The 60,948-nt window shown below is 41.7% G+C and overlaps 2 long non-coding RNA genes across 2 annotated transcripts; one reads left to right on the forward strand and one right to left on the reverse strand.

Annotated features, from left to right (window-relative positions):
• Window positions 1-28,398: 28,398 nt before the first annotated feature.
• Window positions 28,399-34,317, reverse strand: LOC128106521 (uncharacterized). The gene is made up of 2 exons (XR_008216735.1): window positions 33,714-34,317; window positions 28,399-29,058 (listed from the first exon to the last, which is right to left on the reverse strand). It is a non-coding gene; the product is annotated as an uncharacterized LOC128106521 (long non-coding RNA).
• A 961-nt stretch (window positions 34,318-35,278) lies between these two features.
• On the forward strand, window positions 35,279-59,002 carry LOC128106522 (uncharacterized). Its single transcript, XR_008216736.1, has 3 exons — window positions 35,279-35,778; window positions 37,884-39,554; window positions 56,008-59,002. It is a non-coding gene; the product is annotated as an uncharacterized LOC128106522 (long non-coding RNA).
• Window positions 59,003-60,948: the final 1,946 nt, after the last annotated feature.

The following is a 60,948-nucleotide window of genomic DNA, read 5'->3' on the forward strand; positions in this document are numbered from 1 at the left end:
CAGGAATTGGTGAGATTTCAAGTCCTGGTCCTGGGGTCAAGTCAGGGTCAGGGTGTTTTTCTTTTCTCCCTATAGATAGATAGATAGATAGATAGATAGATAGATAGATAGATAGATAGATAGATAGATGATAGGTAGGTAGATAGATGATAGGTAGGTAGATGGATGATAGGTAGGTAGATAAATAGATGATAGATAGTAGTCTAAATATTTGTCTCCCTCAATTCATATTTTGAAATTCTAATCTCCATGGATGGTATTAGGAATTGATGCTATAATGCCACAGTCATTATGAATGGCTCTATTGCCCCGTGTGAAGACACATTTAACGTCTCCAACTATGAACCAAGAAACAAGATCCCACCAAACACTGAACTTATATACCCTTTGATATTGGATTTTTAGCCTCCACAGTTGTGAGAAATCTTGTTTATAGACCATGTAACTATAGGCCAAAAGGTTATAGGGAGATCCCTCCTTCTGAATTCCATCTAATTCCAAGTTAAGCTGCAAGACTGTTAAGCAGCAGTCTTACCTCCTGTGTCCCTGATGGAGAGGGATTCACATCAGACTAGAGGTAGACAAACAGTCCAGGTTTATTGTCAGCAGACAAGTGAGCAAAAACTAAGCTTACCCTCCAGCATGAAGACCAAACAGTCCACTGGCAACAGCAAAGCCTCCCTCCAGTATCTGGACAGCCATTTCTCTCCCTCTTACCAGACTGTGATGTGTCAGGGTAGTCCTTTTCCAGGGTGGTCCCTTTCCTGGAACAGACAGAGGCTTTCTTAGAAGCCATTCCTACCCACAGTGCAATGGGTTACAATCAGATGTATCAGATACAATAGGTATGAAGGTGAATATTAATAAGAGGCATTTAGTAGGAGAAAAGGTAACAGTGCCTTCCGGAGGCTCTTCAGGGAAGTTCTCTGTGGGAACTGGCCGGGCCTGCCTCGGCCAGCTTTGCTGTGGTTTTTCTGGAGCCTGCCTCGGCCAGCTTTGCTGTGGCTTTTCTGGAGCCCTAGTCTTCTTACTGGTTAGCTGGGTTGTCTCATTCCCCAGCTGTGGGCTCTCTACCCTCCTTCGGGTTCCTCACCTTACTGGTTTAATCCTAACATTTATTTAACCCCAATAAAAAGGCTCCTGAATACATTTGTCTTGAATAAATTTCCTAATTAATAAATCTCGTTTTCACAGCAACTTTGTAATCCTCAACATAATTGTTAAATATTTAAATTAGGAATTATTATCATTCCCAGATACTGTGTGGCTGAGCCTAGTAAAATACTAATATCAATTTGATTTAAGAAGCTAGTGGTTATTTAACGTGATCTTAATATACAAAATAGGAGTTGTAAGACACAAAAGAGGAAGGGATGCTAGGTGTGGTGAAGCATGCCTATGACCCTAGCACTCAGAAAACTGGGTAAGTCTGGAGGATCATGAGCTCAAGGCCAGCTTGGCCGCACAGGAAAAACCTGTCTTAAAAATACAAGGAAGAAGTAAGGTACTGTGGTGTATACCTGTACTTACAGCACTTAAGAGGTAGAGGCAGGAGGATGAAAAAGTTAAGGCCAACATTAGCTCTATAGCAAGTCTGAGACCTGCAAGTTTGAGGCCAGCCAAAGGCTACATGAAACAAGTATGAGGAAATATTTCCTGAGTCTAATAAAAAGTAATGAAAAGTTGCATGGATATTTACAGCAAACTGAGGTCTCTTTAAGAAAGGTATTAGGTGGCATTTTCATTGGCATGTATAAAAGGGGGAACAATTGTGATGTCTGTAACGTATAAGGCAAAGAACTTCAGGCGAGATGAAACTGGAAAGGTTTTTTGGGGCCATATCTGGAGCGGAGCTTGAATCTTAAAGAGAGTTAAAAATGTTTGGAGAAACTGCTGTGTGGGATGAGCAGTGAGTCAGCAGGGGAGAAATAAAAGAAGTGCTGAGCAGAATCGATGGCTCGGCTAGGATGAATCTGTGGCAGGCTCAATCAGCACAGCTTTCTCTAGCAGTACTGCGCAGCCCAACAAGGAAGCAATTGGAAGTTCAAGGTCAGTGGGAAATTTTAAGGAACAAAAAAAATGACAGCTGACTGTGTCACCATGGAAGGCTGCACTGGTTGAGAGGAGATGGGAAGGAAGTTTGCAGACAAAAGAGCAAGGCTGTTCTAGAAGTAAATCACAAGGTAGATGTAATTGATGTAGGATGACTGACGTGAAAGAAATATGGAGGAGTCAGTGAGAGTAGACAGAGATGCTGGGATCCAAGCATGAGGTGAAACTGGGGCTCAGTGGGATCACTGGGCGTCTCTGGAATCACTGACATGATCGGCCAAATTCACTAAGTAAGCAAAAAAGGACACAGAACAAGAGCAGCTGAAATGTCAGAGAGACAGCTGAATTTCCACAGCCAGAAAGATAATTCAGATTAATTCACGGATATGGTCTCTTTGTCCTTGTCCTCTATGCTTATGTTAAAGAAAGGGAAGTGTGGGGCTGAAGAAACGGCTCAGTGGCCAAGAGCACCGGCGGCTTTCCTGGAGGAACCAGGTTCTGATCCCAGCACCAATATGGCAGCTCACAGCCCATCTTTAATTCCAGTTCCAGGAGATCAGATGCCCTCTTCTGGCCTCCAGGGGCACCGCATGCATGTGGTGCACAAACGTACAGGCTGGTAAAACACTCATATACAGTAAATAAAAATAAACTCTTTTTAAAGGAAGGAAGGTGGAAAAGACTGTGCTGGGAAGGATTCCATGGGAAGTAACATCACTGACAGGAAAGCTGAGTTCATATAGAAAGCATTTGTGAGAAGGAAGGGGATGTTATAGGAAGTTTCTGTGAAAATAACAGCATTGCCATGACTTGGCAGTCCAAAAAGACAAAGGCCACCTCTTGGCTCCTTAGAATCACTCAGGTATCCTAACTCACAAATCAGACATAAGCATGGAGTTACTTTATGCAGTTAAAAGTGATCAAATGATTGGTGCCACGCCCGGTGGGAGCTGTGTAATCTGTTGCACAGTTCACCACCTACCTCTTGACCTGTGTAGTTCAGAAGCCTGGTTCATAATGGAGTCTCAGTGGTCTGGGACTCGGATGGATGACTGAAGAACAGGACCTCCCTGCCAACCCATGACACACAGTTTTGCATAAATGCAAAATAAATCTTCGTTGATTTGAGCCATTGAGCCTAGGGAGGTGGTATTTGTTACTGCAGTCAAATCTATCCTGACCAATAGGAACCCTAATAACTGAGAAAAATTTTAAAGTCATTACCCCAAACATGTATTACTAATAGTCTCTTTATTTTAAAACCAGTATTTTTAAATTATAAAAGTTTTTTGAAGACGCACACCAAAAAAAAAAAAACAACAACAACAACAACCATGCTAGTTTAGGCAAGACTATGCCAAGATTCAGATGACCGGTACCTATTTGTGAAGAGCCGGCAGCAGTGAAGCCAGACCTAGTTCTTCCAGGACCCACCTCAACCCACCCTAACTCAGATCCCTTAGCACCACTGAGCCACAGGCCCCAGAGAACACCACGAACCACCCTGAGTGGGAGACTGTTGTAACTGGAGACGGAAGTGACTGCAGTCAGGAACTATGTATGAAGTGACTGCAGTCAGGGACTATATGTGCCTCGGTGGTATGCAGAGAACAGAGCAAAACACAGCCAGGAAGTGGGTCAGATGCTCACGAGGCACAGAATCTCACGGTATGAAAGGCAACTAGCTCTCATCTCATGTTTGGCCATTTAGCAGGGATCAAAGAGGGTGTTTAGTAACTGTGGTCTTTTGAGAACAATGGAAAGGTCTTTTAATGAACAATGGAAAGGGTCGTAGGCTTCCTGTTGGGCATCTTTGTTTTTACTTCTACCGATCTTTCACATGCTAGGAAATGTAGTAAGAAGGATTTGGTAGTGTGAAATGGATACAGGTATGCTTGTCAACATCCACAAAGCTTTTCATCAGCTTATGACATTTTTATTTTTAAAACAGCCTCGCAGTGATGAACCTGAGAAGAGAATCTGCCTCCTGAGTCAAAGAAGCACAAAACATCTACCCAATTCGTTGCTAGTCGTTGCTCTCATTTCCAGGTGCAGACTCTTGCTCATCTACCAGAGAAGTTTCATTATGTGGGGGTTCCTGCCTTCTATGGAGTGACTCCAGCAGAAAGTAGCAGACCTGCAAGCAGGATGGCTTCACTCAGAGCTGTCATTTATGGTTTATAATATATAGTACACTAATAACTTCATGACATGGCTATTCCCTTTCTTAGCTGTTCAAAGGACACCTGGCTCAATGGAATGACTAGCTTATTTTGTCACACTGTAGGTCATCCTGACCCTTAGAAACAGAATTGAAGAGAGGAGGGAGCACCATGCAATTGTCACACCATTACTCCAAGCCCCAGAAATGCAATGATACAGAAGTTCAGAGATGCAAAAGAGACTGCTGGGAAGGGTGGCCGCTCTCGTAGATCTGACAAAGATAATTCCAGAGCTTATGGCTTCTAATAATAAAGTTTGAAATTGGTATCATTTCGACATATGGACGCTATTGACAGAGTTCTCTTGAGGTTACAATGAGGGCTCTCAGGAGTTAACTCCGTAGGCCACAGTCTAGAGGATGAAATGAGACGCATTTATGCATTTCAGTAAGATGTGTATCAATGATGGGGGAAGGGAGCAAATAGAGATTTTGCATGTGAAGATTCTGAATAAGCGTTGCTTATCTATTGTTGTTGCTATTAGACTACTTTCCATGTATTAAGCATTTTCAAAGCCAAATGCTACAATGGGGCTTCTTTTGTTGACTTTACATCTTTTTTTTTTTTTTAATGAACGAGTAGGGTCTGCCACCTTAATTACATAGAATGATATTTCTTCTCCCTTGTCATTTAAATTCTGTTTAAGCCATGCATAAGGTGCCACTTCCATTTAAACAAATTAGGTTAATGGAGTTTTGATAACTCTGCCACTTTTATTCAAAATAAGCCTAAATTAGACATAGGTGCCGTTAACTCCGAAGGGAGTTTTATTTGAAAAGTATGTCATTGGTTAGATAAGGCTTTTTCCAGTTCTTACAGAATACTCACTTCTGACTTTCAATGACTTGTATTGTGCATCTTTGTGATATAAAACTTGGTTATGGCTGGGTTTTTCCAGGCAAGAAATTACAAAGAGAAATTATTTATCAGAGCTGTGGCCACAGTAAGGAATCTTCTTTATTATGGGTTCAGAGTCTGTACACCTTGGACTTGGGGCTGCAACTCAAACAGTCATTGCAGCAGTAACTCTTGGACTTCAAGAATTCTAGGCTGTGATGGGATAGCCAGACTGTGGCTTTACTTATTTTCATACAGAAATATGGTTGCCTGGTTCACTTTCCTCCTCTTGCTGCATTATAAGGATTGGATATAAATACTTCTATTATTCTCCAAGGAATATTTGAAAATAATAATCTTCATGATAGGGAGGAAGGTGACATCATGAATAGATGATTCTGTTTCCAAAAAATATTGAGAAAATGAAAAAAATATTATTCTTTAGAGCAAAGGAATAGAAACTGGAACAAAGTTAGAAGATGAGGTCAAAAACGGGACTCCTCATACCCAGGGCTGTGTCTTTTTTTTTTCCAGCCCTATCACAGTTTCCCCTCCCTCCCTCTTCTTCTCCCAGTTCCTCCTCCCTTAACTCCTCCTCCTTCCCCTCCCCCCACTCCCCCACCCACTCCACTTCCTTTCTCTTCAGGAAAGTACAGGCCTCCCATATATATCAGCCAGCCATGGCATATCAAGTTGCAGTAAGTTTAGGCACCTCCTTTCCTACCAAGGCTGGATGAGGCAACCCAGTAGGAGGAAAGAGTCTCAAAAACAGGCAATAGTGTAAGAGACAGCCCCTGCTCCCACTGTTAGGAGTCCCACAAGAAAACCAAGCTACACAACTGTCACATATGTGCAGAGGGCCTAGGTCAGTCTCATGTAAGTTCTCGGGCTGGCTGTTCAGTCTCCATGAGACCCTATGAGGCCAGGCTAGTTGATTCTATGGGTTTTCTTGTGGTGTCCTTGACCCCTCTGGCTCCCATAATCCTTCCTCCCCATCTTCCCCAGGGTTCCCTGAGCTCCACCTAATGTTTGGCTGTGGGTATCTGCATGAGTTTCCACCAGTTGCTGAATGAAGCTTCTCTGATGACAATTGGGGTTGGGTTAGGCACCAATCTATGAGTATAGCAGAATATCATTAGGAATCATTTCATTGACTTTTTTTTTTTTTTGCCAGTCACTTTTGGTTCTATCCTAGGTCTCTGGGCTGTCCAGCATCTGGGCCCTGGCCTTTATGCAGTGGCAGGACCAGTCATTGGTTGGTTACTCCCACAATTTTTGTGCCACATTTACCCAAGCATATTATGTAGGCAGGACAAACTGTATGTCAAAGGTTATGTGGCTGGGTTGTGGTCCAAATCCCTCCACTGCTGTGGATATCGCTCTATATAAATAAAGCACTGATTGGCCAGTGACCAGGCAGGAAGTATAGACGGGACAAGGAGAGAGGAGAATTGAGGAAGGAGGAAGGAAAGAGAGACCGGCTGGAGCCACCGCCAAGACAAGGAAGATGTAAAGTACCAGTAAGGCACGAGCCACGTGGCAAAGTAAAGATTAATAGAAATGGGCTGAATATAAGTGAGAGCCAGAAAATGATAGGCCTGAGCTAATGGCCAAGCAGTTTAAATAATGTAAGAGTCTGTGTGTTTATTTTATAAGTGGGCTCTGAGACTGGCGGGACTTGGCGGTGGGAGCTGGAGAAAAATTCTCCAGCTACAAATGGCGCCCAACGACTCGAGTTTCCACCTTAAACCTAACAATATTTAATAACCAATTCTAAACAGAGCCAAAACCAGGTTCCTGTTTCATGTCTCATATGGGCAGCTAGACTCCGCAAAATGTGGGTTTGAGCTATGGAGGGTTCGTGGCGTGTGCACTTGACCTGCAGTATGGCGGGAATGAGACATGTGCCAGCGGCACATTACGCTGTGTGGTAGATTTAGTCTTTACTAGTATTTAAAAAAAGAGAGAGAGAGAGGTTTCTGGGCTACACGCTGCTTTGATAAAAGCATAGACCCACTATTTCTGAGACTTAATGGCTCCCAGAGCTGGCTGAACCGCCATGTTGGGAAGCTAAAGTGGGCGGAGCCAGCAGCCACAGCTGCTGCAGTTTAAAGCAATAAGTTCACAATAAGACTGATTCAGATGAAATAGTTTCCAATGTATGTAAAAATGTACGTAGCCTTCAAAAAGAGATAAAAAGAAATATATACAGTTATATAAACAAATAATTTTTAAAAGTAAAGTCTTTAAAGAAACAATAAAGGTAATAAGCCACATAAAGATGGCTATCACACAGAGAATCTGGATTATGTTGTCTTTGATATTCGTAACTGAAGAAAAACATTTGATTGTAAAAGCTGTTCAGTTATGCCAAAATGTAAATTTTAAAGGTACCTTGACTTCAAGATTTGGATATAAGGATATGTTGCTTTGGAAAAGAGTCTCTGCTTTTGTTTCCACAGAAAGCCAGAGGCTATGGATTTGTTCCAGATTAAGATACATCAGGTTTGACCAGCCAAGACCCCCTGAAAGGTCTCCAATGACACCATGGCCCAGATGATCCAACATCCGGAAGGGTTTCAGGCAACTGGCTCAGATGATACACCCTCATGGACTACTCCATAATCCTAAAATTTTCTTTGTGTCCCCATAAGATACAGCGAACCCCTCCAGCAGGAAGTAGTAAGAAAAGCTATGCCCAAATTCCCAAATATACCAAGCTGGCTTTAGAGATGGAATTGGCTCACTCCCCCTCTAAACCCAGACATATTGCTTAAAAAAAAAATGGTTAAGAGATTCTTGTGTCCCAAATCAGAAGAGCCCTCTGGTGTGGGACAGAGAAAAACCAAGATAGTTTAGATATGATAGGATGAAAGGGTAGATTAATGAACCTACTTTTAAAGAGTAACAACTTGTTTAAAATGTTTTACATTGCTATAGATTTTAGTTTATTGATACAAATCTAAACTTAATTTTGTTATACTGTATATATATTTCTATTCTTGTATGAGGTATTATGTTTATGTAACTCATTTAAAATTGTAATGGATAATTAAAAAATAGATTAATAATTAGTCATCTATGATAATCATATTTGTAGCCATGTTAGTTAAGTCTTCTAGGTATACATAGATATATTTCAGATAGATAGGTAGTCTTTAAACACTTCAAAGACCTACAGAATATGGCATTTAAAATGTTTTAAAAATTTAGACTTTCTGGACAGTGAGACATGTCTGCTCCTGACAGCACCAATTTACTTCAGAGAAGAATATGGGCATCAAAGACACTCCATATGGAGTTTATCTTCACCTTGACAAAAATAGCCATTTGGACAAGAAACTGTTCTTGCCTGGACTTCTTGATCAACTTGACATACAGGACCCATAGAAAGGTAACCACTGAACTTTGCTTGACAAAATGGTCGTTCAGGTTCCTGATTTGCAGAGAAAACTGCAAGACATTCTACAGGACACAGAAAAAAGTGAATGAGAGACTCTAGGCCTGCAGGCTGAAGACTGATGCACCAACTTTACAAGAGAACTTTGAATGACTGTCCAGGCTGTCAGCTGTCTCTGTCTACCCTACAAGACTCCCGAAAGTTGCTTGTATCCTTCTCCCATTTCTCAGGTAGTATTATATCCTTCTGAGGTCTTTGATGTGGTTAAAGACTAGATACTTACAATTTTCCTTAGTTATGATAAAAAATAAGTTAGATATAAAACCTTAAACTCACAAATATAAGATAGATATCTTCTTTTATATTGTAACTATAATTCTTACTCGATAATTATTTTGTTTTATGTAATATTACTATGTTAATGTTAAAACCTTCCTTTTTGAAAAAGAAAAAAAAGGGGAAGTGCTGTGGATATCGCTCTATATAAATAAAGCACTGATTGGCCAGTGACCAGGCAGGAAGTATAGACGGGACAAGGAGAGAGGAGAATTGAGGAAGGAGGAAGGAAAGAGAGACTGGCTGGAGCCACTGCCAAGACAAGGAAGATGTAAAGTACCGGTAAGGCACGAGCCATGTGGCAAAGTAAAGATTAATAGAAATGGGCTGAATATAAGAGTGAGAGCTAGACAATGATAGGCCTGAGCTAATGGCCAAGCAGCTTAAATAATGTAAGAGTCTGTGTTTATTTTATAAGCGGGCTCTGGGACTGGCGGGACTTGGTGGTGGGAGCTGGAGAAACATTCCCCAGCTACACTCCACTGGAAGTCTTTCCTGGTTACAGGAGATGGCCAACAGTTCAGGCTCCATATTACCCATTGCTAAGGGTCTTAGCTGGAGTCACCCTCATAGATTGCTGCAAGTTTCCATTGCACTAGGCTTCTAGCTCATCCCAGAGATGCACCCAGATTCCTCTGATTTCTCCCACTGTCCCTCCTGTTCCAAAGCCCACCCCTCTATTGAGCCCCCTTCCCAACCGGTCTACCTCTGATATCTATTCTATTTTCCCTTTACAGTAAGATTCATGTGCCCTCCCCCAGTCCTCCTTGTTACTTAACTTCTTTGGGTCTGTGGGCTGTAGCATGGTTGTCCTTTAATTTATGGCTAATGTCCACTTATAAGTGAGTACATACCATGTATGTCTTTCTGGGTCTGAGTTACCTCACTTGGGATGATCTTTTCTCGTTCCATCCATTTGCCTGCAAATTGCATGATGTCATTGTTTTTAATAGCTGAGTCATACTCCATTGTGTATATGTGCGATATTTTCTTTATCCATTCTTTGCTTGTGAGACATCTTGGTTGTTTCCAGTTTCTGGCTATTAAAAATAAAGCTGCAATGAACATAGTTGAGCAAGTGATTTGGTAGAGCATCCTTTGGGTTTGTGCCCAAGGGTGGTGTAGCTGGGTCTTGAGGTAGGTCCATTCCCAATTTTCTGAGAAACTGCCATATCAATTTCCAAAGTGACTGTACTCCCACCAGCAATGTAAGTGTCCCCCTTGCTACATATCCTCACCAACATCATCTGTCACTTGTATTTTTTTTTTTTTTTTTTTTGGTTTTTTTCAAGACAGGGTTTCTCCATGTAGCTTTGGAGCCTGTTCTGGATCTCGCTCTGTAGACCAGGCTGGCATCAGACTCACAGAGATCCACCTGGCTCCGCCTCCTGAGTGCTGAGATTAAAGGAGTGCACCACTGCCGCCTGGCTGTCACTTGTATTTTTGATCTTAGCCATTCTGACAGTTGTGAGATGGAATCTCAGAGTCCTCTTGGTTTGCATTTCCCTGATGGCTAATGATGTTGAATATTTCTTTAAGTGTTTCTCAAACATGTGAGATTTCTCCATTGAGAATTCTCTGCTTAAATCTGCACTCCACTTTTTAATTGGATTATTTGTTTTGTTTGTGTCTAGTTTCTTGAGTTATTTATATATTTTGAAGATCGGCCCTCTGTCAGATGTGGGGTTGGTGAAGATCTTTTCCCATTGTTTAGGCTGTCACTTTGTCTTATTTACTGTGCCCTACAAAGGCTTCTCAGTTTCAGGAGATCCCATTTATTAGTTGTTGATCTTAGTGCCTGTGGTATTGGTGTTCTGTTTACAAAGTTATCTCCTGTGCAAATGCATTCAAGGCTCTTCCCCACCTTCTCTTCTAACAGTTTCAGCATATCTGTTTTATCTTTGGATCTTTGATCCACTTGAACTTGAGCTATTTGCAAGGTGAAAGATGTGGATCTATTTGCATTATTCTACATGCTGACATTAAATTAGACCAGCACCATTTGTTGAAGATGCCTTCTCTTTTTCCACTGTATATTTATGGCTTCTTTATCAAAAATCAGGTGTCCATATGTGTGTGGATTTACATCTGGGTTTTTGATTCAGTTCCATTGGTCAAACTGTTTGTTTTTATGCCAATATCATTTGGTTTTTATTACTATTGCTCTGTATTATAGCTTTAAATCAGGGATGGTGATATCGCCAGAAGTTATTTTATTGTACAGAAAGAACTGTTTCAGCTATCATGGGTTCTTATTTTCTATATGAAGTTGAGTATTGTTCTTTCAATATCTGTAAAGAATTGTGTTGGAATTTTTATGGAAATTGTGTTGAATCTGTATATTGCTTTTGGTAAGATTGCCATTTTTATTGTGTTAATCCTAGCAATCCATGAACATAGGAGATCTTTCCATCTTCTGATATCTTCTCCAATATATTTCTTCAAAGACTTGAAGTTCTTGCCTTACAGATCTTTCACTTGTTTGGTTAGAGTTATACCAAGATATTTTATAATATTTTTGGCTTTTGTGAAGGGTGTTATTTCCCTGACTTTTCCCTCAGTCCATTTACTATTTGTAAAAGGAGGGCTACTGATTTTTTTTAGTTTATTTTGTTTTCAGTCACTTCACTGAAGGTGTTTATCAGCTGTAAGAGTTTCCTGGTAGAATTTTAGGAGCCACTTATGTATACTATCATATTATCTGTAAATATCAAAACTTTGACTTCTTCTTTTCCTGTTTGTATCCCCTTGATCTCCTTCAGTTTTCTTATTGCTGAGGCTAAAATTGCAAGTACTATATTGAATAGCTATAAAGAGAGAAGATAGTCTTTTCTTGTACCCAATTTTAGTGGAATTTACTTTGAGTTTCTCTCCACTGAATTTGATATTGGCTGTCGGCTTGCTGTATATTGTATATTGCCTTTATTATGTTTAGGTGTCCCTTGTATCCCTGATTGCTCTAAGACTTTTATCATGAAGGGGTGTTGGATTTTGTCAAAGACTTTTTCAGCATCTAATGATATGATCGTGTTTTTTTTTTTCTTTCCATTTGTTTATATGGTGGATTACATTGACAGATTTTCATCTGTTGAACCGTCTCTGCATTTCTAGGATGGAGCCTACTTGGTCATGGTGGATGATCTATTTAAGGTGTTCTTGGATTTGGTTTGCAAGTACTTTACTGAGTATTTTTGCATCAATATTCATGAGGGAAATTGGTCTATAATTCTTTCTTTGTTGAGTCTTTGTATGGTTTGGGTATCATGGTAACTGTGGCCTCATGAAATGAATTTGGCAATATTCCTTCTGTTTCTATTTTGTGGAACAATTTGAGGAGTATTGGTATTAGCTCTGCTCTGAAGGTATTAGAATTCTGTCCTAAAACCATCTGGCCCAGGGCCTTGTTTTAAAGTTAGCCTTTGGGGAGAAGGTCTGCTGCTGGAGAAGCCAGGGAGAAGGACTGAAAAGGTCCTTGCTGAGAAGCCCTGACTCTGAAGGGGAAAAAATTCTCGCTACCAGAATTCATTCCACCTTATCCAGATCCACCAGTGTTTGCTATAAAATGATCACAAGTATCATGGCTTAAACAGCAGGGTTTAAGATGGTTCTTTACCTCTAGGATGGTTCTCTGTCTATTGGCTAGTTCTTTGCCTATCAGATGGTTCTCTGCTTTTTGTATAGATCTCTAATGATAAGGAGTCTGAAATAGGTCTTCTTACTTCCGACAGTACATTACTGCCCACCTTTAACCTTCCACCCTGGCATTGTGGTCCTTTATGATTAGATGCAGGTCCCATTTGGATAACCCAGGATAACCTCTGTATCACAAGATCTCCACATTAACCATATAGAAAAAAGTCTCTTTTGCCATATAATGCAATATTCCAGGTTCCAAAATAAATAAGAAAGCGTATTTATCATATGGCATCACCCATGTTGTTACTCTTTCCTTGTCACCTAACTAAGAGTACTGACTATCAATGTAACAAAATCTAGAAACAGCTGGCAGATGGGGGCCCTGGGCATGTAAACTATCTTAATTGCATTAATTAAGATGGTAAGATCTGCCCACTGTGAGAGTCATGATTCCCTAGACGGGATCCTGAACTGTATGAGTGGAGAAAGGAAGCTAAGCAATGGGATTCATTCACTGATTGTATATGTGATGTGACCAGTTGCTCTAGTCACATGTGGCCAATAAAGGACTGTACTCTTGATTTGAAAAAAAAAAAATTCAGCATGTTTTATCACAGCAACAGGAAAAGAACTTTCACTTTCTCTTATAGACACCCTTACCAAGTGATCCAAGATATTCATACATTCCAACTAGAAGGTACTGCGACAGTGGAGTAGTAGAGGGGAAATCACCTGTCTACTAAAGAGGAGAGCGCACAGAGTATGACAGGCTTAGGATCCCTGAGCAGAGACAGCAGTGAGTGACCCAACTGTCATAACATCATTGACTATGTGCAAGAAAAACAAAGAAAGAGCTGGGGCTGGAAAAATAGCCCAGTGCTTAAGAGTACTTCCTGTTTTTACAGAGGACCTGAGTTTGGTTCTCAGCACCCACATCATGATGTTTGCAACTCCCTATAACTCTATTCCCAGAGGACCTAATTCCCTCTTCTGGCCTTGGCAGGCTCCTGTATGTATGTGGTACAGATACAGACAAATAAGCAGGCACACGCACGCTCGCACACGCACATATATACACACACACATACTCTGTTTAAAACGTAAAAGTCAAATTAACAAACAAAAAAACCTCTAATAATAATCAATGATTAAGGCAATTCATGAGAAAGATCCTGGTGTGCAGTTCTAGTACATCAATAACTAATTTCAATACCTGCACATCATTTAACTGGGAAAATGCATGCTGTACAGAGAAAAAACTTTTATTTTACTGTGGTTGATCTTGAAAGAAATGCACAGAATGCACACACAATCATGTCAGTTTATAGCATTGCTACACATTAGCTTTGGTTGCCCCACAGCAGTGTCAAACTATTTGTAGATTTCCATGATTCTTAAATCTCTCTCTAGCAGGGAAGTGGTCCTGTGCTCCTTTACCATGAAGAGATATAAGCCTAACATTGTGCCTGCATTCCAATAACATCAGACCCTTTAAAAAGCTCAACACTTGAGAAAGACAAGCAAAAGGTTATGTTTGAAGACAAGACACAGCAGGGCATCTTATCATAAACTTTATTAGGGTTTTAAAGAGAATTATAGATGATAATGGATCCACGAAATACTAGATAGTCCCAGAGGAGCTACAAATGGAGATACATGTGAAGGGGTCTACCAGGGTCATAAACAGTGAACACGTAGTGCCAGAAGTTTATGAACAGACACTGTACTCAGGGAAGAAATGCAGCTTCATATTAAAGTCAATGTCATCTACTGATACTTAATTCTTAGCAATGATTTTTATTGATTTCCATGTCGTAGAAACACATGCAAATAAATGCCTTTGACCCTCAGAGACACACTTGGAAAATATTTTTTCCACCAAAGTATGCTATTAGGATAGCTTGTCATTCATTCATTTTGTCACTCATTAAATAAATACTATCTGAGTATCCTCTCTCATAATAGATGCTGTAGGAATATAAATAATGATAATCACTCGGTCATCCATAGTATAACAGCTTACATGACACTTTTCCAGGTACTATTCCATTTAATAGCTCCACATAGCCTGTAAGATGGGCATTTTCATCCTCCCTTCACAGCCAGGAAAACAAGAGGCCTAGATTTTCAAGAACCTTCCCCCAATTCCATCCTCAGGGAACAGCTAGAAGAGTAACTCCATCTCTATTCCCTGTCTCTAAATCCACACCATGCAATATGATCTCCTTCCTGACTTCTGGAAGCTTATTATCTCTAAATCATTGTGCATAAACAATTGTAAAACATGAGTAATTATAATAAATATAATACCATCATCTCGAGAATATGTAAGTATCTTTCCAAGTGCCTGAATATCTGATAAATTACATTTTCTGGAGAATTACCTCTCTCCACCCACTGCCTCTCCTCAGACCAAATTCCAACCTTAATCTTGAGTTTTATCTCTCAATTTATAGACATTTTCACAATGAAACACAGCTTTTAATGAGACCACAAAAGTTACTGCCTATGTTACACAGAAGAACAGTTAAGCCCCACTGAAGCCTAAATCCTAAGTAGACCATGACTCACTCAGCAGTGAGAAAATTCACTGTTTGCCCTGCCGGCTTTTCAGCAGCCACGATTTGGATTGCACCTCAGAAGTGTTGAAGATGCCTTTGAGTTGCACATTTGTGTCTTATGAGTAATCAGACTTCAAATGGTATATCCACAAATGGTAAGCCTCTATAGTATACTGAAACTCCTGTGGAAATGAAAAAAAGTCACAAAAATAAACTGTAGCTGAGGGAGGGGAAAGAAGGCCTCATAGAGAAGGCCTCATAGAACTGGTCATTGATGTCAGTGTTGGCATTCAGAGGGAAATTGTGGGGAAGAGAAACCAAGAGGAGGAAACGTCATGTGCAAAGGCAGGTGTGTAAGGGTGATCTGGGTCTGTTGTGGATTAATTAAGCAGTCCATGGGGGTGGGGGGAGGGCACGGAGTAGAATGAGATTAACTTCATTCACTAACAGTGAACATCAGCCGGGCGGTGGTGGCGCACGCCTTTAATCCCAGCACTCGGGAGGCAGAGCCAGGCGGATCTCTGTGAGTTCAAGGCCAGCCTGGACTACCAAGTGAGTTCCAGGAAAGGCGCAAAGCTACACAGAGAAACCCTGTCTCGAAAAACCAACAAAAAACAAAAAACAAAAAAAAAAAAAAAAAAACAGTGAACATCACTTTAAGATCAGGGCTGTGGAAGAGGGCATTTGGCAGAAAAGTTTCTGAGAATGTTCTCAGTCTTCCTCTTTTTCACTAATCAAGTATGGAGACTAGAACTAGCAGCGCTTCACTGTCCTGACTGGCCTTATACCAGCATGTGAGTGACCCAGACCTGGTTAATAGGGTGAAACAGAAAGTCTTGGCAGTTCCCTGGGAAAGCCTCCCTTCCATGATGAAAAAAGCAACAGTATATTCTTCAGCTCTTTCCTGGATGAAGACCTTAGAGATGTTATGGCTACATCGGAACCATCCACAAGCAATTCAGAACCATGACATTGCAGAACTTTTCAAACAACCATTGAAGCCCCAGCTTGTGATCTTCTTGAGATGGAAAGAAAATGAACTCCCTGTCCCTTGAGCTACTCTGGGCTTATTTTTCTTTTACTTCCACCCACAAGAAGCTGATATCAGAGAATAATGCAGTCATGCTGGTGAGAGGAGGCTAATTCCAGGATGGTGTCAATGGGTCCAAAAGTCATGCGTGTATACAGGACAAGCAGAACAGGTCAAATTAAAGGATGGGTTGGCATAATTATTCATGAAAGTTCCCTCATACTAAAGTTAAGAATCATCAACTTGTAACAGGTAATTTTGTTTTTTATCTCAGCAAATAAAATCAATTTGTTTAAACATATGGATGAAAAGACCTGGGAGCCTCTCCAAGTCTAGCCCAGAATGACAGTCTAGCCTAGTCCAGAATGCTAACCCAGAAGACAGGCCCAGGACAGAATTATTTTAAAAGGAAGAAGGAGGAAGAGGAGGAGGAAGAGAAGAAGAAGAAGAAGAAGAAGAAGAAGAAGAAGAAGAAGAAGAAGAAGAAGAAGAAATGTTTTAACTTGATAATTGAGTTTTAACTGTCTATATTATAAAACTTTATTTTCTTTTGAAGTGAAGAGTGAGGCAATGTTCCTGAGGACTCTGGACAAGGTCTCAAACTTAAGATCGACGGCCATATCTAATGCCTTCCACTGCATTCATTACACTGTAAGCAGGTTTGGGAGCTGGTTGGGAAGGTCAGTGTTCTGCTTTAATCTACAAGTCAGTTCTCCAAAATGTCGGTAAAATCAAAACAGAGCACGTGACAGAGAAAAAAGGAGTCAGCACCAGGTAGGTGGAGGCAGGAAGACCAGGAAGGAGTTCAAGGGAGCCCTCTGCAACATAGAGAATTCAAGGCCAATCTGGGCTACATGAGCTCCCCCCTCTCCCTCCCTCCCCCACCCCCATCACAATAACAAAAACAAAAGCAGTAAAGCTCATCATATAATCTTCAGGCTAATTACTTCAGAATGGTGCTGGTTTTAGTAACAAATATAGATTTCTGAATCAGTGGTGGATGTGGGGACTAAGAAGTTAAACTTGAGTTGGACATGCCAAACTCTAACGGCAAGAGAGAGCGCCAAGGATGTAAATCTTCAGAATGTAGCAAAAACAGGCCTGAAGCTCACAGAGGGATACTGATTAAAGACACATGTTTTATTGGGAGCTGTTAAATAGTGCATATTGCAATGAGAACTAGATGAAAACCAAGGTGGGCAGGAAGACCACATTTGTATCCACCATGTTTTGGCCACAGTCTTGGGAACTGAGTGTCAAATTCAACATTACCACAATACTATAAAAAAAAAAATCTACAAATTCCACTTGTATGAAACCAAAAAGAAAAGGTGGGGTAGGTGAGGTCCCATGAGTTTTAAGGTCCAAAGGATAGACACAACCAGTATTGAAACATTAGTGCAAAACTACAAGCCTTCATGAGTTAAATTTTCAAATGTGGAGTTAAAGATTTACTTTTAAGCCAGGCAGTGTGGTGCATGCCTTTAATCCCAGCACTCAAGAGGCAGAGGCAGTCGGATCTCTGTAGCTAGAGTTTTCCTGCCTGGCCCACAGTCAGGACAAATCTATCTCACCTGCTAGTCCCACAGACGCTCAGACCCGACCAAGTAAACACAGAGACTTATATTGATTACAAACTGTATGGCCGTGGCAGGCTTCTTGCTAACTTTTTTTACAGCTTAAATTAATCCATTTCTATAAATCTATACCTTGCCACATGGCTCGTGGCTTACCAGCATCTTCACATGCTGTTTGTCATCATGGCAGCTGGCAGTGTCTCTCTCTCAGCCTTCCACTTCCCAGCTTTATTCTCCTCCTTGTCCTGCCTATACTTCCTGTCTGGCCACTGGCCAATCAGTGATTTATTTATTGACCAATCAGCAACACACTTGACGTACAGACCATTTCACAGCAGATCTCTGTGAGTTGGAGGCCAACCTGGTCTACAAAGCAAGTTCCAGGACAGCCAGAGCTGTTACACAGAGAAATCCTGTCTTGAAAATTGTAAAAGAAAAGAAAAATATTTAATTTTAAAACTTGTAAGATGTTATTTTCAGTATAACAGAATAATACAAGAATCAAATCATAAATATATACTTGTAATGATCACACAAAAGTTATCATTTTAGATTAGTCTTTTGAAATGTGCACAAGGTTATATACAAACCACTCAGTGAGTCGTGAAAGAATAATAACAACGTTACTGGACCCTTATTGTGTGCAGAGAAGGAAACCACTAAAAGCCCAGAGAAGAAGACTGACAGAAATATAGACAGACAGAGAGATACGGGACATAGATTTTAAAATCTAACAATGCTTGGTAGTATATGATAAGCTGTTAGAATGAGACATTTGTGTTTTTTAAATAATTACCTTCCAATATATTCCTTTGGCTTTTAGATTGTCATCCATAATGAATCACTGAAGGCAGATTGTTAAGAATTAATTTCTCCCAGCAAGTATATTCAAATCTGTATTGGTTTCCCATGTAATACTGTCATGAGAATTGTCTAAAATATGGAGAAAATCTATATTTTCATGGAGTGTTTGCTTTCAACATGCTGTATTTATCTACTTAATCATGCTTATTTACTCTTACTTCATCATCACTAAGCTATTGATTGAACATATCACAGAGTAGGGGGTGCAACTAAATTATGCTAGACATCAGTGCAGATTTGGAGCCAAGCAGGAGAGTAAATATCCTTGCTCTGGAGAAGCTCCTGGGTCACAGGGGAGCACAGTCCCAGCAGTGACAACAGTTCATTGGAAACATTCCAGTTTATAGTAAAGAAGCACATTTCCACTAATCACACTTTTTAACATGTAAAACACATAGACATGCACTACTTCACCCTGGGAAATTAGAGACTTCTGACTGGGACCAACATTAGTAAGATGCTAAACTAAATTCTTCCCTCTGTAGAAAACTGAAATCTGGCATTGTGATGGTCTGAATGAAAATGGCCCCCATAGGCTCATAGGGAGTGTCATTATTAGGAAGTGTGGCCTTGCTGGAGGAAGTGTGTTGCTGGGGGTGGGCTTTGAGGTTTCAGATGCTCAAGCCAGACAGAGTGTCTCTCTTTTCCTACTGCTTGCCAATCCAGATGTAGAACTCTCACTACTTCTCTAGCACCATGTCTGCCAAGTACTACCACACTTCCTGCCATAATGACAATGGACCAAACCTTTAACCTGTAAGTCAGCCCCAATTAAATAGTTTCCTTTATAAAAGATGCTATGGTCATGGTGTCTCTTCACAGCAATAGAAACCCTAACTAAGATAAATTGGTACCAGGAGTGGGGTGTTGTTGTGATAGGCCTGACCATGCTTTTGTTTGGAGGAATGTGAACTTTGGGACTTTGGATTAGGAAAGCAGTTGAATGCTTTAAGCAGGCTTAATAGGTCATACTGGAAGGAGCATGGAAAACAGTGGTGCTGAGGATGATTTGAGTTGTGAGGGTCTGGGTCAAGAGGTTTTGGAGGAGAAGAATATTATTTACATGACCTAGAGACTGTTCTTGTGATATTTTGGCAAAGAATGTGACTGCTTTCTGCCCTTGTCTCCAAAAATCTGCCAGAAGCTAAATTGAAGAGTTACGGATTAGCAGCTTTAGCAGAGAAGATTTCCAGACAGCCTTGTATCAACTGTTTAACTTGGTTATCAGTGGCCATGCTTATGCAGATCTATAAGGAAAAGGAGCAAGCTGAACAAGGAAAAATACAAAATGTGTAGTTTGAGGAGAAAAGGAGCAGCAGGAAGTTTGTTTAATGGAGCTAAGTCCTGTGTTCAAAGACATAAACAGATCTTTTTTAAAGCCGGATGCTAAATGGAATAAAGGGAGTGGTGACCCCAGGACAAGATCCCACCCAGCTAAGCTTCCAACTTGTAAAAAAATGGAAACAAAAGCTTAGGGACTCATGTGGTGGCACACGCCTTTAATCCCAGTTCTCGGAAGGCAGAGGCAAGATGATCTCTAAGTTTGAGGTCAGCCTAGTCTACAGATCAATTCCAGGACAGCCATGCTTATGTAGTGAAGGAAGCCATAGAAAACAAAAAGTTTAAATGTGCAGGCAATGTTCGATCCTCTCCAGCATCATGTGGGCCTGCATACAACCATGCTTCCCACCATGATGACAATGGACTGATAATCTGAAACTATAAGCCAGCCCCAATTAAATACTTTCCTTTATAAGAGTTGTCATGGTCATAGTGTCTCTTCACAAAATTGAAACCTTAACTAAGATAAGCATATTTCCCACCAGACAAATATTTTTTAAAAGAAGAGACTTGACTTCTTTCTATAATATTTTAAATTACTCCTTAACAAATATGGTAGTAGTTGTTGATTGGATTACATTCACTGATAAATTTGAAAGATAAAAACAAGCATTTGCATGTGTACAACTTTAAGGACAGCAAATTTGAAATTGACATTTGAAAGTAGTTAAATAAACAACAAAGTTTAGAAGAATTGGATAATAATGTAAGAATAGGATTCTGTATCTATATCCATCATGCCAATGTTGAAAGAAGTATTTAAGGACCTAAGTCAGACATGTTATATATATATATATTTCACATCAAATGTGGTCCATCTCTCACATCAAAGGAAAACTCTCTGAACTCTAGTAAAAGGAATTCGGGGGTGAGTATGTAGCTCAGTTGGTAAAGTATTGGGAATTCATGAGGTCTTGAGTTCAATCCCCAACACCACATATGCTGGGCAATGTGCCACCCACTGTAATATCAGCACTCTGGAGGTAGAGACAGGAGGATCAGGAACTCAGGGTCATCCTCTTCTACCCAAGGAATTTGAGGCCAGTCTATGCTACATGAAATCCTTATTAAAAAACAAATGGGCCGGGCGGTGGTGGCACACGCCTTTAATCCCAGCACTCGGGAGGCAGAGCCAGGCAGATCTCTGTGAGTTCAAGGCCAGCCTGGGCTACCAAGTGAGTTCCAGGACAGGCGCAAAGCTACACAGAGAAACCCTGTCTCGAAAAACCAAAAAAAAAAAAAAGAATAGATTTCACATAAAACAGAAAATACCACAAATTCATGTTTCACTTGTAAATGAGTGCTATCATTTTCCAGTTCTTTTCCTTGAAACAGGTGCACAGTTAAACAACAAGGTACATATCCCTCTCTCTCTTCTTCAGACTCTGTTCCTCTCTTCCATTAGACTGATTTCCTTCAATGCCTTTGATACTGGTTAAATGGAGTCCAAATGGGAACAAAGAATTCTGATGAAAAGTATTCATACTAAGTTGTTGAAAGGACAACATGGAGGAAAATATATTTAACTTATGGGAATGAATAACTTATAGGACAGTTTAAGGAAACAGTGAGATATTTATTCTCCAGAAAATTCAGGTCCCTCACAAACCATACACATTTCTGTAGCCACCTTTTGTGTCAATAAACAAATAGTTTCTTCCTCTAAAAATCTAAACTGATGAAATAGTACCCCGAGAGTTAGCTTTGTCTGCACAACACACTCAGAGAAACTCCTCATACATGATTTTAATGAGCTTTTCTAATCTGGGCTAATGGCACTCCTCTAAGAGTTAAAGACCACCTAACAAAAACCCCAACACCAGACAAGAGATGCCCTCTTGAGTTGTTGGTCAGGGCTCTCCAAGAGACTCCCAAAGCATACAGTCTATTGCTGTCTTCCCTGGTTACCCCTCAGAGATGGAAGGTAAGTCCCCATTGCTGAAGACACACACACTTCAGAAACAGGGCCAAAGACCCACAAGGTGGAATTGGTCTGAAAGCCCCCTGCATGAGGACTAGCTTTCATGGTACCAGAAGGTGCCATGAAACTCCCAAAGGAGGGAGGTAACGCGTCCTATCCAGCTATAACACCTATGAACCACATCAACAACCAGCAGGGGAGGGTAATCCTAAGGGCACAGTAGTGGCACGTACTTCAGTAGTAACCAGCAACTCTCTAATTGGACTTAAGACCGGCTCAACAAGAAGGAAATCATGCCTAGTACTGGAAACCTCGCTATCCACTCAAGTGCTAGTGAAGTCATCGTTGTTGGAGAGGAATCTACAACTACTAATTTACTAAACCAGCATAATCCCCCTAACAACAATCTATAAACATTTGTCCTTATACCCACAGATGAGTTTAGTCTTCATCTCTTATAATGGAAACTTTTTGCAATAGATGGAGACCATTACAGAAAACTGCAACCAATCAAAATGCAGTTTTGGAACACAATCTCAATGGATTCATCTACAAAACACTCCCTCACCTGAGGCTTAGGGAACTTTGCAGAAGATGGGTAATAAAGACGGCAAAAGGCAGAGGATCAGGGAGATTACTGTGATATTGGGTCTCCAAATGTGAGGTGAACAAGGATGAAAGCAATGAACGTGTCCAACTGGACAGAGGAAAGCCCTGAGGCCTAAACCCTTCACAAAGAATTACAGGCAACTGAGGGAACCTGGGAGAGGAGAGGTGGGCTTCCTCAGGGAAGGGCACACCAGGTGGTTTTCCAGTGCCAAATAGTCAGTCATGAAAACATATGTGCAAGTAACATAACACAGAACAGGTTATATTTAAAAATATATGTATTTATATATTTATATGCATGCAATAAGAATTAATAAAAAGCTGGGAGTGGTGCACTCAGGAGTCAGATGCAGGTGAATCTCTGAGTTCAAGACCAACCTGGTCTATAAAGTAAGTTCCAGGACAGCCAGAGCCATACAGAGAAGCCTTGTCTTGAAAGAAAAAAAAAAGAGAGGAGGAGGTGGAGGAGAAGAACAGAAGAAGAAGCCATAGTTTTGAAGGAGAGTAGGGAGGTATATAGGGGCAGATTTGGGGGAAGGAAAGGGAAGCAAGAATTGTAATTAAACTATAATCTCAGAAATAAAATTTTAAAATGAATTGACTTTTTTAAAAAAGTATGTCAGCTAAATATGTGTGACAATTAAATAATTGAATAAAATTTTATTCACAAAGAATAGGTGTAGGTCGGTTTATGCATGTGGGCTATAGTTTGTTAAAGTGTTTTAGAATGTTAGTCTATATTCTAGAGTTTTAAGAAATTTTAGATTTACATATTCAATACTCAAGGTCTATTATTAGAGGACTATGGAGAGGGCTGGAGAGATGGCTCTAATAGTTAAGGGCTTCTCTTCCAGAGAACCCACATTCACTCCTAACACCAACATCTAGTGGATCATAACTACCTGTATCTCAAGGTCCCAGTGATCTCATAGCCTCTTCTGTCCTCTGTGCCCCCCCCACATTTACACATAAATAAAAATAAATATTTTTAAAGCGAGAGTCTATGAAGGTACCTACAAGGATAGATCTACTTACTCATAAAATATGCATCCTTTAAAAATAGAATTTCAGGAGCTGGAGAGATGGCTCAGCACCTAGACTCTCTTGCTGCTCTGCAGAGAACTAGCGTTCAGTTCTCAGCACCCACTCACAACCTCCTATAACTCTAGCTTCAGAAGATCCAAAGCCATCTTCTGCCCTCCAGGAGTACCCACACATACACATGTGCAGACACACACACATACGAATATGTACACAGACAAACACATGTCCATATACAAATACTATATATACACAAACACATTCATGCCTACATACACATACACATACATACACAGATATACACAGACACATGTTCATATACATAGACATGCATACACTTATATACAGATGCACACAGACACATGCATGTATATATACACAGACACACATATACACATGTTCATATACACAAACACACATATGCATATGTACACAGACACATACACACATACATATGTACATATATACAAACATATACACATAAATAAGTTTTTTTAATTTAAAATTCTAAGTAGCAAGAAAACTTCCAAAATTTGTAGTCCATGTTTTTATAGGTGAGAAAATGTTTAACATGCTTTAATAGCCTACTACCCCAAATTATCATAACCCAAAAGTTTGATTATATAACTCAAAAAAGAAAAGCACAATATATACATTAGTAACCCTGAGATATAACACTGTCAATCAAATCATAGAGAATAAAGGGCCAACTAGTCTTACAAAATTAGATGGAGCTCCTGGCTACTTCTCTGGTTTCTTACTGCAGTAAAAAGAGGTTTTCAATATTAGACAAAAGCCTAGTCCATAGAAAATCCCTACTCTCTAAAGACACATGTATACATTCACACATGAATATATTTACAGAGTCATACACAATTGTGGACTTTCAAAATCCAGGACAGGCCAACAGAGCCCTTAAAAAATAAAACACGCCGGGCGGTGGTGGCGCACAACTTTAATCCCAGCACTCGGGAGGCAGAGGCAGGCGGATCTCTGCGAGTTCGAGGCCAGCCTGGGCTACAGAGTGAGTTCCAGGAAAGGCGCAAAGCTACACAGAGAAACCCTGTCTCGAAAAACCTAAAAAATAAAAAAATAAAAAATAAAACACTATAAGCTATGAATGGTGGCCCATGCCTGTACCCAGCACCCAGGAGGCTAAAATAAGAGAATCTCTGTGATCATGTGGGTGCAAAGTGAGCCAGTTCTACATAATTGAGTTCAAGGCCAGCTGCACACTGAAACTCTGCCTTAATTCTCACCTCCCTGACTCCTCAAAATCAACTAAACACCTAAAGTAGTAGTGGTCAGAATTAATGCCATGGAAATGTAAACACACAACTAAAAAACATTAGCAGTGGTGATATTTTTGAGTTTTTTAAAATTTTCCAGCAAGTTTCTAATCTGCATGAACTAATTTTCCAATCTGAATTCACTAATAAAAAAATTTATCCAAAGGAGTCAGTGAGATGGAGATGGTTCAGAAGGTGAAGGAGCCAGTGAGATGGTTCAAAAAGAAAGGAGCCAGTGAGATGGAGATGGTTCAGAAGGTGAAGAAGCCAATGAGATGGAGATGGTTCAAAGGTGAAGGAGCCAGTGAGATGGAGATGGTTCAGAAGGTGAAGGAGTCAGTGAGATGAAGATGGTTCAAAGGTGAAGGAGCCAGTGAGATGGAGATGGTTCAAAGGTGAAGGAGCCAGTGAGATGGAGATGGTTCAAAGGTGAAGGAGCCAGTGAGATGGAGATGGTTCAGAAGGTGAAGGAGCCAGTGAGATGGAGATGGTTCAGAAGGTGAAGGAGCCAGGGAGATGGAGATGGTTCAGAAGGTGAAGAAGCCAGTGAGATGGAGATGGTTCAAAAAGAAAGGAGCCAGTGAGATGGAGATGGTTCAAAGGTGAAGGAGCCAGTGAGATGGTTCAAAAAGAAAGGAGCCAGTGAGATGGAGATGGCTCAGAAGGTGAAGGAGCCAGTGAGATGGAGATGGTTCAGAAGGTGAAGGAGCCAGTGAGATGGAGATGGTTCAGAAGGTGAAGGCTCTTGATGCCATGATAGTGGCCTGAGTTTGATCCTGTGGACTTACATGGTGGAAGGAAAGAACTGAGTCTTGAAGTTGTCTTTTGACCTCCACCTTTGTGTGTGTGCATATGTGCACATGCACACATACATACACACACACACACACACACACACACACACACAAATTAATTAATTAAAATGTAATCCATTTCTTTAAATTTTACCTAACCTATGTGACTTTTCATAATCTCCTTAGATTAATTTAATAACACAATTGTCTCTGTACCAGAATTTTCTATCAAGATAATCATAGTAGTCATTCAATAAATGCATATGTGGCAAGTAGCTGGAAAAAAATCTCAGATAAAAGGTAACTTTAATGAAGGCATTTAGACACTAAAATGTCTGACAAAACCTTTCTTGTCTTTATTTGTAATATCCGCCATTAGCATGAAAAGCTATTTGGCTTTATTACACTCCAAAGTTATGTTTCACAGCTGTGTTTTTGTAGCTGTGAAATTTAGTCCTCTGATTACATCTTAGCTGTTTACATTTTAGCTGTGAAATAGGATTTTGTTTTTAGCTAGCTAACAAGAGAACTTCTGCTACATCAATTTCAAAAATTGTCACATCAGAAATAACAGCTTTAAACACCTCAAAATGTCCTTTACTCTTTTTCATGTGATATTGCCCATGTAATAATTAGTTATATTAAACATTTAAATTTCTTTATCATTTTCTCCTTAGCAATTTCAGTTATATTCTGAATAACAACAGCAACAACAACAAAAAAACACCCAATGTAAAGAAAATGGTGTTTTCTCCTTACTCATCCATGAATATCTTCTTCTAAAGTGAAGTTCATATACACACGAGCACAAATAAACTAACACGTTAACATACACAAAGCTCAATGTGCAAACCAAACTAATTTACTTGGCAAGGCTGTTCAGAGTCCAGAGCCATAGTCCTCCGAGAGGGTTCTGCCTCATCACCTGTGTGCAGGTGAAACACGCAAATTCTCAGGAACTATACCGGTGTTCTTAAATCTGGTTTTAACAACAGAATTTGGGGGGTTGTGCTAGTAACACATTTGAGAACTGTTAGTCTACCACTAGATATTTTCTCCAAGTTTTTTGAGCAGACTATGCCAGCTGTGCCTTCACAGATTAGGAGCAAGACTGGCTGGTCACAGACAGACTCCAATATCTGTGCTCAATTTTGTGTCGTTCTTAGTCTAGTCACACTCGGGAGAGACACATTTACTACCTAATACTCATCCGCCAACACTGTATTTGGAAATCTCTTTTTAGACTCAGTACAACTCACAAAATCAATGTCATTACTTGGTAGTTTCACCTCGTTTGGACCAAACCCAGCTTTTACACTGATTTTACTCAGACCACTAAGCCAAATAGCACTGGGCTCTTTCCAAAATCAAATATATTTTCAAGTATAAATATTTGCTCTCTTTGGGAATAGTAAAAAGATTGGTCTGGAGGCTCTGACAAAAACTGAGGAATTCAAAAGTACTTACATGATGGAGGCACTATGATATTATAGAAAGTGACTCGTTTAAAGAGAAAAACTCTCACTGGCGTACACAATTAAGTTATGTGTGGATGTTTTTTAAACAGGATGTCTCACTGAAGAGCTACCCAGCTGAAGGACCTGCTGAAGACAAAGTGGGGCTTTGCTACTGCCATTTTAACTTGAAGATGCCACAAAGTTTCCTATTCTGTCCTTTGGAGAAGAAATCTTCATGAAGAAAGGGAGATGCTTCTCTTGCCAGACCCTGAGAGGGAGCAGACATCACTTGTTTATGGTCCTGAGCCTTCAATAACAAGCTCTATTACCAGAGTGGAAAAAAGAATAGATCTTTTGTTTGGGGCCAGGGAAGGGACTATGTCTGGCCCCCGATGGGGAATCCCCAGGGGTCAAATGCAGGACAGTGGATTCTGAAAGGAGAGGATGTTCTTCAGCACAGCATGCAGGGGAGAGGATGGTGTGTGAAATCCAAAGATGAGCACCAAGATAGGAGTTATGAGAAAACCACTCCTATCAAGGATCATCCCAGACTATGGGTCTGTGCAGTAGAGCATGGTAACAGATAACAGTCTCAAAGCATAGAGGACATGAGGCACATGAGTCCTTGTAGGAAAGGAAATTTCCTACAAAGAACTTCTGTGGCGCTTTAGAGTTCTTCTGAAAAGGGAAGGGAGTATTCTGAGAGTGTGATATTGAAGTTCAAGGCCATTGAAAAGATCGGATTTCAGCCAATTCTGAAACAACTCAAACTGAAAGCAAATAGCAAATGACAGTGACTGCATCCCAAGTGTTGCAGAATCCATCATGACTGACACTTTCCAGTCATGGCTGCCAAGTAAAGACTCTTACAGTCAACAGTTGTCAGGGTGATCAGTTTCACAAGTAACAACTCTAGACGTCAATAAAGTGTGAGGACAAAGTAAAGTAGCATATCGTTGACCTGCAGTGTGGAATATAACAGTCTGGTGAGGGATATGAAATCCAAGGAATAGGCTGTATGTGGTACCCATTCAGTCATTTTACTGAATTGCCCCTTTTTTTTTTTCATTTCAAATACTGTGCTACACATTAAGAACACAAAACGTACTTTATCAGTAGCTATCAGCTTCATAGCATTGAAGAGAAAGAGATTTTAAAAAAACATATAAATGCTGTAGGTCAGTTGAGGAAGTTAAAGCAAAGTGGGTAAGTTTATGAGTTTGAGAGTCAAATCCATCTAGAAGTGTATTATCCTGTATTCTTCGGAAAGTCTTACAAAGCTTTTGAATCTCATTTTCTTTATCAGCGATACCTGAATTGCAGTATATAAACATTCACTAGATGTTAGTTGTTGCTGCTGTTAAAAGTAAAGTATATATTCATGAGGTGATTAATTCTATCTGTATGGTTATAGAAAGCTTCAAACAGAAATGCATTTAAATTTTATTGTGTGGGATGAATGTGATTCCCCAGGAAGAAAGGAAAGGAACAGCATTCCAAGCAATGAACAACATGGCTGAAGTCACAAAGACACTAAGGTATTGGGAAGGAGGCTGAAATGATAATAAAATGTAGAATGGGCTAGAGTATGGAAGACCGTATAGCTTATGAACCATGAGCAACTACTGAATGCTAAAGTAAAAAGGATGCATCAGTTTTTGATTTGTTGCTCTCAAGAAACACCTTTGTCAGGCTACTTCATGAAGAAATAAATTTATTCTGGCTTACAGTCCTGAAGGTGTAAGGTTAAGGAGCTGCATTTTGGTAATACTTTCTTGTTGGAGGAGTCCTGTCAAGACAGAGAAAATTACAAGTCAAGAGATGGGAGGAGGAGGCATGTTTTCTGGTCTCTCTTTTTCCGAAGTCACAACAATTCAGTAATGGGGATTCCATCTGGATATCTAATCCTAATCACCTTTGAAAGGAAGCATCTCCAACCACCATAGTCAAATTACGTTTCCTCCTTCTCAGCATGTTAATATGGAGATTAAGTCTCAACACATGAATACTCAGGGAACACCCAAAAACACATCCAAGCTGTAGTAGATGAACTGGCCGAGAGAGAACTTCATGGTAGCATGCAGACACCACCTAGGAAGAGAACAAGAAAATATCTGAAAAGAATCATAACATAAACTAGAAAAACCATAGTCTCTGGACTGGAATTAAAGAGACGAAGCAGTACATGCCCACTTCCTTCCTTCCCCTTCCACACACGCTAAACCTACATATTTATTATTCAGTTGGTCATATAAACTCTGAGCTCTGTCTCCCCATCATTAAATCATGGTAATAGCATCAGGTTGTAAGGACAAAAATGAAGAGAGTCTGGCAGGTGGAAAGAACTCTAGAAGTTGATTTTGTCATCTTGCTTTTCTCCATAAGAGTAATCCTTCCTTACCACTGTTTGGTTTAACTAGTCTCCCCTTCCCACACCAACTCTTTATTACAAAATTCTAATCATACATTTTTAGACCTATAATGTGCATGGAGTTACAATTTTAATTCAACTCAATACATTTTAACTAGTTCCTCTTATGCTTGAAAGTTTTTGAGACACAGGATATAGTCCATACCTATAAGGAATTAATCCTCTCTTCCTTGCCCTAAGAAAATTCAGATTACATTGTGGGGAAGGTGATATATGTGCAACACTATAAAATATAATATAAAACAAAACAAGAGAGATGAGAGACGATACAACAAAATGCAAAGTAGAAAAGCTTTGTAGGATGCTAGGAGACCCATGTTCTAACACTCACTGTCCAAATTTCTTGGGATACATTGATGATCAGCAGGAAGGTATGGACGCTAGGCAGTGGCATTCTTATCTGATTCTACCACTTACTCTGAACTTGGTGCAGATTAATTTACTGCTCAATAGTTTTACCTACCAAGCAAAGATCACAATAAAAAATGTTCCCTGTAGATGCTGTATAGATTAAACAAATTAAAACATGTGAAGCGCTTAGAACAAATACTACTTAGCATGGAGGAAACACTTGGTCAGCCACCTAAAATACATCTAACCCTCAGGACCCTTTAGTATAAAATAAACACAATCATTGCCACATTGACCTGAACAATAAGATTGTGGTAAGGACTTACAAGAAATAAGACCCTTTATGTGAAAGTGTTTTTTATTATTGAGTATATAATACCCAACTGCCCATGTTATTTAATGTTGCTTTGTTTGTTTGTTTGTTTGTTTGTTTTCATGAACTCTGAGTCAGCAGGTAGCAGATACCTCCTCACTGTATCCTTGAGACACCTTCTAGATGGAAGCTCCATTTGGAGCCCATCCTAAACTGTCAACTATACCTTGCTGGAATCCTAGTCAGTGAAAACATGAGACAAAGAGAGACAAGCAGAAGAGGCAGCTCATTGCTTTGAATAATCATTTGACTGAGCTCTCTTAACCGATGAACCTGTAGGCCTTGATGACCACATTTTTTACATGATATTAGAGTAAATACAGGAAATTCAATCTCTTTTAAATGTTATCCACTTGGGATGTCTGTTGACATTTTGCAAAGCAAACCATAAATGTACTTAAACCAATGAGTAAAACATTAAAATTAAAAAGCAGCCTCTCTTTTCTCCAAGTACCTTTTTCAAATGGCACAGAGAACTTTACACAAGCTCTGGGCACCTCTACATGTAATTCCTCGGGGCAATGGCATTCATCGGGACATTGAGCAGCCTGGTCACGTAGTGCTGAGTCAACCCCATTCTGGGACTTTCCTCATGTGAATGCAGTACTAGTCCTGAGATGTCATTATTCCAGTGTGGTGCTGAAGCTTATATTGCTTTACAGGAGAAAGAATCAGAGTTTAAAAGGCCAGAGCCACCATTTTATATCAGGCTACTGTAACACTCTTGAACAGTTACCATTTTAAAAGACAGTGCCTGGAAGAAAAACACTTACTCCACAATCATGTGGTTGGTAGGCCGCCAAAAGAGGTTTCTGCTCTTCTATTGCACATCCTCTTTTTATTTTTCATTAGGGACCAAGTGTTGGTTCTAAGAATATACTAGGTTATTCATAACACAAAGTAGATCTCTTAATGAGAGATGTACCACGAAGTCACTGGTAGATGACTTAGCTTGGATGTGCTTATGAAAGACAATTGCAGCATTAAGTATAAAAGTTGGGAGCGGTTCTAAATTACCCATTTGAATGAAGGGTTATAAACTAACGTGTGTGTGTGTGGGGGGGAATCAGCACTTTCTCTAAATCGTCAAAGCCCACTAGGAAACACTAGTCTGGATATGCTATAATTAGCTTAACCTGGAAGATGGTAGGTGCTATGACCAATACATTTGGCATGATTAATGATAGAAATCCGTGACAGCAAAAAGCCTAGAGATCAAAGAGTGGATTTTACTGGAGAAATCTGAAAATCACAAACAACAGTGTGTGCACGTTTCTGCCCTTTGCTAAGGGGTAGAAATACACTACCGGTAGACTTCTTTCCCAAGGTGGCTTAGAGCCTTAAAGTCAAACTTCGACATTTACATCTCTTCATTTACAGACTTTATAACCTTTACTTAAGAATTTACCCAAAGTCAACTCCTAGTGTTTCTTTTCTAACTATGTCTGTAGTTGCACAGATAGACACTTCAGTTCCTAGCATTACCACCTGAAGGGTGATGTAATTAAGAGCTAAGACTAGGGATAACATTCCAAGGCCCATGGGTAGCAAATGGCTACCACTCTAAAATAAAACTCAGGCCTGTTTTGCTGATAACTAGCACTAGACCCCAGCACTCGCTGAATCTCAGTGTTAACCACATTTCACAGTTGGGTTTGTCCTCTGGTCCATTTGGAATCATACTGGGAAGCAGTCCATCCACATTTGTTCTTTCCTTTTCACCTGATATATCCTTACCAAGACAAAGAGAGCTTGCAAGTAGCCAAGAGAAGATCAAAGCCCTTTAAAATAAATCCACATGAAGCTTTTAGCAGCAAGTAATTCATCCCTATCTGACTTTGGAACTCTGAGGCAGACATTACAAAATGTTTAAATAACCATGGGTAAATGTAGTACCCAATCTATACAGCCCAACTGTCAACTTCTCAGGGTACCATAGAGAGATAAGCAAAAGGAAGCCAAACCCTAACGGCTGATGCTGTAGACTAGGTATAGATGTCACTACTGTGAATCCTTCCAGGTGTTCAGGATGCCTTTGCTGGTGGACGCAGCTGTCCTGTATGGCACCTGTGGGAACCATCAGTAGAGCTCAATGAACCTCTGAGGGCAAAGGTCAATCTTTCAATAAAACTTTGGGAAACATTCGGCAATAAGGCATAAACCCAGGCATGGGAACCATGCTCTCCCACCAGTGTCAATGGTTCATCTTTCTGTTCACCCCTCTGCATCTGCAAAAACACTGGGAACCTATGTGTTTCCTTACACATTCGGCTGCAGGTTTCAATACTATACAGTGTTTAATGCCAGAATATCAACTGAGCATCTGGGCAGAAATATCCGAACATGCTATCACATACAACAATGTAATCATTTACAGGAAATTCACATTACACATGGGTTAAAAAAAAAAAAAAAAACAGTCCCTAAAAATCCAGAAAGTATGTGTCCACCACGGCAGTGAGATGGGTGAGATTGAGATAGCCCAGGTGGGTGAGATAGCCCAGGTGGGTGAGATAGCCCAGGTGGGTGAGATAGCCCAGGAGGGTGAGGTAGCCCAGGTGGGTGAGATAGCTCAGGTGGGTGAGATAGCCCAGGTGGGTGAGATAGCTCAGGTGGGTGAGATAGCCCGGGTGGGTGAGGTAGCCCAGGTGGGTGAGGTAGCCCAGGTGGGTGAGATAGCCCAGGTGGGTGAGGTAGCAGCTCAGCAGACACTTGCTGCACAGACCTGGCCAACTGAATTCGGTCCCCAGAATCCATCTAGAGGTGGCAGGAGAGAACTGATCACTCCAGGTTGCTAAAGATCTGCTCAGAGTTCTCAGAAATACGTATATCCCCCTGCCCCAACACACACTCTCCAGGGCCCACCTACACACAACAACCACAACAGCTAATAAAATTAAAAAAAGAAAAACTGCGTTCAGAACTTGAATGGCCTTTGACTGATAAAAGGATAAACAGTCTGGTACATCTTAGCAATGGGGAAAAAATACAGGAAACAGGAGGAGCAAACTGCTGGTACAGCCAGCAACACAGATGAAGACAGAGCGCATTCTGCCACATGAAAGACACCAGCTGAGAAAAGGCAATGTACTATAGGATTCTCCTTATACCACGTTGGGGGAAAGAAGTGCAGGGGTGAAGACAAGGTCAATGGTCTCAGGGCTCAAGAGAAAAAGAAGGAGCAACCACGAAGACTGCTCAGATGAACTGGGGAGCAGCTGTCTCCTGCATCCACGACAGTTTCCTGTCTGCGAATGCATAAAGCTTACAGAATCGAGCACCCCAAAAGAGTGGCTTTCACTGTATGTAGATTGAAATTTTATTTCATGACTATACAAGCTTCTCACGGGCTACACTTTTCTTTCTCTCATTCAGGAAAATTGTCTTCTGAATATTCCTATTCCTTCCGCTTACCATATTCAAGATTTTAAATTTAGCATCAGTACCAGCTTTTCCATAAAGCCTTCCCATGAATATGTTTCCCCATATTCTAGTTCTTTAGAAGGAATAAGCATTACTCACAGAGCTAAAATCTTTATGACTAAAAGATGTCCTCTCTCTCCTGCAGCTTCCACACCTCCTATCACGTACCTCCTGTGTTTTTGTAGTTTGTTAGTGTTATGTTAATAGACACTAACATTGCATTAATATCACATTCTCTTGCGATTCGCTTTTTCATCCAACATTGCCTTCAAGATCGCCCATTCACTTTTGATTGCTGCACTGTATTTCACCATAGGAATGTACCAACACAGCTCCACTGCCATCAGAGAGCTCTCTGAGCCGTTTCCTGTGGTGTTGTGAAGCATCACCTACACCTTTCCCCTCCAGCTAGCGCAGGAGCAACTCAAGGGCAGAAACCGTTCAGAGCCGCTGTTCCTTTGCCCAATTTCCATGGCACCTGAGAACTGCCTAAACACGTGATGTGCTTCTCAGGGAAGATGTTGTTGTGTGCCCGGCACACAATACGCCCTCCATAAAAAATGTGTTCGGTAGATAATCTTAGCAAAGTGTGGATTTAAATCGACAGTGCCCCCACTTCTCCACGGAGTAAGATTTGAGGGGAAACTGCTGCGGTTCCCTCTAGAAAGTCCTGAAGTCATTTGGGGCCCCCGAAGTGGATCTGTATAAAACAAGGTCACCCCGCAGTGAGGCGTCCTCCCTACAGGATTTCCAAGCACTCTACATGCGCAGTTTCCGCGGTGACATTCCCCCCCCCCCCCCCCCCCCCCCCCCCACCCCCCCCCCGCTTTTAAAGGACTCAAGGTCAGTTCAGAGCAGTATTCAAAACTTGAATACATTTTCGGGTGTCTCGGAAGGGCGGAGGTCGAAGTCTTGAGTATACATAATAGTAACAAATTGGCCTTCTCACAGAATTATTTTTTTTTCCTTGACGTGGGTCCCAGATCACGTTTCTGGAGCTGCCATTTAACTACCCACCTCGAGCAGGTCCCACTGCTCGCCACTGCTCGCCCCCCATAGCGCCACTTGCCACCCTTCCTGCTCTTAAGAAGATATAATGTCCTTTGATCTCCTCTCCAGCGCTTTTGTGGCTTAAGGAACGTTGATGTGCAAGACAAATACACACTGTAGCTGTGGGCACGCAGAACCATCTATCATCACCCTGACTCTGGACGTGGCTGGTACTTAGTGTGTTTCAGAGAAATTTAATCTGATATTTAGTGGGTGAAAGCCGAGGCAAAACCAGGCTGCATGCACCACCTTCCTGCAGACCCTGCAGAGCGTGTTCAACGCCTCTGGCTCGTGCACCGCAAGGCCCAAACTTGACCTTCGAGAGGATTTCAAAGGCGGAGGTTTCCTCCCTCTCCCTCGCGGGCTCCTCTGGCGCGCCTGGGCATCCTTGTGGGAAGCAGCTGCCTGGACCAGAGCTGGGAGCTGCACGTCTAAGGCGCCGGGACCGGGCGGGGAGACACTAGTGGGCGGTGGGGTGGGGGCTGGGGAGCCGGGCAGGGCTAGGCGGAAGGAGGGGGCGGGAGGGGGAGGTGGGAGGAGGGGGCTGCAGGGGGAGGGTGGATCCGTCTGCATATGCATGAAGCACCCAGCACTGCCCTCTTCCCAAGCAGCTGCTCGGGTGGAGGCGGAGGGGAAGGGGGAGGGGAAGGGAAGGACTAAGCCGGGGCGGGGCGGCGGGAGCTGCCGCTAAACCGGACTCGGGTTTGGGAGACGGAAGGGGTGATTTGCATGGCGCCCGGCGATTGGCCGAGGCCCGGGGGCTGGGTCTGAGAGGCGGCCCCTGAATGGTTTAACGGGGAAATCTCTGAATTCTGATTTCTAAAGTCGGGCCCGCCGGGTGGATGCAGTATGCAGTCGGGCCGCAAGGAGGCGCGGTGTCCTATCTTTGTTCTGCTTCGGGACTCTTTCTCTGTCCTCCCGCGGCCGTCCCCGCCCCCACCCCAACACGCAGACTCACACGCAGAAAGTGCAGAGAAACCCTGTGATCCAGTCAACTGGCACTGCCCCGTCTATTAAGAAAGATGAACGCTCCTTTCTCTTCCATCTCCTTCATGGGAGACCACTTTTCATTTCAGATTATCACATCAATAAATATTCTTCGAGGAACAAAAAAGGCACTTTGCCAAAAGATAAAAGAATATATGTGAAATGTGTGGACTGTGGAGAAAGGCGATACACGAAGGTAAGAGAATAGGCGCACGTATGTAAATAACGCACATAATCACATCAAGAACACAAAACACGCGGGCAGAGACAGACAGGACACCCGAGGAGAACAGGGGCTGCTCTGGGCACACACACGCAGAGGCACACACCCACTGACAAGCCCACACTCTTCCCCCACACACAAGCACACACACACACACACACACACACACACACACACACATACACACACACCTCAGAAAAGGCATTCACACGAATTAACACACAGTGAAAAGATCGCAGAGGAAATACTAGAGCAGAATTAAAACGGTTCATCCCCTCCCCCTCCAAAATATACTCAAGCAGAATGATTTTATTTGCATAATACTAATATACACAGGGCGCCGAAAGGGGAAAAATGGCTCCATTTGAGGCACACACTAGAGAATACGTGTATACAACACACACATACACACGCACGCACGCGCGTCTGCGGGCTGGACACACCCACAGCCTGTGTCCTCCGCCCATGGGCACAGGCAGAGGACAGATGCCATCAGCAGCGCTCAGTACAATTGTCAGAAAAAGAAACCCACCCTACTCAGCTACAAAACACGTTAGAGCTCCAAGTGTTTCTAATACCCACACCAATATACTCTTGTTGCAAAAGTGAGTTGGATTCAAAGAAATAATTGATGCATCCTAGATAATTGAGTGCTGGAACATATTTGCTCAAACAATACTTCGAAATGACTTCAGCCTGAAGATAGCTTTCTGAAATGATTCTGGAAAAAAAATTCCTAAGAAATAAGGCTTTCATTTGCTATGCTTTCTCTTGGTTTATTTTTTTCCCCTTCTTATTTTTGAAAGAAGAGACAATATTTTTCTCCTTCTCCAAAAGAGGGGAGCTGGTTTTGTTTTGTGAACCCAGGAGCTTTCCAGTTGGCTGCCCAGGGAAGAAGGCAGGGTCCTCCGCTCAGCCTCCCAGCCAGACAGCGCCACAAAAGGCATTATTACACACCCCAAATTGCAAGGGCTGTCTATATATTTACGAATCTGTTCAAATATTTAACCTCTTAACTTGCTAAATACCCCCTCTTCTTCCCTTCTCCCCTTCGCTCTCCCCTCTCCCCCGTCTCTCTCTCTCTCCACTCCTTTCTCTTTCTCTTTCTAAAAAGGAAAGGCTTAGGAAGCCCCCGTTCTGAAGTGCTCGGTGTTGCTGGGACACTGGTTCTACCTGATACTGTTTTACTATGGATTTCCTGTCCTAACAACTGTGGGGGGGTTCTTGTCTTTCCAAACAGCGAGTTTGACTCACCAGTTACATTTCTTTTTTAAAGTAGAAGTACCAAGGTAGCCAGCCCCTCAGCTTGTAACAAGCTCCTCAGAAAGGCTTTGCCTAAATCCGAGGGAGTTTACTGACCCTCTGTCTCCATCCCCACCCTCTTTATCCGTGATACGCCTTTCTTCGGTCCACTTCTTTCCCGTCAAGGGGCGAGTAGAGGGCCAAATGTACAAGAAGAGACCTTCCAAAAACAGTCTGATAATTTTGTCAGTGTGTGGTGACCTACCAAGGCCAGGGGCGAGGCGCACGTCTGTTGCTGGAACCTATTGGGGCTGCCACCACTGAGGGTTTCCTTCTGCCTAAATCTCCTTCTGTGAGCAAATGATGCGTTCTAAGGGGCAGAGCAAAATGCGAAGGTACATAGTGGTGGGCCTTTATCGCAGCAGAAGCGTTAGCTTCGCAGACATGGAGGTGTCCTTATGTTGAGGGGTACAGCATGGGCATAGCGGAGCGTGGAGCTGATCCTCCACCTTCCAGGCCGCTGCCTGCACCCCTCTCCGCAGCGGCAGCCCCGGAGAAGATTCCCTTTGATCGACACTGACAGACACATTTCCTCCAGGGTGTTCCTGTTTCACCTAGGACTCTCTCCTGTGACACCATTTAAAGTGGCCTGAGGGTGCTTCCCGTATCATTGAGGGGTGAGAGTCTCAAAGAATTGCAAGAAGAAAAAAAACAAAACAAAAAACAAAAAACCGGCGCCTGTAAAGTTGACACACAAAAGGAGATTGACTCAGGCGTATTTCCTCTGGCCTAAAAAGAATAACTTTATTTATAATCTGTTGCCTGCGTTATTTCAGAGAGGATGAAACAACGAAAGTGCAGTTTGCCGAGACAGTAAGATGAGTTCCCATGCCCTTTGTTGAATGGTTGGTGCAAACCAGCTTCCAGCAACTTCGGAGGTCCGTCAGTCGGCTAGGTGATCCAGCCCGCAACCCGCAAGCTTCTTAGGGGCAAACAGCCCTCACCCGACGCTTGCCCTCAGCAGACTCAAGTTGGGATCACACCTGTCAGTGGTCCAAGAAACTCTCGCCCCCAGAAACCCCCCAGCAGCTGGTTAAAGCTTCTGAAAAGCTCCCTTCTGTGTGGCAATGAACTTTGCTCGCTGCAGACTGCAGTCGGAGCTAGCACGCTCGCATCAGCAGCTCCCAGGGCCCGCGAAGCCTTGAGCAAAGGGATAAAGCATATATTCTTAAGTGGTTTACCAACAAACAAACAAACAAAAACGTTCACGCTTGCTAAGAGGATGGAAAGCTGTTTCAGAACCAACCAGAACACGAGCCTGTCTCCTTTGTGTGCCACATTAGAGGTGTGTGTGTGTGGGGGGGAGAACCCTGACACTCTATACCGTAGGTGCACCCTTTAAAATGTGTGGGTTTACAGGACTCTGTGATTGTCCCCCTCTTGCTCAAGGCCCTAAGAAAACAGCCGCAGTGGCTGGTGTTCTAGTTTCTCTTATCAGATAAGATATTCATCTGGACACATTATCTAAATCTGCCTAAGAATGAAGGCTGCTTGTCATGCGTCCTTCGTTTCCAGTAATGTGTGCCACCCAATTAGAAGCAATTTAGGCAATCAAGACCATAGGAGAGAAGAAGGTGTTAAAAATAGGTTTTCTAAAGCCTCAGAACTCTAATTTGGAGGAAAATCTAAAATTACATATGTAACGTTTCTTTACATAAAATAAATACATAATCTGGATGTCTCTTGTTCCTTTTTCCCTCGGGGTCCTTCTCTTCTTGCCTGCCTGGTTTTTTGGGTATTCATAATAGAAGGGAAATGTAAAGTTCAGATGCAAAAGGACTAGGTCTCTAAAAGAGCACAAAGATCTGGGTAGGGCTTGGTACAGTTTTTCCTTGGCTGATCGCTGTGGCCATGGCCCAGACGTTGGTTTCCTGATTCCATCCGCCCTAGTCAGGGGAAGCCCTGGAGGAGTGCGGGGAGACCAGGGGACTCCTTTTCCGGACTGGGATTTAGAGCCCCGGGTCCTAGTGGGTCAGAGGAAGCGGACTGGGGAGGTGTGCTCTAATCATTGGAGGACAGTCCAGAAAACCACCAGCCCCGGTTTGGAAGTGCAGAAAAGAAGTGAGGACGAGGTATTGAGAGAAAGGGGTTAACAAATGCGGGTGCACGTGTCCAAACAGAAGGGGGAAAGCAAGGCTGAAAGATAAAAAAAGAAAAGGGAAAAAATAAATGAGTCCACGTGAGTCCTCCAGAGGACACGAGAATGTGGAACTTGGAGGTGGAACTTGGCACTTATTTTTTCCGAGGTTTCAACAGTCTGAGTGCGCTGTGGGCTGAGAGCGGGAACGGAGGGAACTGAAGCTCACTGGCGGACATAGGCACACTCTCCTCTACACCAAGCCTGCCTGTCCAGCACCCAGGCGATTTTTCTTTTTCCTCCTGGGCTGTCATAAGAGAGCTGGCCCAGAAAGCGACCAGAGTGAAGTTGGCAGAACTTCTAGGAAGCGGTGAGGTGACTGTCCTTGGAAGGAGGGTGGGTAGGTGGTTGTCGGAGCTACAGGCCTTGTATCCCTTTGGCCTCAGATCCGAATTCCCTGGAAGTAAGTAGTCCCAATTAAGCTCCCAGAAGCTGAACCTTGAAGCTCCTGAATGAGGTTGGTGGACTTGGAGGAAATTGTACATTGAGTCATGCCCTGGGCCTAGAAAGTCAGGTCACATCCAGACAGACGACAGACAGATAGACACGCAGGCAGGCAGGAAGTCCCCAGCCTCGGTGAGTGGATCACAGCCCTCCAGAGGATCACACCTTCCAGAACAGGAATTCTACAGCGACCCCGCTTCCAGAAGCCAGCCCTACAGACAAAATTTAAAGTCAAAGCAACATCTATTCCCTTCTATGGAGTGGGGGAGGAAGTCGGGGAGTTCTTTGAGAGCGATTTGTGCGTGCCACTGCTATTTCAAAACAAAAGAGTCTCCAGAGGAGGTAGCCATGCCTCCACAGGGCGGCTGAGGACCTAGCCTGGGTTTCTCTGAGTGGGACTGCCCCCAAGCCCAGGCAGATGCCACAGCCCCACCTCAGGAGGCCCTTCACTGCAGTGTCTCAGATGGCAATCTTAAAACTCCCTCCTAACAGCACCTATCTATTAGCCTTTTGCTGTGCTTGTTTGTGTCTGACACACGAATCGGAACCATTTGATTGCTAGCAAATTCATCAGTTCAAAAATATTTCCATGGTCAAAATATTTTCCCTGAAAATAATAAAATTTCTCTGTTTAAAGTTCTTTTTAGAAGTAAATAGACCACAATTTTTAACAAAACTGAATTAGAAGTAGGGGATTTTAAATATATGTATACATATATACAATATTTATGGTAATGAAATGTTTTGATTCACTAGAGATAAGCAATTCTAAATATAATTTAATTCCCTTCTCTTCATAATGTCCACTATGTTGGTATGCAAATCAGAATATTACTGATGAGCTACACAACCTTTTATCTTCCAGAGACCCCAGTTTTGTTAATTTAAAAGCTTTGACTAAATAAAAGCCACACTTTGAAAGTTAGGAAGTTTTAAAAAGTTTACTTCAGTGAATTTTTCTATTATGTAAAATGATAAGGCAATAATACTAAAAAGTTAACATTTTCTTATATTTTTATGTGATTAATACCAATCATTCTCTCTGTGTTAGCAGGGACTCCCTAACTAGACCTCTCATCCCATTACTCTCTGAGTCTGTGTACACACAGCATAGACAAGGAAGACCTCAGTATCTTTACACGCATCTACTTGTATATAAAGGGAGTGTTTAAGAACCATTCCACGGTACTGAGGACATTCCTAACCCCAAACACAGCAATGGCCACAGCACTCTGACATTCACTCTTTAGATACAAGTAACCACTTTCCTAAACACCTTGGAAAGCACAGGGTCACTAAGTTGAACATGAGAGAATTCGAATCCGGAATCCCAAGTCCTCTTCTAAACATCTAGTGACCTTGAGAGGCACCATCCCCATGAGCCCTATTTCATCTAAGAACAACTCAGACAAGATCCACATGCCATCTAGTCCAAACAGTCCGTGGGTCTTGCATGCTGCGAGGAGTCAATACGGTCTGCAGCTTTTCAGATGTTTTCAGAGCAAATATTACAAGCCCCTAATTTAGGCAAGAAGTCCATGCTGCGGAATTCACTTCTTCGTGATTGGTATTGCTCCTCCTTCATGTAGCTTTTCCTCTGCATGGATAAAAAGGTTGTCTCTTACAGTAATTTAAGGGCACCAAATGCTACCTGAACTTCTCCAACAGTGTTACTTTTAGTTGGAGGAAATGAAGTTCTCAGGAATGGTGTTATCTATAAGAATTCCGTGAGTCTACAAAGAGCTTGAATTTCCCGTTCAGCTGTTGAAGTTGGTGAATCAGTCCCTTTGGTAATTTTATAACTTTCTTTAGGAGACAGCTGGTTCACCTCGACAATTATAAGAATCAAGAATTATATTGAAAATGTGCTCTCTGATTATGTCCTTGAGGTTGTCTTTTTCTCCAGTAAGAGAATCTTTTCTGTTTCCTCGTCTCTAGCCACCTCTGTTCCCCAGGCCCAGCCCTCACCAAGGCCCATGCTTGCAGGCCAAGCTTATTTACCTTAAGTAACACTTTCAGGATTCAGCAGCAGATGACAATTAACTCCTTTCCCCAATTCGGTCCCAAGTCTATGAAATTAATTTCCATTTTGATAATCAAAAGGCTTCCCTTGGAAATATCAGTGACTACACAAGCCACCGACAGATCCAGTGGAGGAAGGTGCCCCAGCATGAGAATGCGACCAGGTTATGGTTTCAATTGGAACAAGGTATTAAGTGATTACACTGTGCCGGCAGACGGAGCACTTTTATCAAGCCCCTTTTTTCTTCTCTTCTACAAGCAGGCACAAGGATAGTGGGTTTCTGGCCCTGAACCTCTCCAAGGAAAAGGTGGAACGCTGCCCAAAATCACATTTGCAGCTAACACACTGGTGCTTCTCACCCCGTGACAGAATAAATGCTGAACAGTGGTTTTGAAACTTTACACCCGCCCCACCACACACACACACACACACCACACACATACCACACACACACACACACACCACACACATACCACACACACACACACACACACCACACACATACCACACACACACACACACCACACAAATACCACACACACACACACACACACCACTCACACACACATATCACACACACACATACACACTCACACACACACCACACACACAGTCACACACACATACACACACACACATCACACACACACACATACCACACACACACACCACACACACACACTCACACACACACATAAACACACACACACATACCACACACATACCACACACACTCACACACACATACACACACACCACACACACACACTCACACACACATACCACACACACTCAGACACACACATACCACACACACACCACACACACACACCACACACTCACACACACACATACACACACACTCATACAAACACACACTCACACACACTTACATGCCTGTTTGTTTTCCTTCAGTAAATCGCTCAAGATCCTCTTCCATTCATCCACAGCATTGTTGGCTCATTCTGCTATACCTATCCACAACATTAATTGTTAAATGTTAACATGTGATGAGAGACCTAGTCTTCATGGACAGAATTCCAGGCCCCCATCTGGGTCTTACTTCACCTGGCCTTCACAGGGAAGAAGCTCCAACACCAATTTGGGCACCTTGCCTTGCCTGCCTTGTCCCAGACACAGGTAGAGCAGCAGCACTGGCCTGGCAGTGTCTTACTCCTCCCAGCTCACTGGGATTCATGGCCAAGGAGGGGAGCGAATTAACAAGCGAATGAAAATATGCAGGGCACCCATGTCTATGTGTCTGCTTGGCTGTTTGGACCAGTGGGAAATCAGCATCCTTCCCATGGTTACTAGCATGGTTCTGTGTTAGAAGTGTTCGTAGATTTGAAAATATACACTGAATTCAATAAAACACTAAACACAGTTAACAAAACTGAACTTAGACTGGTAAGCCGTTCATTATCACAAAATCGCCAGAACTGGTTCAGCTCAGCAAAATGGGAGGAGTGAAAACTAAACTAACTAGTGAAATCTAGAAAAGTACAGCGTTGGGCAGTATCTTCATGCTTTGTGTGGTTTATCCTATTCCATCCCTCCAGAGTACCTTCTGAGGCATGGGCTGGGACCACTGCACAAGCAAGCGAGAAACCGATGCTAAGGAAGGCTACCTCCGTGGTCAGCATCCTCCGATGCTGCTGGCTTGAATACAATGGTGTTTAGACTCAAAGGGAGCATCCCAGCTGCAGGGGGGGGGGGGGGGGGGGCTCTGTGTTAACCTGGTGGTTACATGATTTGTTGAAAGAAGTGTGTGAACATGATATTCAGAAAATTAGCTATCATTCGAAGAATTCAAAGAGAACAGTTGTTCTGCTGGTAGGGAGACTAGGGACGGGGGAAGTGGGGAAGAAGAGGGGAGCAATGTGGCGTGGCATGGTGGCACAACCCAAGAGTCCTGAGCTGGGTTTATATCGACCCCGCATTGACCACGAGGCCTTAGAAAAGTCTGGCTTTCCTAAGCCTCCATTCTTCGACTATTCACTGGTAGTAAAAATCGCTAACTCTATGGACTTAAAACAATTACATACTTAAAACACTATTATTATCAGCTATTACCACTTGGGATACATGCTATCTGGACTGAGATTAATTTGAAGATTAAAGGGCCAGTGTTTAGTTAGGTTTGGCTGGCTTTCCCCGGGCTCCTTGCACAACATGCCGATTCTGTCTTTCCTAGTCTGTTATTTTGAGAAAATTTTCTGTTAGACTCACTATGGAACCAAACAGCTAGAGGCACTTGTATTTCAGAGGTAACCCTGCATTCTTTTCACTCCTCAGAAAGGGCCGCCTTGTGTGATAGCCCAGCTGAATGAAGCCTGTGGTCAACTCTCCCTGTAGACCAGGCTAGCCTGGAACTCAGAGATCTCTCTGCCTCCCAGGTGCTAGGATTAAAGGTGTGTGCCACCACTGCCCAGCCCGTAATTTCAGTCTCTTGTCATAACTTTCTTCACCTCCATTATAAACCTTCATAAGAGTAATTTAAAACAACACAGGCGACACATGACCTCCCTTCGTCCTGTGACTTGCCTCCTACTGCAAAGCACTGTTTCTACCCCATCTTTGATGCAATGAATGTGTTGTAGTTCCTGAGTTGTCATCTGTCTCCTGCCTGCATGGCAGTGCTGTGTCTGTCTGTCTCCTGCATGGCAGTGCTGTGTCTGTCTGTCTCCTGCATGGCAGTGCTGTGTCTGTCTGTCTCCTGCATGGCAGTGCTGTGCTCTCCTCTATTTCTCTTTGTCTTATGATATTGTTTTCTTGGCCTTTTTCATTGACAGTGCAGATTTTCCTTCAATGACTAGAAAAACTTTGTTTCCTTTTATAATTAAGAAATAACGAAAATACTGGTGCGTACCTTTAAGCCCAGCACTGGCAAGGCAGAGGCAGGTGGATTTCTGAGGCCAGTCAGACTACACAAGGAGACACTGTGATAGTATAACAATAAACAAACAAACAGTAGTAACAATAGCAATCCTGAATAACAGCTCTCTGAGTGTGCGTGGGGATTCACTGGCAGTTCAGGTAGTGAAATGTGACTGGGAAGTTGGCTGTGTGTGAAACACCCATTCATTCCATAAGTTGGAAGTCTTTGCTCTATGTGGAGGGAGGCTCACAAAGGTTCCTAGTGAGGTCTGAGCTTGCTTTACCCAGCAGAGCTGCATTAGAGGATGGCTTGACCATGTGTATGGTTTCTAGGTGATTGGAAGGGTCTGCACTTGGCTGTGCTGGGGAAAGGTCTTTTGATCCACCCCTTGGCATTCCTATAAATATCCCTTTAGACAAGACAGAAGGGGCCAATGGATAAGGATCCAGGCCCTCCCGAGGCTATCCTGTGTTTCTATCTGTTTCTCTTCCCTCTATCCTTCTATCTAAATCTCTTATCCCTCTCTCCTCAAGAGTACCCGAGGGTCTCCCAGCTGGCCTCCCACACCTCTGGAGTAGCCATACCTCTGCAAGCTTTCCTGGAATCACTTTGTCAAATTACAGAAGACCTTCCTATTTGCCCAGGGAGTTGTATGGTGGCCGATAGCATACACAGCAAGGGACGCTGATACTTCACATAAAATCAGTTTTAAAAGACCGACTTTCATCACAACATTCACCCTCATGTTCCCTCGTCTCTCTACCCTGAGCTGTGAGCCTTGCCTTGTTCTAGGGAGCAGACTGTTCCCTCCACGGTAGCCATCTCTGGGTGAGTGCTAAAGAGCAATTGTTTCAGCCCTAGTTCATCAGTTGCCAGTTTCCCAGCCATTTTTTACAGAAGCTTTATGTTATTTTGTTTTACTATGTATGTGGGAGGGGCACTGTGGGTGAAGTGCCCTTGGAAGTGAGAGAGGCTGTCAGAACCCCGGCTGCTGGAGGTACCGGTGTTGGTGGGTGGTCTCCCGTGGGTGCTGAGAACTGAACTCAGGTCCTCTGCAAGTTCAGCGCTTAACTGCTGAACTCCACCGTAAGCCCCTCATACATTTTTTTTCAAAGTCTCTCTCTTACTTTTTATCATCTTTCAGTGTTGAGTGTTTTATGAATTTTTATATGGTTTCTGATAATTTATTCATATTTTAGGAAGGTTCTATTGAACCATATTGAAGCAAAAATTCGTTTTAACATTTTAAAAACATTAAATATAGTTTTCCTCTTATTTAATACAACACCTTTAATTGATTTCTATTAAAAATGGTAACCAGTCATGAGCCTGAGATTAAATTACTGTGCAATTTGGCACATTCATTTTCTTCTAAGACATTCTTTGATTATTTTAGTGATCTCACACAAATTTCAAATTTATGTTTATAACATGAAATAAATGTGAAACATTTCATTTCCTAGGGCCCTGCATTTAGTGCTAAAAGCCTAGAGAAGAAATTTTCAAGTTTATTTTAATTTATTTATATCCCGAATCTTTTCAAAAGCAACTTAAGGAACTAGGAAATCCTGATTGTGCCACAATCACTCAGGCCAACAAGTAGCAATCTAACAGTAGACGTAAGTTTGCTTACCACAAACATGGGATCTTCATTCTTCCTCAAAAGCATCCCCAGTGCCTACAGTGCTCAAAGCATCATGTGTATAATGCGGCAAACAGCATCCGTTCTTTGACTAACTCGGACGTCCACCTGTGGATCCACCCCACAGGTCTTACCTCGGCTTCTCACCATCGCACCTCAGTGCCCGGCAAAACTGTTGCACGTTGTGGTTACACATGCCTAGTAAATGCTGAATGAACAAACATCCTGACAAGGCTCAGAAACCAGTATGTAAGAGTTAGAAACATGATGCATGAAGACAAACTGAGACTAGGCATTTGTAGTGTTATATGGGTCGCCTAAGGTGAGTGCAATAATAGGCGTCCAAAAGCCGAGAGAGTGCATTAAACCAAAATTACTGAATACCTGGTAGAAAAATAAGGAATGGAATTTGGATAAGTAGAAAGGAGCATGGAAGAGGTTAGCAATTTATGAAGGACTTGAGTCAAAGTAAGATCCAGCATGTGAAATGTCTGTACTCATTCACTGTATTTAATGTAAAAGACAGGAACCCAAGTACCAAGCTTTAAAGAAACAGCTCCCTTATAAATCACTGATAATAGAGGGTCCCCCTGCCCTCGATCTATTATATGAAGAGTTTAAATAGACACAAAGATATATCCATTTCGTCATATAAAACCATGTTCTTATGGCACAGTAGAAGAGTTTCATACGATATCTGCTTGGTTTGGGGTATGGATTAAAATATACAATTAGCTCAATATTAAAATTCCTTACTTGGGGTTGATTACCCAGGAAGCAAGAGAAAATACAGTTCCCAATTAGTTTGTGAAGTTTTCACAATTTCTGTTCACGGCTCTCGATTTTCCTTACTGAAAATAAAATGCCTAGATATTTTACAAACACCCAGGTGCTTTCACCTTAATCAAATGAACTAGGAGGTGAATTTGGCAGAGACAAATGAATCTGGCTGAAACTCAATACCTGAGCTGACCCGGACAGATCGTGGCCCCAGGTGTGGGTTCCCACATATACTTGCAATGGGACCTCCTTCTGAACAGGGGTGGAAGTCACCATCCATTCCAGTCTTTCTGACAAGAGAAAACAGTATCTCAACAAGAACAGAGATACCCATGGCTGAGGAAAGAATGGGGCAGGCAAAAAAAGGGAGAGTAATGATCGTCATAAGGTCCAGTTGACCTAGGGTCTTCACATGCATTAGTTCATCTAAGGAGGCAATAAATTAGAAGGAAAAAGTGTGTGGGGGATGGGAGTAGTGAATTTGTTTCCTTAGAGTGTTGTTTGTCCTTAAAAGGATGTATGACCCTCCCTTTGTTGTCTCTGAGGAAGTATAATGAGTTGGTTTATCTGCCTTATCTATTGTGGCTCTGAACCCTTAGATCTTGTGAAACAGCCTCTAACTTTATAGTTTAGGATAGAGAAAGCATAAACACAGGTATGGACTAGAAATGCAACCAAGACAGCTAAACGGGGGAAATGCTTAGAAGCATTAAAAGTTTGGGTGGTGGGTACTTGGATTAATTATATTAATAATCTTAATTTCTCTATAATGAGTACTATCGAGGGTGACATGTTTTTTCTTAATTATTTCTAAATGTTGTTACCACATAGGTCTTATTTTACAGTGGTTCATTCTGAACCTTAAATGGAAAGAATGGGCAACATCATAACAAAAAGCACACAGATAAGTGTTGGGACATGTGGACGCCAGCCTCAGCTGAGAAAAGATTCACCAAGTTGGGGCAACCACACAAGGCCAATTTTCACGGACATTTGTGACGTTACCAGATCCTTCCATCCTAGAGATCTGGCAAATCATTCCTGATAGGGTATGTCTTTGACCTTCTATGTCTTTCGCTTTTTTCTGATTGAAGATGTCTCTTTCCCACAACTAGCTAAGGCCCACAGTTGTCATTCTACAGAGAAAAATGTACTGTTTACAGTTATCACACCAAGGGGTCACACAGCACTCAGGATGTGTCTCAGCTTCGTAAAACCATATGAAGAGGCAGATATCTTCAATGCACTAAAGTCGAACTCTATATTACAAGCAAATACTTAAATCAGCTGTTCATTTTAAATGTCAAAGATTATCTAATTTTTCCAGTTTTATAAAAATGGGGCTAATTGTTGCTTAAACATTTAAATCAAAGGACAAACATTTAACTAATGGCAAAGCCAAAAGAAATTTTTTTTTTGTTGTTTTGTTTTGTTTTTCGAGACAGGGTTTCTCTGTGCAGCTTTGCGCCTTTCCTGGAACTCACTTGGTAGTCCAGGCTGGCCTCGAACTCACAGAGATCCGCCTGCCTCTGCCTCCCGAGTGCTGGGATTAAAGGCGTGCGCCACCACCGCCCGGTTATAAGAGGTAGGCTTTGAGGTCTTATAAGCTCTGGCCAGTATGACATAGTTTTTACTTCTGTTGCCTGTGGATCCAAACGTGGAACTGTTTCAGCTCCTTCTCCAGCACCATGTCTGCCTGCAGCTGTTTCCTGACATAATGATAATGAACTAAACCTCTGAAACTGTAAGCTAGCCCTAGTTCAGTGTTTTCATTTATAAGAGTTGCTGTGGCCATGGTGTCTGTCCACAGCTATAGAAACCCTGAGACAGAGGGCTGCCTTGGAGTTTCCAGCATTAGCCCAAACTACACCTGTGTGGGAACAGGGTTTTTGCTTTATCCCAGCTCTGAGAACAGACTCCAGTACTGCCATGATTGGAGTCTCTGTGCAGGCCATTCCAAGTCCCCAGGTGCAAAGGGAGAGAAACCTGGGGAGATTATGGCAGCGTTTGCAGGCCGTGCATAGACCTAAAAGCTCTGTTGAGTCTTTCTGCTGCTGTTCTAGTCTATTACAAATCGAAGCACTTTATAAAATTTGTGGCTCTTTGCTAACTTTGAATCACTTTAAAGTGCTCATGCTCCAAACTATAAAGTCTTTCTTAACCACTGCAAATGTACAAAAGGCACATCATCGAAATGACAGTAATCAACGTCTTCGATTTTAGGCATAAATTTTTCTAGCTTCCTCTCTCTCTCCTCTCTCTCTCTCTCTCCTCTCTCTCTCTCTCTCTCTCTCTCTCTCTCTCTCTCTCTCTCTCTCTCTCTCTCTCTCCCTCCCTCCCTCCCTCCTGTTATTTTGTTTATCAAGTGCTAAAAACAAAACAAAAATAAACAAATAAAAAGCAAAACAAACCCAAAACAAGACAACAACAACAAAAATTGGTCATAAGGATGCAAGGCATAAAAACTCCATTTTTCTGCATTATTAAGTAATCAGATTCTAGAAAGTTCTGAGATGAACAAGCGTGCTTCTTTTGGATATCTCGAAGTAAGATGCATCTTGCTCTTTCTGTCTCTGTGTCTTTCTGCCTTTCTGCCCCACCTCTCTCTCTGTTTGTGCACATGGGCACTGTTTGAATGCACACATGCATCTGTCCAGGATCCTACATAATCTGAAAGAAGCCATCTAAAGGTACAAAGACTACTAATGAAGGTCTTTAAGAATATCCTTGAAATATGTATCATGTCTGGAAGAGTGAAATAAGTGCTGGAGATGGAAGTGGAATGTGCAGTTGGAGGAGTTTCCTGTCTACCTGACCAGAACGATGGCACTGTCCTGCTAACAGCATCCTATTTTTTCACTGTCTTTAAATTATCGAGTGGATTCTACTCAGGTTAGATTCTTTTAGCTAACGCATCATATCAACTCTTGTTCACAACCAAAAATAAATAAATAAAAACAAAGCACTGGCTTTTCAATGAAAGCGTCTCGGGCAACTTGTTTAATAACTCTCTTCCATTTCCGGGATAGCTGAAAGTATTTAATAAAAGCATTCTATATCCATTTTGAGCACAATTTAAGTGCTGGAAAGATGGCTCAGCAGTTAAGAGCGCTTCCTGCTCTTAGGGAGGACCCAAGTTTGGTTTCCAGTTCCCCTGTGGTGGCTTACAACTGCCTGTAATTCCAGTACCAGTGTCGTTTTCTGGTCTCCATGGGCACTAGGCACATATGTGGTACACACACACATTCACGCAGACAAAACACTCATACACATAAAGCATTTTTAAAAATTAAGTATACTTAAAAGCACATATAAAAATGAAAATAGTCTTTCAAATTTGAGGCTGTAGGGACACACAGTATTTCTGTTCTCACCTCTAGCTCTTACTGGTTGGCACAATCAGTCACATTGCTCCCCATATACTCAACAAGATGGAAGGTGCCTTCAGCATTCCAAAAGGTGCAGCAGGGGACACTGAGTGTTGTCCAGCCTTGTTTCCTAAAAGAAAATAAGCCGGGTGGTGGTGTCGCACGCCTTTAATCCCAGCAGGTGGATCTTTGTAAGTTCGAGGCCAGCCTGGGCTACAGAGTGAGTTCCAGGAAAGGCACAAAGCTACACAGAGAAACCCTGTCTCAAAAAAAAAAAAAGAAAAGAAAAGAAAAAGAAACAAAAAGAAAATACTGACTATACAAAGTATGAGATTTCATTATGATGTCTGTACACATACAAGTAATACACTGTGATAATTATCACCCATTACCTTTTCTTACCTCCTTTCTCTCTTTTCTTTCATTTTTAAAAATACAACATTTTTATTAAATACAATGTATTTTTCTCATATTTACTCCTTACTTCTTCCCCTAACTCATCTGAGATCCACTCTCCACATCTTTCCTCCCTCAAACTTCATATCCCCCTTTAAAAATTATTTATCCTTCCACACTGTGGGATGTCTTTCTGTATACTGTGAATATGTGTTGCTCTGACTGGTTGATAAATAAAATGTTGATTAACCAGTAGCCAGACAGGAAGTATAAATGGGACAAGCAGACAAGGAGAATTCTGGGAAGAGGAAGGGTTGGGTCAGGAGTCATCAGCTAGACACAGAGGAAGCAAGTTGACAAGGCAGAACTGAGAAAAGGTACCAAGTCATGTGGCTAAACATAAATAACAATTATGGGTTAATTTAAATGTAAGAGCTAGTCAGTAATAAGCCTGAGCTAATGGCCAAGCAGTTATAATTAATATAAGCTTCTGAATGATTATTTCATAAGCAGCTGAGGGACTGTGTGGCTGGGCAAGACACAGAAAAACTTCCAACTACATTTAGCGTACCAACATGGAGCTCTTGAATTTCCATAAGGCCTAAAAGAGTTTAAAAAGGGCTTCTAAACACACAATAATGCAGCCAAAACCAGCTTTCTACTTCATGTCTCATGTGGGCCAGACATGAGATATAGAGATATAGAGACACCAAGGTACAGAGATGCCATGGCATGCAGACTTGAACCACAGTATGGCAGGTTTGCAGTGTACGAGCTTGCGTGCAGCATGGCAGATTCCTCTCCAAGGCATCTCCAAGCCATGCAGCATGGTGCTTGGTGGATATAGCTCTTGCTAATAAAGATAAAAAAAATAAATAAGTAAAATAAAGAGGTTTCTGGGCTACACACTCCTTGATAGAGGAACAGACCCATGGTCTCCCAGAGTTGTGGACAGCATGGCTCCCAGAGCTGGTGGTAAATTACCTCTGCCATATTGGGAACCTGAGATGGGAGGAGTTAGTGGCCAAGGCTGCTGCTTCTGTCCTAGCCACATTGCAGTTTAAAGCAATATATTCACAATAAGACAGATTCAGATGGGATAAACCCTAAACAGTTTACAATGTGTGTAAAAATGTACATAGGCTTGGAAGAGAGAGAAAAGGGAATATATACAGTTATATAAAAAATAGTTTTAAAAAATAAAGTCTTTAAAGAGGCAGTAAAAATAATATAAAAAAATAAGCCACATAAAGATAGATATTACACAGAGAATCTGGATTGTGTTGTCTCTGGGATTTTTAACTGCAGAAAGACATTTGATTGTAAAGGCTACTCAGTTAAACCAATATGTATTTTAAAATTATCTTGAGTTCAAAATTCATGTCTAAGGATATGTAGCTTTGGAAAGAGGTTCTTCTTTTGTTTCCACAGAAGATGAGAACCTTTGGATTTGTTACAGGTTAAGATGGATCAGTTTAGACCAAGCCAGACCTCCTGAACCTTAACAAGTGGTACCTATCAACAAAGGTTATAGCTTGACTTCTCAGGACTTGACCATAATTCTTAATTTTCTCAGGATCCCCATAAGATTGCCAGCCCTCAATCAGCAGGATGTAGTATAAAAAGCTATGCCCCAATTCCCAAAAAATTGTTTATAAATGTTTATTTTTATTTCAAGAGGGTTGATTATAAATGCAATCTCTTTCTAAAGAAGAAAGGAGGATATGGATATGATGGGATGAAAAGGTAGATTATTGAATCTACTTTTAAAGAACAACTTGTTTTGCATTGATATGGATTTTGGTTTATTGATGAAAATTTAAAGTTAATTTTGTTATACTGTATGTATATTTCTACTCCTGTTTAAGGTATTATGTTTATGTAGCTCATTTAAAATTGTAATGTATAATTAAGAAATACCGATTAATAATTAATCATCTATGATAATCAAACTTACAGTCATGTTAGTTAAGTTTTCTATGTATACATAGATATATTTCAATTAGGTAGGTAATCTTCAAACACTTCAAAGACCTACAGAGTATGGCATTTAAAATGTTTTAAAACCTTACACTTTTTGGACAATGAGACACATCTGCTGCTGGCAGCACCAATTACTTCAAAGAGGATGATGGGCATTGAATAAACTCATTATGGAGTTTGCTTTCTTTGTGGCAAAAGTTAGCCACTATGAAAAAAAGTGCCTTTGTGTCAAGTGATTGTCAGTATGTTGTATAAATTGGACATGAAGGACCCATAGGAAGGTGACCACTGAACTTTGCAAGGCGAGATGGTCCTTTAGGTTCCTGCTTCACAGAAGAAACTGCCAGACATTCTACAGGACAGAGAAAAATGACTGAGAAACTCTAGACCTATGCGCTGAAGATGGATGCCCCAATGTTGCAGAAGAACTTGGGGTGATTATCTAGGCAGCCAGCTGTCTCTGTCATTTTAGATTTTTGGAAGTTGCTTACAATGTATTTTCTGTTTACTTAGGTAATATTATATCTTCTGAGGTCTTTGATGTTAAATATTAGATAGTTATAGTTTTCCTTAGTCATGATAAAAGATAAGTTAGATATGAAACCTTGGACTCACAAATAAAGGACAAATAGAACATTTCCTTTGAATTTGCCAAATATAAATGGACAGGGTATTGTAACTATGATTCTTGCTTGATAATTGTTTTGTTGTATGTAATTTTACTATGTTGAAGTTAAAGCCTTCCTTTTTGACTAGATAGAAAAGGGGAAGTGCTGTGGGAGGTCTTTCTGTATGCTTGAATATGTGTTGCTCTGATTGGTTGATAAATAAAGCTACATTGGCCTATGGCAGGGCAGGATGGAGCCAGGTGGGAAAATCCAAGAGAGACAGGAGAGAAGAAAGGAGAGTGGGGCAGATGCTGCTAGCCACCACCAGGAGAAGCAAGATGCAAAAGTACCAGTAGGCCACAAGCCACGTGGCAAGGTACAGATTTACAGAAATGGTTAATTTAAGATATAAGAGCTAGCTAGCAAGAAGCCTGCCATGGCCATAGTTTGAAAATAATATAAGCCTCTGTGTGTTTATTTGGGTCTGAGCGGCTGTGGGGCTGGGCAGGACACAGGAAAACTTCCAACTACACTTCCACATTCTTAACAATCCCCTTTTACTTTCATCCCACCCCATGCAGCAAAGTTACCAAATATGAGAGAAAATATATAATGTGTGTTTTTGTAAGACATGCCTGTCTTACTCAATATGATCTCATTCTTGCTTATGGCTAACTACAGCTCCATGATGTACATGTACTACTTATTCTTTATATATTCATTCAACAATGGCCATCTATTGTAGAATGTTATTTTAAGATGTATTACATTTGTTTGTGCTGTGGAACATTTGTTTAATGATGCAAAGTTGTGTTGCATTTTTTTATGCTGCATTTGTTTAACTCTGTGAAGCTGCGTTACTTTGCCTGTCTAAAACACCTGATGGTCTGATAAAGAGCTAAACAGCCAATAGCAAGGCAGGAGAAAGGAAAAGTGGGGCTGGTAGGTAGAGAGAAGATATAGAAGGAGAAATCTGGGAGGAGATGAAGAAAGAGCAAGGAAAGAGCAAGAGAATGAGAGGAGGATGCTAGGGGCCAGCCACCCAGCCACCCAGCCAGCCATGGAGTAAGAGTGAAGGTAAGATACACAAAAATAAGAAAAGGAAAAAGCCCAGAGGCAAAAGGTAGACAAGATAATTTAAGTTAAGGAAAGCTTGCTAGAAATAAGCCAAGCGAAGGCCAGGTATTTATAATTAAGAATAAGCCTCCGTGTGTGATTTATTTGGGAGCTGGTTGGTGGGCCCCCCAAAAGACCAAAGACAAAGAGTAAAAGAGCAAAAACAACCAAGAACAACCTACACAGACACTGAAGCATTAGCCAAGACCACCCCCACAGCGATTTGCTTACATTTGACATTTTTTGAACAATTTTAAATTGAAAATAATTTTCTTCATACAATACATTTTGATCATGGTTCCCTCTTCCCCACCCTATCTCCTCTCAAATCCTGTCCACCTCCCAACTCAACAAACTCCTTGCCTTCTTTTTCTCTATCTCCTTAGAAAAGAAACAGGCGATTAAAAAAAATTAAAAAAAAGAAAAAGCACAAGGACATACACAAATACACACACACACACACACACACACACACACACACACACACACACACATTCACATAAAAAAACCATAAAAATACAAAATCAGAAACCACAATACACACGTGAAAGAACAGTGAGATGGAAAAAATTCCCAGAGTTTCCAGGCCTGATCAGCAGAGGGTAGAGATGGCTTCCCTACCTCCCCTCCAAACAAGAGGCCATGAGCCACTAGGTGCCTCTGGCCTAAGACAGTCAGACATCATCATACCAAGCACTGCTCACAGTTTCTAGGCCTTGGGCATGTGAAGAAAACCAAGCTGTGTGACACCACTGCCTGCCTCTGTTTCTCTCCTAGACTGAGTCAATCTCATGTAATCCAAGGTGGCTTTGAATTCACAGAGATCCAGATGGCTCTCTGCCTCCCGAGGGCTAGAATTAAAGGTGTGTGCCACCACTGCCTGGCATCTGGCTCTGGGGTCATGAGAGTGAGAGAATTAGCCCTGTCCCTGACCAGCTGCAGCACAAAGGAGGGAGAGGGGCTCTGCACCCCATCTGGGCAGCACACCGCGGCTGACCCTGTTGTCGGGGACACAGGTGAGCCAGGTGTGGAACCTAAGACCCTGCATGACAGCATTAAGAAGTGGGGCCTTCAGAAGATGACTGAGTCACGAGAGTCCCATTCCCACAGATGAGGCCTTAACTAAATGAAGTGGGCTTTTTTCCCCTTCTGCTTTTTTACCATGTGAGGGGACAGCAGTAAGACCATTGTTTCAGAAATGGATACCTAGGACTCACTCAGACACCAAGTTACTGATCTTAGAGTTCCAGCATCCACAACAATGAGCAATCAATTTATGCTCTTTACACATTTTCCATGCTGCCATGTTTTTTAGTAGCAGCACAATGGACTAAGATAGACCTCATTGTATGCCTCAGTACACTGAACACATCCAAGGTCACAGAAGTCAGCTTGCAGAAGGTGGATACATCTGGTACTGTTGCACATGAAAATAAAAGTGATAATGACTCAGAGAATGAGTCCACAGGATATAAACAAGTCAACTTATTGATAAAAAGAGTCAAAATATTTCTGTTATTTCTAGGTACCTCTGTATAGTTACTCGTGACCTAAGAATAGAATGCTTTTGAAGAGACAAACACACTGTCTTAACCAAGAGATTGAAGCGAATATCACCAGCCATCGTGTGCCAGCTACTAGGACGAAATGAGAACAGCACACTGTCATTCGTGCAGTAATCCTCCCCACTGAGGAACTTGAACAAACTCACAAGGAAACATCCAGTAAATCTAATGTGAAGATCATCCTACAGTCAGTATAGAGTCTTCAAAAATGGCTAAAGCCCTGAGAATCAAGAACAGATCATTCAAGACAGGAAACATGAGAACTAAATTCAATTCTATACCAGACCTGCAAAGAACATTACCGAGACAATTGGCAAAAACTGGATATGGCTTAAACTTAGATGGAAACCAGGTATCCGTGGTTTATCAAAAAAGAAAAAGAAAAATCCTTGTCTGTTAGCAATCGCACTAAAATATTAGTGAGTGAAAGCAGTTTGTAGGCAATTTACCATCAGATCAGTCAACAAAATTTTTTGAATGGCCTTCATATTATGCATACAACTTTGCTGAAATTTTAAGATACTTTCCAAATAAGTAATAGTAATAACAACTTCTTTTGGCCTTGCTGAAAATGAGGCTATTGACTAAATCCTTGAGATGTAGCATTAGAAAAACCCAGTTTCTGGTTTCTTTAGTCCACATGGATAACAGGAGTTGAAACAAGTCGTTGTCATGTCCAAAGAAGGCCGCCCCAAGAAGCTCGTCCTTATACTGAGAATGCAAAGATGCACAGAACTGGCCTGGGATGGGTGAGCCAACAGCATCACAGCTAATAACTCTCACATCCAGCAGAGAAACTGGACATGATGACTCAGCCCTGTAAATCCCAACCCCGGGGAAGCAGAAACAACAGGCTGCTGCCAATTCAGAGCCGCCTGCATGACACAGTGACTGCCAAACTAGTTTGGGCTACAGAGTGAAACTGTCCAAATTGAAACAACAAAACCCAAACAGTAGATGTACAAAGAAGCCAGCCATGTAGGATGTCCAGCATCAACCCCAAAGGATACTAAAATGCAGATGTCAAGTGTAAGCTTGTCCGTAAATAAGAGAAGTCCCAGTTTCTGGATAAGTAGTTAACACTATTGGTAATCCCATTACTGATAGTAAAATTGTGAAAGATACTGTAACATTTTGGTTTTTAAGTAGCTCCTTCATTCAGGAGAATTAAAACTATTTTTACTTACAAGTCCATTTTTTGTTGTTGTTTTGATACAGGTTTTCTCTGTGTAGTCCTGGCTGTTCTGAAACTCACTCTGTAAACCAGGCCGGCCTCAAACTCAGAGATATTCTACCTGTCTCTGCCTCCTAAGTGCTGGGATTAAAGATGTGCCCCACCACTCCCTGGCTTAAATTTTCAACTCATACCAAATTCTTTTTTAATTACTTGTATTGAAAATGTATTAGTTATATCCATAGACTCATAATGTGAAAGGGGAAGTATTTAATATTTTTTTCTGTACAAACATAGAAGCAGATCAATAGAATAAGAAGAGACTGAGAGGCCTGAACTGTACACAGTGGCAGACTGCTTGCCCAGCATGCATGAGGTCCAGTGTTTGGATCTCTAGCATAGAACAATACTCAGTACAAATACAGTGCTACTTTGTCTGCACATCACTGTTTCTCTTCTTTCAGAGCCCTTTAAAAAACATTGATCTATTTTATTTTATGTGCCTGAGTGTTTTCCTGCATGTATATCTGTACACCATGTGTATGGCTGGTGCCTTAGAGGTCAGAAGAGGGAATCAGATTCCCTGGAACCCTTACAAGGGTTTGTGAGCCATCCGATGTGGGGCCCTCTGCAAGATCAGTTTCTGCTCTTAAACTCCAAGCCATCGCTCCAACCTTCAGCCTAGATTTAAAAAATGTGATGTTTAAAGGAAAAGAAGATCATAAAGCAATTGTGTTTTTATTCTCCCTGGCAGAAGTACCCATTTCTGAAAGTTGTTGAGAATTGCCGCTAAGGGATGTAAATCTCTCACTTCCTGTTTTCAGGGACCACTAGTCCCTTTTATAGGAGGATTAAAACTACCATTAGCATTATTTTTAAAAAAAGGTTACTTTATGGGGCTGGAGTTGCCTCAGTGGTGGGGTGACACCCAGTATGCATGCATAGGCTTAGCACTGGGGGAGAAAGACATTTCAACATCAGAACTCTAATTTCAGTACAAAGAATGCTCCTTTAAATCACATCCGTATAGCCTCATGAAAACTATATTAAATTGTCCAATGTTTTTATCTTGATCCAAAAGAGCAAATGCCATTATACTAAGGAATTTGACTTAGAGGCTTGTTCTTGCATTGCGTGCACTCCTGGAGTCCAACTGTTACACAAAACCTGAACAAACTTTTAGATAAATAGATTATTTTACAATTGTTTCTTAGATACACAGAAAAAAGTAAAAATAGTAGAGAACTACATGTGCCTGGAATGTAACTTCTTTTAGCATCTTATCCAGGATGGTACATTTATATCATCTAGGGAACCCTGCGTGGATACATTTTATTGCCTAAACGTATACTTCCTTTAGATTACTCTCTGTGGTAGTTTGAATGTAATTGGCCCCCATAAGCTTAGAGGGGGTGGCACAATTAGGAGGTGTGGCTTTGCTGGAGTAGGTATGGTCTTGTTGGAGGAAATGTGTCACTGTGGGTGTGAACTTTGAGTTCTCATATACACACAAGCCACCTCCAATGCCACAGTCCATTTCCTGTTGCCTTCTGATTAAGATGTAGCCAGCACCATGTCTGTCTACACGCTGTCATGCTCCCTACCATGATAATGGACTGAACCTCTGAAACTGTAAGCAAGCCACCCCAATTAAATGCTTTCTTTTATAAGAGTTGCTGTGGTCATGGTGTCTCTTCACAGTAATAAAAACCCTAACTAAGACTCCCTCTCTCTCCACATGTATGTATGTGGGTGGGTGGGTGTGCGCACATGCACATACACATGCACATAAGCACGCACATGCATGTGAAGGCAGAGGTCAAAATTAGGTATCTTTTTCTATTTATTTATTTATTTTAAATATTTATTAATTTATTTTACATCTCTCCCTCCCCTCCCCTTTTTTTTCCTTCCCTCCTCTCCCCCCTCAATCCACTCCTCCACCATTTCCATTTAGAAAGGGGCACACCTCCCATGGGTATCAGCAAAGCATGGCATATCAAGTTGCAGTAAGACTGAACACTTCTCCTTGTATTTAGACTGGGCAAGGCAACCCAGTATGATGAACAGGTTCCCAAGAGCCAGCCAAAGCATTAGGGACAGACCTGCTCCGATTGTTAGGAGTCCAACAATTAGACCAAGCTACACAACTGTCACAAATATGTAGAGGGCCTAGGTTGGTCCTATGCAGGCTCCTTGGTTGTTGAGTCAGACTCAGTGAGTTCCTATAAGCCAGGTTAGTTGATTCGGTGGGTTTTCTCGTGATGTCCTTGAACTACCTGGCTACTATGATCCTTCCTCCTTCTCTTCAGCAGCATTCCCCATCGTCAGCCTAATGCTTGGCTGTGGGTCTCTACATCTATTTCCACCAGTTACTCAATGAAGGCATGTAATAAGTCTTTCTCTGTACCACCAGCTCCCAAATAACAACACAGAGATGTCTTATTAATTATGAAAGGTCAGCCTTACCTTAGGCTTGTCCCACTAACTCTTACAACTTAAATTAACTCATTTATATTACTTTATGTTTTGCCTAGTGGCTTTTTACCTTTCTTACATTCTGTATGTACAACTCCCTCCATGTCTCATTGGCATCTCCCTGTGCCTCGACTATATCCTTCCACTTCCTCTCTCTGTGCCTGTCCTATACTTCCTGCCTAGCTATTGGCCATTCAGCTTTTATTACACCAATCACACCAATCACACCAATCACAGCAATACATCTTTACACAGTATACAAATATCCCACAACAAAGGCTATCTGATGACAACTGGGGTGGTCACCAATCTGCTCACAGGTATCTTTTTCTATTACTGTCCACCTTACTTTTTTCTATGTACAGCTTTTCACGTGGGTGCTGGGATCTGAACTCAGGTCCCCATGCTTGTCCAGCAAGGACTTTACCCACTGAGCCACCTCATTAGCCCCCAGATGCTCTTTATATCCTGCAGTTTTGTTCTAAATGCCATTCTACATTTAATCATCATGTTTCTTAGTCTCTGCTTAGCTCTATGTCCTACTCCTTCCCCCTTTTTATTGTCTTAAGTTCTGTGAAGATTAACCAGATGTTTTCTAAAATGTCCCTCACCTGGGGCTTTAATGGCTCATTTTTATCTAAGTGTACCTGTGTATCTTTGTACGTGGGTATGTGCACATGAACGAGAGGTGTCTGTGGATGCCAGAAAAGGGCAATGGATCCCAAGTTGGAGTTACAGGAAGTTGTGAGCTACTCAATGTGGATACTAGTATAAAAACTCAGGCCCTCTGCAAGGGTACAACATGCTCTTAACTGCTAACTCTTGAGCCACTAAGTGGGATTAAAAATAACCCAAACCCCTTTTCAAAATGAAGTTGGTGTTAGGGGTTTAGGAGGAAGACCACAGAGGTAAATTTCTGCTCTCATCACACCACACCAAGTGTACATGCTACAACCAAAGTGACATTTTTCAGGCACTGCCACCACAGTTACTTCTTTATTCTGTATATTTTGTAAGAAGTTAGGGTGCATGTCCCACCTTTTGGTCCCCCACCTTGAGGTTGGAACATCCGTACAAACAATTTGGAATTTGTTATAGTTGAAACTTAAATGTCCTTAAAGCTAAGGTGTTTGGGGCTTGGTCTCCAGGGTGGTGCTTTTGGGAGACAGTGCAGCACACATGTTGATAGGTTATATCCCATAACCTACAAAAGGGATATGGAATCTTGGTCCTTTCTCCTTCTCCTCTG

This window comes from Peromyscus californicus, unplaced genomic scaffold (genome assembly GCF_007827085.1).
Source record: "Peromyscus californicus insignis strain IS unplaced genomic scaffold, ASM782708v3 Scaffold_9__1_contigs__length_137607984, whole genome shotgun sequence".
Classification (NCBI taxonomy): domain Eukaryota; kingdom Metazoa; phylum Chordata; class Mammalia; order Rodentia; family Cricetidae; genus Peromyscus; species Peromyscus californicus.